The sequence below is a fragment of the Xyrauchen texanus genome, chromosome 19, assembly GCF_025860055.1.
Source record: "Xyrauchen texanus isolate HMW12.3.18 chromosome 19, RBS_HiC_50CHRs, whole genome shotgun sequence".
Taxonomy (NCBI): Eukaryota; Metazoa; Chordata; class Actinopteri; order Cypriniformes; family Catostomidae; genus Xyrauchen; species Xyrauchen texanus.
This window is the reverse complement of record NC_068294.1, coordinates 34,273,300-34,345,388: the sequence shown is the minus strand read 5'-3', so window position 1 is coordinate 34,345,388 and position 72,089 is coordinate 34,273,300. Positions and strand designations below refer to the sequence as shown.

At 37.1% G+C, this 72,089-nt stretch overlaps 3 protein-coding genes across 5 annotated transcripts; 1 reads left to right on the top strand and 2 right to left on the bottom strand.

Annotated features, from left to right (window-relative positions):
• Positions 1 to 1,082: 1,082 nt before the first annotated feature.
• Positions 1,083 to 2,186, top strand: LOC127660132 (D(1) dopamine receptor-like). Its single transcript, XM_052150226.1, has one exon. The coding sequence runs from the start codon at positions 1,083 to 1,085 to the stop codon at positions 2,184 to 2,186; it is 1,104 nt and encodes a 367-aa protein (XP_052006186.1).
• Positions 2,187 to 20,890: 18,704 nt separating this feature from the next.
• LOC127659963 (homeobox protein MSX-2-like) lies at positions 20,891 to 23,606 on the bottom strand. Its single transcript, XM_052149980.1, has 2 exons — positions 22,988 to 23,606; positions 20,891 to 22,478 (listed from the first exon to the last, which is right to left on the bottom strand). The coding sequence occupies exons 1-2, from the start codon at positions 23,334 to 23,336 to the stop codon at positions 22,042 to 22,044; spliced, it is 786 nt and encodes a 261-aa protein (XP_052005940.1). The 5' UTR covers positions 23,337 to 23,606; the 3' UTR covers positions 20,891 to 22,041.
• A 15,929-nt stretch (positions 23,607 to 39,535) lies between these two features.
• LOC127659962 (cytoplasmic polyadenylation element-binding protein 4) lies at positions 39,536 to 56,882 on the bottom strand. Of its 3 annotated transcripts, none has more exons than XM_052149977.1 (10): positions 56,830 to 56,882; positions 53,543 to 54,720; positions 52,166 to 52,256; positions 48,128 to 48,151; positions 47,662 to 47,838; positions 47,462 to 47,551; positions 47,080 to 47,198; positions 46,727 to 46,841; positions 42,620 to 42,801; positions 39,536 to 42,366 (listed from the first exon to the last, which is right to left on the bottom strand). In XM_052149977.1, the coding sequence occupies exons 2-10, from the start codon at positions 54,656 to 54,658 to the stop codon at positions 42,139 to 42,141; spliced, it is 2,142 nt and encodes a 713-aa protein (XP_052005937.1). In that variant the 5' UTR covers positions 54,659 to 54,720; positions 56,830 to 56,882; the 3' UTR covers positions 39,536 to 42,138. The 3 variants fall into 3 exon arrangements, with proteins under 3 accessions (XP_052005937.1, XP_052005936.1, XP_052005939.1); XM_052149976.1 differs by lacking the exon at positions 56,830 to 56,882 and adding an exon at positions 56,117 to 56,818; XM_052149979.1 differs by lacking the exons at positions 48,128 to 48,151; positions 56,830 to 56,882 and adding an exon at positions 56,117 to 56,818.
• Positions 56,883 to 72,089: the final 15,207 nt, after the last annotated feature.

Here is a 72,089-nt window from a genome sequence, read left to right as displayed (position 1 = left end):
CTTTTTCAGCATCGATTCTAAGACTGAACGACTCACTGCTGGTGTCATTTCTCGCGAAGCCCCTCATCTCTATTTGAGGTTTGTCATGTCACCTGGTGTGGATCTCTTCAAACTAGCCCCGCGCGCGCAGCCTGCAAACGATGCGCATTCGTCGCGTGGAGTTCATGCTGCGATCGTATTTATCAACACCCGTGCATCCTGATGGAATAACTCCGTATAACCGACAAGCGGAAGAAGATTCATTTACGTGCAAATAACCCGAGGAGGGCACTAGACAAAACTGCATTTGGATTGATTCATAAAGTTTTCCTTAGTTCTTTTAATTAATACTTTCGCGGTTTTTCCATGGGACGGGATGGCACAAAGCGCCAATTGAGCAATATTTTGTAGTGCTAATAGTATCTAGTATTTTTAGTAGAAGCAGTTAGTAGTATCTAACATTTGTTAGGTGATGTCAACAACTGTTTATTTACAGTGTTCACAGCGAGCATGCCTCAAAGTGGTAGAAAACCTCTTTGTTATAGCAGTTCCGTGTATTTATTCTCTTAATATTAGATTTGTCCCTTGTTTGTAAGACAAAAATGCTGAACCAGGTTTAGGGGCGCTTGAATCCACGACACTCTTATTGCATAAGGACACCACCCGAAATTGTAAGGGAACGCTAATTGGGTGAGTAAAATCTGTAGTTATGCAAAGGAAACCATTGACCTTATTTGTATTGTTGTGGTGGATGCCAGGATCGCTAACAATGACATCATGACTATTTTTATGTTTCCTTGATAGTATTATGTCTCAAACCTCGACTGGTAGCCAGTGTAACTGAACTGAACTAAAGGACATTGGTCCTTTATAAAACATGAATTGAGGGTATTTTGTTTTGCAATTGAACCACTAACTGGAAGCATGAAACCATGATCTACAGAGGTACCTGTGGTAAGAAGAAACCATGATCTGCATGACCTGAGTTCTGACGGACTCTAGATTCACTAGATGGGGTGTTCAACCAGTGACATAAACACCTCCATAGCATTTTTCTTTCTTAGTGGACATCCATTTCTCATGATGCTCATTTGACCCACAAAATGGCAGTAGTGAATTTCAACTTGACAACTGTAATTGACAGTGGTTTGATAGAAAGTGACCAATCAACACAAGTTCTCACCGGTTGCTTTCTTTCCGTCCTAATTCTGTCCACTTTACTGGGGAACACGTTGGTTTGTGCAGCTGTCACGAAGTTCCGCCACCTGCGCTCGAAAGTCACCAACTTTTTTGTCATCTCGCTGGCAGTGTCAGACCTGCTAGTAGCCATTCTGGTCATGCCCTGGAAGGCTGTGACAGAGGTAGCTGGCTTCTGGCCCTTTGGCTCATTCTGTGACATTTGGGTAGCTTTTGACATCATGTGCTCCACAGCTTCCATCCTGAACCTCTGCATTATCAGCGTGGACCGATACTGGGCCATTTCCAGCCCGTTTCGCTATGAGAGAAAAATGACTCCCAGGGTGGCCTTTGTGATGATTAGTGTGGCTTGGACACTGTCTGTGCTCATCTCCTTCATTCCAGTGCAGCTGAAATGGCACAAGGCTCAGCCAATGAGCTTCCCAGAGGTCAACACTTCACATGGCACCCTGCTGATGGATAACTGTGACTCTAGCCTCAACAGAACATATGCCATTTCCTCCTCTCTCATCAGCTTCTACATTCCCGTTGCCATCATGATTGTGACATACACTCAGATTTACAGAATTGCCCACAAACAGATCAGAAGGATCTCAGCTCTGGAAAGGGCAGGAGAGAGTGCAAAGATTCGCCATAACAGCATGGGCAGCTGCTCCAATGTGGATTCTTATAGCTCCTTCAAACTGTCATTCAAAAGGGAAACCAAAGTTCTAAAAACTCTGTCTGTTATAATGGGGGTATTTGTTTGCTGCTGGTTGCCCTTTTTTATCCTGAACTGCATGGTGCCATTTTGTAAGCACAGTCTGGCCAGTGGTGACACCCATCTCACCTGCATCAGTCCAAAAACATTTGATGTTTTTGTCTGGTTTGGATGGGCAAATTCTTCTCTTAATCCGATCATATATGCATTTAATGCTGACTTTCGCAGAGCTTTTGCTATCCTACTAGGGTGCCAAAGACTCTGCCCAGGAAGCAATAACATGGAGACACCTAGCCTAAACAAAAAATGAAAAACTTTGTACTTCTCTACGTTAGATAAAACCTAAGCCTTAGGGAACCCTCAATGTGTGGACAAACTGGCTACAGTACGTGAGCCTGTGTCACACCAATCCTTTGCCAAGGAAGGCTAGTGGAAATCGAGAGGAAAAAGATTTGGAATTAAAGTCTCTGGAAAGAAAGCCCTCCTGCTGTGCTGGAGAGCAAGGACAGCTGCTCTGATGTTCCTAAAGCAAGGCTAATCTCAAAAAATGCTACGGTATACTTCCCCAAAGAATGACGCAATGGTGACATGCATGTTCCCAGCGGCCTGCAGGCTTTATTGAAGCCACAAGTGACTTGCAAAAATTAGACAAGCAATTATTTTATGTAATTTTTTATTTTATGTGATGCAAAGAATGATTATTTAAAGGGGTCATGACATGAGAAACCAAATTTGCCTTGATCTTTTGGTATATAAGAGGTCTTTGTATCATTAAAACGTCCTGCAAGTTTAATATTTTAAGACGTCCTCCCCATTCTAAACGAATCATTTATTTAATCAAGCTCAAAATACAGCTCGTTCTGGATTCATGGTTAGAAGTGACGTGACGGTTAGAAGTGACGCACCAGCGTTTGCATATGACCGCCTCCAGCACAAGATAACTACGCTTTAAGCGCAAGACAACTACGCTCATTTCAGTATCGCCGTCGCCTCACAAGTGTTCGGTCGATGGACAGCGAGCTCTGACAGAGACTACTTGTGCACAGGAAAATTACGATGCCACACAGATGTGCTGTTCCTGGCTGTGGTCAAACAAAGCCTCTGAATAAGCTGCCGAAAGATCCAGACGTCAGGGAAAAATGGATGCAGTTTATTTTTTGCGGACGTCCCAGTCACGGTAGTGTTAACTTAAGCGTTTGTTCTGTACATTTTAAGGATGACTGTTTTGAGAACAAATCTCAATATGATGCTGGCTTTGCCAGAAAACTGTTGCTCAAAGATAAGTCCGTGCCGACTATTCTGGGAACAACGACGACGCAAACTGTAAGTAATCTATTTTAAACTTTAAACTACTTTTTAAAGCGCAATTTCATTCATTATGAATAATCACAGTGTTTTTACTTAGTTTACTTGCATATTGTTCTGGCTGGGGGCGTCAATAATTGATACATAGGCACTGACGTTAGCCAATCATAACAGTGGGCGTTAACACTGAAGTCTTAAATGGAAAACGCCCCCAAAACAGACTGTTTGAATCAGAGGATGAGAAACAGGGTGGGAAAAGGTCATAAATCACTAGATTTTAAAAGTTTTTCTTAAAAAAAAATATATTAATACTATAATTGCACCTAAGGGAACATAATAATACAATAAAAAAACCCATGTCATGACCCCTTTAATATACAGATGTTTGAAGAAACTGTAAAATAATGATGTATGTGAAGTTGATCTTCTGGGCAAACTTGCAATAGAATGGAACAAATGTTGTCTGTAAGTGACAGAGTGGAGAATGTGTTCTTATAGGAATATTCCAGGTTTAATACAATTTAAGCTCAATCAACAGCATTTGTGCCATAATGTTGATTATCAGAAAAAATTATTCAGATCATTTCTTAAAAAATAAAAAGCAATTTCAATAGAAGTAAATTGGGCAATTTTCTGAAGGGTTTAAAGGCAGAAATATGAAGCTTATCATTTCACTAAAGCACTTATTAAATATTCTGTTAAAACTGTATTATATGAGCTGTAAAGTTGTTTAAATCTACATTTAGGGTTTACGGTATTACATTGTTGTAAAATTGAATATAACTTTACACAGAAAAAGTATGCGATTTAATCACACTAAAATCATGTTAACACACATATTTGTTACGTCTTGTGGCTATTCTTTTGTAACAGTGAGTATTTTACCATTTACGGATTGGCACCATTCACTTCCATTGTAAGCACCTCACTGGAACACAGATTTTCACTTTTTTTTTAAAGAAAAGGAGGGACAAGTCAAAATTACTTAACATTATGCCACAAATGTTGTCGATTGATGTCGACTTGTACTGAACCCTGAATATTCCTTTTATGTATTCTAATTCCATCAATATTTTAAATATTACTGAATTATGGACAATTTCAGCCATTTTCAGTAAAATTCAGTGTAATCAGAATCTAGTACACCACTGTTTAAAATACATCTATCCTCATCTTCTCCACTTGCATTACATTTCCTTTACACCTTGCCTTATTCATGAGACTTTGCTATTTATTATTTTTTTCCCAAAACAGGAGGGCAGATGGCCAATCATGAGATGGCCATTCCATTATTGCCATAGTGAACATGCATATTGTTCTCTGGTACTTATTCTCTTCAAAGCCTCTGATCCATTATTAAACTGTGAAAGCTAAACACCAAGACCAAGAGAACAGATGGTCATAGAATAAAAATGCAGATGTGGCAGTGAGCAATGAAGTCTCAGTTACAGTTAACGAGTAATAGATCTGTTGTTGTTGAGATTGTAATTATGTTCTAAATCAGGCTGTTCAAAATAACACTGGATTGTTACTGTGTTAGTGGATGTGATGCAATGTGGTAATGTGGAAAATTATACATTGCGCACAAGTGCAACATGGATGAGAACAGCAGAAAGTCTGCAGCAAATTGAATGTAATTAATTTTGACGAGTCTGTAAAGTCTAATTATGTTATGATCAGTTTATGGTATTTCTTTGGTGGAGAATTGTCATGATTTCACAACACTACTTGGTGCAGTTATTTGTATTTACACAGTACATACTGTTGTGGTGTTTAGAAAGACTGAATCTGTGGTCTACCAATTCAAAGTTGAAGTAGAATTCATAATCATATCATAATCATATTTAAAGCTGAAGTGTGTAATTTTTTCTAAGTCAAAATGCTATACCAGCTTAATACGCAGACCACTATAAACAAGTCATTAGCCCAAAAAGCGTGAACAGGCTCTGTGGTTCAACATTGGTTCAACCAATGGTGCAAGTTTGGGGTGGGACTGTCTGTTTGACCAACCAATGGAAGATGGGACGAGTGTCCAGAAACCTGTTTGAAAACAATCATTATTTTTGCAATTCCATTTGGTGATTCAAGTGGCACAGAAATTACACACTTCTCCTTTAACTAAAAATGTACATCTTATAAGAAAGTGAATATGTGCAAACATCAGGATGCAAAGTGTTAAAGTTCATACTATTGGCTTTTAGTAAATTAAAATGTGTGTTCATTTTCTCCTTGTGATAATTGCATGAGTTTGGCTCTCAGCTTCAACCTACAGAAAGCGGGATTTCTCTATCAATGTCAGAGCTTTCTGTCTTGACAATTCATACAAATATCTCTGGATTCATAATTCCCCGGGACTCATGCACATATTCTTCTGCTGATAAAACTTGAATAGGAAACAATAACGGGCAGGAGGAATTACCTCTCAACCTCTTAAAGCTGTATTTGTTACCGTCAAGCTGTCTTGACACAGTACAAAGTTGGCATAAAAGAGATAATAAGCTCAAGCCCGGCTCAGAGCAACTGGGGAGTCAAATTGTTTTTGTTTGCCAGCCTCTATGAATGTGTAAGAGATAACCTCTCTCAGCAGGGCCCACAAAGCTGACATTATCACTCAGTGTCACACAGCCTCAAATTCCAAATTCTCAGATGAGACACAATAGGAAGCATATTGGATGAGTTATTAAAAAGGAGACGCTGTGCTTAAGATCCAGAAACAGCAGTGTATTAGTCATCACTGTCATTTGATGCAATACTCTATGTTGTGCTTGGTCCATGTCAGCAGACAGGAAACAGTGGGGACACTGTGTAATTAGTCTAATGAAGAGCATCAATACATGCATGTGCATATGTAATGGAAAGATACCAGTGGAAATTAGATTTACAAACCATCTCAAAATAATATCAGATGTCAAACTACCAAAGCAAACTTTGTTTCTCTTCTACAACAATGTTTAGATAAACTGTGGCCCCAAAACGTACTTGGACACATGGGCAACATTAAAAAATGTATGAATGTCATTGCATTGTGAACAAAATATAAAATCAAGTGGTATATGCAAACAAAAATTTCCATAACTTTTGTCAGAACTAATTTCACTTTTCTCCAATTTTTTTACACTTGTAACCAAGTTGTCCCAATTGCATTTAATGGGATGTATGAAGTCAGTTCTCCAGTTCACATGGGTGTCCTAGCAGAGTAACCACAGGTGTAGTTCCTTAGATTGGCTATGGATATGTTTCACTAATGGGTGACAACCAGAAGACGTCTAAATACTTTTTGTCTTAATTTTGAACAGTATAAATGTTGTTTTAGAATTTAAATCTAACAAAATTATTTTTGAAAATTGTTTTGCTATCTTTAAAATAAAAGCCATTTTGTTTGATATTTTGTTATCTAATGTCATGGGATTCATACATTTTTAATTGTGGCTTAAGTGACCAAATACTCATTTTGGACACTGAAGTAGTCTTAAAAGGGATAGTTCACCCAAAATCACTCAACCTCTTGTCATCCCAGATGTGTTTGACTTTGCAATATGATAGATGTGGGTGAGAAACTGCTCAATATTTAAGTCCTTTTTAATATAAATCACCACTTTCACATTCTTGTGAAATTCACATTCATTCACATTTTTAAGTGAAAGTGGAGATTCATTGTAAAAAAGGTTTTAAATATTAATCTATTTCTCACCCACACCTATCATATTGCTTCTAAGATGTGGATTTAACCACTGGAGCTGTATAGATTACTTGTATGTGGACTTGTGAGTGAGTTTTGCAGCTTCAAAGATCTGGTTACCATTCACTTGGATTGTAAGGACCAATAGAGCTGAAATATTCTTCTAAAAATCTTGGTTTGTTTTCTGCTAAATAAAGAAAGGTGGCATGAGGTTGCTCAAACGATGATAGAATTTTCATTTTTGGGTGAGATATCCCTTTAGAAGTAGTTGGCTAATAGTGACCACAGAGAGACAGGAAGGGGCCCCTTTAAGAAAGACTTGCATAACCGGTCAATTACAGCAATTTTACAACAATGTCAGTTTTGGGCAAAATGCAGCAGAGCCATATCTGTGCTTCACTATGCCATCGGGGACTGCCCCAGAGCTGGCATGTACCATAAAAAAAAATTGAAGAAATTAGAATGTCCACATTCTCTGCTGCATGCAAAGCCCAGGCATGAATGTAAAATGATGGAAGTTCAATCAACCCTTTTAGATTAATTCTTTTTCCTTCTCATTTAAAATGTATAGGCTAAATCTCAACTGAAATTGAAATGTATTTCCAGAACTAATGCATTTCTAATAGTTTGCATACATTTGCTGTGACAGATTAATAAGTAAAGGGTCAGGAACTGCGAGGGATACAGTGGTTATGCATCAACAGATCCTCATGTCGACTGACAACGCTGCACGTTCTATGTCATAGGGTACAGTGACTGCTGTACATTCTGATGTCTTAATGTTACTGCATGGGTGAGCAATGTCTTTCTTTTTGCATAGCCATTTAACTTGTTTGTGATGCTGTCACTCAACCTTCAGAGACTTCCCACAGCTTTTTTACTGTACATGAGCTAGGGCTGCACAATTATGACAAAAATCATATTTGACTATAATTTCCCTTGATATTTTAATTGTGATTAATTTCAATTAATACAATTTACAATAAAATACTAATTTTAGGTGGATTAACTGCATGCCATATTCTTTATGTAGGCTTCACATTCAAAACTACATGAGAACTCTGTTCTTGAATTACTTCAGAGATGTTTTATACAACAGTAAATCAAGACTAGCAGCCTAAATGGTCAACTCAGATTGGCCCTCTCAGAAGCATGAACAACAAAGTTTTTATTCAAGTTTTGAATACATTAAACAAATACACAGAAGCGAGCAATTGACTTACTCTCTGTGCTTGGTTACAATGCTCAGCCGCTGCAAAAACACAAATTAATGAGTGAATTAAATAGAAATATTTTACACATCAAGGGTAGACCTACATAGATTGCTATAATTGACACTTTTCATGATTAGTTCATTCTGGCAGCTGCAATTGTAATCTCAATTGTAAAATGTAATATTTATTAGATTTAAGGAATAAAAACATCTCTGTAGAACCATACAATGCAAGTGAATGGTGATCAGAACTTTGAAGCTCCATAAATCATATAAAGGCAGCATTAAAGTAATCCATATTGATCCAGTGGTTAAATATGTGTCTTCAGAAGTGATATGATAGATAGGTGTGAGTGAGAAACAGATCACTTTTAAGACCTTTTTTTACTATAAATTCTCCTCTCTGCCCAGTAGGTGGCGATATGCATGAAGAATGCGAATCACCAAAAAAGAAGAAGTCTTAGGAGAGAAGAGAGTGAAAGTGAACATTTATAGTAAAAAATACTTAAATATTTATCTGTTTCGCACCCACACCTATCATATCTCTTCTGAACAAATGAATTTAACCACTGGAGTCATATGGATTATTTTTATGCTGCCTTTATTTGCTTTTTGGAGCTTCAAAGTTCTGGTCATAACTTACTTGAATTGAATGTACTAATAGTGCAAGGACATTTTTCTAAAAATCTTTGTATGTGTTCAGTAGAAGAAAGTCATACACATTGGGAAAGTATGAGGGTGAGTAAATGGTGAGAGAGAATTACATTTTTTAGGTAAACTATCCCTTTAATTGTGAAGCTCTATAAGGAGTGTTGAATTTGTAAGTCGGAAAAAGGGATCTACCAGCAGCTGGCATTACCCAGCATTTTTTCAGCATAAAGATGTGTGGGTGCAGCATTTTGAGAGCAGTAACGAATTGTACCACTAAAATAAATCTCAGCAGCCATCAACCAATCTACTCTATTAATCCATTCTAATCCCTGCAGTCCAATCACATGTCAGGCCCAAATGCTGCACCTACTTTGCCAAAAGAAGACCGTTAGGGATGGGGCTTTGTAGCGATGATCATTCCTCTCCAAAATAAAAACATGTTTGAGTTGCGTTTGCAGGATTATGCAAAATCGATTGACAAAAGACAACAGATGTATAAACTGTTGTGACAATGATTGAAAAAGGGCCAGTGAGCCTAGAAAAACACTCAGCTTCAGGGTACACATGTTGTCACAGATCTGATTGTATTACATGGCTTAAGAGTAACAGCTATCTTTCCCCATAATGGTGGGGAATTTGATTTATCATCATTTTAATTTCATTCACTGATTCGTTCATGACCATTATAATATGTACTCCAGTAGGTGGCGACAAATGAGGGTTTTTTTATGTCACAAGTGAGTAAGTCCCTTGTTAACTCAACTAATTAGTTAAAGAAATAGAATCGTTCAATGGAAGTGAATGAAAACGATTTGTTCACATAAAAGATTCACCACTAGTTTAAAACAGAGTATTGAAAGCAGTATAGAGATGGTCAGTTGTGTGTTAATTGTTGCTCGGCCAATGAAAATAATTCCAAAAGAAGCCAAAGAGGAATCAACCGTTTTATGTTGCCAAGCATTTACATAGACCGACAGCTTTTCAGAAATGTCATGAACACAGACAAGCATAGTGAAACAAACAACGAAACATCCCATTTCTGTTACATGAAAAATCAGGACTCTTGAAACGCTGCTAAAATAATCAATTTAGAAACCAAAACTAATAGCACATTTCTTAAATTAATTAACAGCATCCTTTGTTGAGCAGTGACCAATATGATACAGTTTCTGCCAGCAACATGAATGTAATGTAGATTAGAGGCTGATTGTTTGGCCTTTCAAAAATAGGAATCGTGTTCCATCGAAGGACAGAGTCAGGGGAAGCTGTGTCATGTTTGAATGGATGCAATGCTAATGCATTGCCCTGCAGGCCTGTTTTTGAAGTGAGGCCTGTCCGATCTGACTAATCTCATCACATCACTGCCATTCGCAGACAGATGCCCTCTATCAACAAAACAGGACACTCGGCTCGCACTGAGAGGATGAGAAACTGAAGAACTTCATTTGTTTTCTTAGCATTCCCTCCTGAAAAACATGAATGCCTTGGCAAGTAATTGAAACTGAAGGTGCTAATTCCCAGATCGTAAAAGTCAACATTACCTCTTGTGCCGTTTGGATGGCATTCAAACGAGAGGAGCACAATCAAGCATATCTGAGATACCTTTCTGCCAACATTTAGATTTCCAACAAGGGCATCCAGCTCTCAAATGATGCTGAAGCACTTTCGTTGCATCAAGCTCACCTTAGGGGACACCTGAAATACTGCTGCATGAGTCACATACACCACAAGACTGATTCAAATAACAAAGGAGCACAAGAAAGCTGAAAACCATGGCAACTCAAGAAAAGATTTTACATGGTTATAGAGTTAAACGATCCCGAAGGACAATAATATTAGCCACAGAAACAAGCTGTGCAAATATTTCAGCATCCAAAATCCAGACTTGAATAATATTGCACTGGTGCCCTTGTGTAAGTACCTCTCTACAAAACCCAGATTCACAATTGAAGCAGCAAATAGCAGGCTAAATATGGCCCTGTTGGAAAAATGCTTGTGTCAGATGGGTTCCTGGGAGCAAGCCGACCCCCTCTGAATTGTCAAATAAACCGCAGCTGGGTAGGGTCCAAGTTGCACTTTGCATCCTGAATATTTCATATGCAATGTATTTCAGAAAATATGGCTGCAATGACATCATGAACAAGAGCTTTTTAATCTCTCAGTTTGGCAAACAACAATTTGCCCTGAATGCCATGCCAGGGTTATTTGAGTAAACCTAGTCAATAAAAATGCACTATTAACACACTGAATGCATTTGTGACCTTCTCGGAAGTGATGTTGAATGTATGCTGTGGTACAGAATAATGAATGCAGGACTTTTTGTATTGTGCTGAGAAGCATTTTAAGAATTTGCAGAATGGAATATTGCAAAAACAAAGTTTTAGGTTAAAATGTGTATGAATCAGGAAAATTATATATATTTACAGTAGATGTTCACCATTTCAACCAAATTTTCATTTTCAAGACAGTCATGAAGTGTTACAAACGAAGATTTAAAAGTGAATTTATTCTATAGTCATATGCGGTCTTAAACTAGATGTATTATACTGTAATTGTACAAGGATTAGTGTGCGTTCAGTGTTCAGCGTTTAGTGCCACGATTCTTAAATTGACACGCCCTCAACTCAGAAAGTCTGGGCTTAAAGTAAATCCAGAGTTTCCCACTTGCAATTATAAATTTGTAGTGGCGTTCATGGGCACTTTACTCGTAAATATGATAATTCCAACATGACTTGAACCAAGGGTGTAGATTTGGCTTGAACATTGAAGCGTGAAGCATTTACCCATGTTTCCACTGATCATGGTATAAATAATTGGGGGGGGGGGCTTGCTTGTTTTGATTATACCCCCCAGAATCTATTCTTCTGATTTGAATGCAGCATTAGAAACATGGTTTAAAAGAGTTAAAGATGAAGTACAGCATGTCACACAATGTCAACTGACATTTGATGATTATTTGGAGCATTTAAGTACACTTAAATTTTAATTGGCAATAACAATGTTATTTCAAATTAACACTAACCTAAATCTTATCATCTACTCTGTTCTGACATTATTTACAGAGGCCTAACCTTATTTTAAAGAGCTGTTGAAGCCATTAGGACTTTGTAACATTGATGAAGTGTTCTGCAAACTACTGCTTCCAACAAAAGTCTTTTCATTTCTGATTGTGGTCCTCAGAGACACTTTGGAACCATTTTGCAAGCTAAGAAATGGCATTTTTGAGAAAGCCCATGCTTGAGAAAAAGGATGGGGAGTTGCTGTATCTTAACATGGCACATTTGCCCTACAGTTCAATGTATCCACAACATCTTCCAGAAAAAGATAGTGGAAAAAAATCTCTAAATAGAAAACTGAAAATGGCTTCATGAATTCCCCCCACACCAATGCGAGAGAAAAGGAACTTTATAGGACATACAATTTAACCCTTATGCACTGTTCATCATGATCTCACTGTAACAGGGTGGAGGGCGGGGCCGGGTCGTGATTCTACACAGATCTCTCCCTTATCAGGCTAATCAAGCCTCTGAGAGGGATAAAGGCAGATGGCGGTGCGTCAGAGAGAGAGCGTTTACGGGCAGCTGTATTTTTTATTTATATTGTCAAGCTGGTCCTCGCCTCCTCCTCCTGTCCCTTGTTCCCTTTACAAACACGTTCCAGTTGTTCCGGGTCAAAAGTGACACAATAAACATGTTATTCTTTTAATTGTTATGAAAGAAATATAACAACTTTAAATTAAATAATGTAAAAGCACTGAAGTTCTGCATTTTGGTTTTATTTGTATTTATTTTTTATTTAAAAAATATATAAACCAGATGAAATTACAAGTTTAAAGACTAGATGGCTGCAGAGAGCAACATATTCATCCCTGGTTGAAGAGAAGATGATTTGTAGATTTTGTCACAAATTCTGCATTTAGATTTAAACAATTTCAAAGACTACTTTGGTCACAGTTCAGCATTTTGTTTGATTTTTTTTTAGGTTTTTTTCAGTTTATGCATACCTGACATGAATAGAGTATTAGTATTAAACAAGTTTTAAACTAATTCAACTAATTTATGTGTGTGTGTGTGTGTGTGTGTGTGTGTGTGTGTGTGTGTGTGTGTGTGTGTGTGTGTGTGCGTGTTTTTGTGATTTACGAGGACAATTTTGTAAGTTACAAATTAGTAATTACAAGGGTATTATGCTATAAATGTGATTTATGAGGACATTTCTAGTGTCCCCATAATTCAAATCGCTTAAAAATCATACTAAACAGTGTTTTATTGAAAATGTAAAAATGCAGAAGGTTTTCTGTGAGGGTTAGGTTTAGGGGTTATGTTAGGTTTAGAGGATAGAATCTATAGTTTGTACAGTATAAAAGTCATTATGTCTATGGAAAGTCCTCATAATGATAGGTAGACCAACGTGTGTGTGTGTGTGTGTGTGTGTGTGTGTGTGTGTGTGTGTATATGTTTTATGGTCTCACCAATTCATTTTGGTGTGTGTGTGTGTGTTCGTGTTAATTAATGTTGACAAATTAAAAAAATTATTCCGTTTTATAATCTGACCAGTTCAGTTTTTATTGTGTGTTGCACTCTTGATGTTTGGTAGTCTCACTGCATTTCTGTGTGTGTTTTTTTCTGCATTGTGGCTGTTTCTTAGATTTTTTATAATAAATAATGGGAACAAATCTGCAATTTTTTGCATTTCACATTCATTTCCTATGTCACTTTTGACCGGGAACAGTACAAGTGTAACTCTTTTTTCTACCACTTTGACTGATTGAATCAACTCCAATTTCTTTGTGTGTGTTCAGATATCAAATGGATGAAAAGTAACCAAGTCTCGTACACATCAGATAAAGGTATAACTAAATTTCCCTTATGACTCAGTACACTTGACATTGCGTTTATTAACGCATATGGGGAGTGCTTTCATACACGACCTCTTTGAAACCTCTCTACAATAACAGTGATATTCTAATATTGGCTATGGTGTTTTAGCCCCACCTCTTTTGGTGCGAAACTGACCGCAATAAAAACAGGTGCACAGACACCATTTCCTCAGAATTTCTTCCTTCAAGACAGCAATCATCTCTCGTCTCAAAGCCCTCTACCTTTTGCTGTCGATACACACGAGTCAGTGGACGGAATCTTCACGGCAGCGAGAAGGATCTCCGCTCCCCTGCAGTGCACTGGCAAACATCTCTATGCCTCGCCGCTTGACGCTTTGCTGGTGAACGGGCCTTAGCATCCTGATTCTCCACAGAGTGTCGGCAGGTGTAGAGTATCCTTTTAAATGCAATTGTAATTGTGTGATGTAAATGATATAAATATATCTAAAAGAGCCACTTACATGTTCGTGTCTTTTTCAAGATGTCGTTCCGTAAGTGTTCGTTGTGCAAGAGACACATCCCACCATCAGACAAGCATGAGAGCTGCGTTTTCTGTCTGGGCTGCGCCCATGCAGTCAGCTGTCATGGAGACAGACTGTCGTCACTGTGAGGACATTGTGACTGAGGAATGATTCAGCCTCTCATGCTTTCCCACCCACCTCTTCTGCACCTGGTCGAACAGGATGAATTTGAGGTGGATCTTGTGCCGGCACACGCCCCACAAGCCCCTCAATCTCCACGAAGTGCATGTTTCCCAATATGCTATGTGCGAGACGAGCTCCGGCCCTCTGAAGGAGCGTGCGGCCTCTTCTCATTTGGTGGATCTAACACTGGGGATGATAAGGATGATAATATCAATGTCATGTCTCTCACCGCATCAGGCGAATGGTCAGTGGATGATGTTACCGCCGTTCCCCCCAGCGAGGGCAAGGACCGTGTATGCACCACTGACAGGGAGATGCTTCCCATCCTTGCAAGGGCGGTCGAAGAACTGAACCTCGAGTGGTCTCCCCCAGAGGAACCTGGGCAGTCTCGCCTTGATGAGTGGTTCTTGCAGTCTGGACACAGTCAAGCGGCCATGTCCAGAAGTGCATAGCAAACTATCTAAGTCCTGGCACGCGCCATTCTCAGTGTGCATGTGTAGTGACGCCATTCTCACAAACGTGGACCACAGGGAAAAGAATGTCTATCCCTAACCACCCCCTGCGGAGGAGGTGGTAGAGGCACATCTCTGCCCTACGAGTAGCAGGGCATGGAAATCACGCCCTATAAATCCTTCTAAGCCATGTAGACAGACGGCCACACTGGCAGAAAAAGCCTACTTGGCGGCAGGACAAGCTGGATCTGCACCCCACGCAATGGCAGTGCTCCAGGTATTCCAAGCAAAGCTCCTCAGACAAATGGACGAGCAAGGCTTTTATCCGGAGACTTTCATCAAAGATCTACGGGCCGCTACTGACTCTTGGTGTAGGCCATCGGCAAGTCCGTGGGCAACCTCGCCTTTCTGGACCGGCATATATGGCTGACCCTCACGGAGATGATTGACAGAGAGAAAACATCTCTGTTGAATGCTCCAGTGTCTCCGCTTTGGTGGCACAGTGAGTACGTTTTCTGAGCATTACGTCGCGACTCAGCAGCAGTCAAAAGCTATAAGACACTTTATGCCCAAACGGAGAATAGCACAGATGGCTCACCCGCACTCTGTCTCAAGCCAGCAGCCGGCTAAAAGACCCATGCCCGCTAATTTAGCGCCTGCACCGGCCCCCGCCGGTGAGGCCACGCAAGCCATGGCCCAGACGGAAGCGGCCGTACCAGCGCCCACTTCGTGCTGAAGGGAGGAACTCCCCTGCGCAGCGGAAGCGCTCCTGGAGGGCGCAATGCTTTGAAGCAGAAAACGGAGCCCGTGGTTTCCTCCGGTGCTCTGAAGAAGGCTCGATTGAAGACACAGAACACTGTTGACCATCTCCCAACTGCTGTTCAACTGGAGAGGAATATTGCTGTTCACAATGTTTTGCAAAATTTTGTTTCTGTGTTCTATGCAACAAAAAATGCAATAAAGAATACAGTACTCATATTGGTCGCCATCCCATAAGACTGCGCCGCCATTTTTCCTCTCTGGGAAGTTATGTTGTGTAATGCGGCGTGATGGGATTCTGTTCCCCATATGCTTTAATGAACGCAGTGTCAAGTGTACTGAGTCGTATGGGAACGTCTAAGTTGCGTACATAAACTCGGTTCCCTGAGATGAAGGGAACGAGACATTGTGAACGCTAGCCGCACAACAAGATTCAGAGTTCTTGAGACATCATGCTAGTCTGTGGTTCAATACTCTACACAGATAATCTAAAATTATACTCATCCACTCTCAGTAAATGCGAGCATCTGTTTTCGATGCGAGAATGGAAAACATAGGTTTTCAGGGTGGTTTGGCTTTGGTTTGAGTTGTCAACCCTGACTCATCACGGCCCAAAAATTCAACCGGCTTGTCTTTGAACGTTGGGTGTTTGGTTTGAAAGTGTCTAATTAGTTTCACAAGTTTAATTTGCAAACACCTCAGAACATACAACTCACTGTGGACGTGATGCGTGTGCGTCCGTTTTTTAGGTAATGTTCGTCATACTTCCTTCGTTTGTCAAATCTTTTTTCACTTGAGTTTATTATGCCTAAAATACTATAGTGTTTCGTTATATGTGGACGAATCATTCTTGTTCATTTCCATTGTTTAGTTCGTGAAGAACTATTTTTAACAATTAAGATGAATTGTTAAATAACTCTGTCATTGCATATACACATTTGTCGCTCCTGCTGGCGTAAAGATAATACAGTGATTCTCATCCTCTCTGACTTCCTTGTCCAAGTCCACAGTATTCAAAGGTGCCCCCATTTAGTCTCATGAAGATATCTCCTCTGTTATGTCTGAGGTAATTACAAAGTTGCCTGTTTTTCAACTTTATTAAAAGGAAGTAGGAATGTTATTAGATCAAAATAATTTAAGAGATAGTCCACCCAAAAATGAAAATTCTCTCATCATTTACTCACCCTCATGCCATCCCAAATGTGTATGACTTTCTTTCTTCTGCTGAACAAAAACACAATTTTTTAGAAGAATATTTCAGCTCTGTAGTTCCAAACAATGCAAGTGAATTGTGATCAGAACTCTAAAAGCTCCAAAAAAGGAGATAAACGCAGCATAAAATTAATGTATAAGTCTCCAGTGGTTAAATCTATATCTTCAGAACAATATGATAATTGAGGTTTGGAAACAGATTCATATTTAAGAATGCAAATTGGCAAAAACAAAAGAAGAACGTGAACGTGGAGATTTATAGTAAAAAGGACTTAAATATTGATCTGTTTCTCACTCATACCAATCATATCACTTCTGAAGGACATATAGAGCTGAGATAGTCTTCTAAAAATCATTGTTTTTGTTTTACAGAAGAAAGAAAGTCATACACATCTGTGATGGCATGAGGGTGAGTAAATGATGAGAGAATTAAAATATTTTGATGAACTATTCCTTTTATTGTGATTTATTTTGTGATTTTGTGTTTTAAGATCTGCATGTTGCTCAGTAAAAACCGTTTTTGAAGGGAGTTTTTGAATTTAAATAAGAAATATGATGTCAGTTTACTTGTGTACATATTAATTTTTAGTGTTTTTTATTTATTTTAATTTTATTTTATTTAAATAGCAAGTGAGATTATTATGTTATATCTAATTAACTTATTTTAAATAATTGAAGTGATCTTGCGACACCTTGGAAATATTCTGTGGCCCCCTAGTGGGCCCTGATCCCTGGCTGAGAACCACTGGGCTAATATACAGAAATACACTGAATGAATTCATTTGGTGAGTGAATTCAAAGACTTGATTTAGTGTGATTAATCAAAATCCCCAGAATATTGTGCCCCCCTCAACAGGAGTGGAAACCCCAGCTATAACACATTTTATTTGTTTTTATGTAAATTATTTAGAATAGCATTTAAAGAAATGGCCACACGATTCTCCAAATATACATTTGATCAATTCCGTTTTATCCCACCAGTATTCAACCCTGATACACACATTTAAATCAAGGCAAGCACAGGCTGTGGCTTACAAAATCTCTCAGCGCATTCCCACAGTCATCACATTCAAAGTGCTGTACAAACACTGCCTCACAGAGAGGGGAAAAAAAGCACTTTGTTATTCTGACCTTAAAACATGCAAAGCGCACATCCTTTGGGGCTGTATATTGTATACATTCCATCTCTTCTAAAAATAGACCCAACCCAAAAGCTTTATGTCGAATTAAGGCAAAAAAATGTTTCATTTATACAGATGACTTGCTCCTGGACTGCTGAGGTATATTAAGGTACAACAATCATGGTTCACAGTCTAGGTTATTTCAAGCTGAAGTATTTTTAGTTCACTGACTTTTTTTCTTTTAACACTTTTGCATTGCCAGTGAAATATTTATAATGGTCCCAACCTCCGAGCTAAGACCTTGCAACCTTGCACATACAAAGAAAGTCGCAGTACATGAGAACGCTTCCAGCCCAGAGATCAAAGTCAATGAAGTGCAAGCTCTCTTTCAGCACAACAATGTCCACATCATTGGCATCAGAAGACCATAACTGGGTTGTTCTACATCCTGTGATGGAGAGTTGCAGGGACGCAGATATAACATTCTCAGACAGAAATAGCCATGGGGAGAGCTGTTATCCACAAAGTATTGGACAGGCGGAGGTAGTCCTCACTCTATGTGATTGTCTTCAAATCTGCCTGACACATTTCTACCTAAGGGATACAAAAATCTTTCCCAACCTGAAGCATTTATATGAGTATTATTTAATGATCATTGCAATTGTGTTAAAATTGTTTCCTTTTTATACTTCCTTTTAACAAACATCAAAATCACTTGTGTAACTAGACTGCTTTTAAACAAGCCTCATTCCCCAGCCGTTAAGAGCCTGAATAAAGTGATTGTTTCATAAAACACACCTGCTCAAGGGCTTTGAAGGCAAGATAAAGGGATTTCCCATAATGACACCATCTGAAATAAAAACACTGAGTGTTTCTTTCCAGCCTCTGGAGTACTGGAGTCACTATCCGTTCAAACATGACTTCTTTTGTGTTATGTTTCGACTGATATATGGATTACATTGTTGTAAACATGCCCTCCTCCATTTAAATTAATTTATTCTTCTAACATTTTGAGACAAACTGAGCTGTGTGGTCTCTTTAATTGATGTAAATTAACTATAAATGTGCATATGCATTGTTCAAGAGACCTGGAGAATATAGAAACCTATTGCTGAAATATTATCACTATATATCCTGTTCTTGTTTATTTATTAAGCTTAAAGGGCCTCAAAACATTTCATCATTCAAATTCATACAGCCTCTCATTTTGAGCAAACATGTTTCTTCAAAGCTTAGGAAGAGGAAAACACAAAGTCTGGAGTTTCTTTGCATGCTCTACTAAGCAGAGAGATGCCTGAGCCACTGGTCATGTTGGCAGGTGTGTGGAGCTCAGCACAGGCTTTAGTTGGCTTCTTTTGCTCCACATCAGAGCCTTTGTGCTCTTTGTCAATCATTTTCACACACATTTGAACAATTACAGTGGTTTATTCCACCCCAGATTCACCTCACATATTCTCAGTAAACATCGCAGACAAAATGTTTGTTCCTCTGAAGATGGAAGTCATATCTGTGTGTCAATAAATCAATGAGAGGTAGGACATTTGTTCACAGATGCAACCTTGAGGTATAAAAGCATTGTACAAGATTTACTTGCATGACATAAAATATACCCAGGAGTCGATCAGAAGTGGTACTACAGTATGTCTTTTCATTCATATTTCCTTAAGTGTCAGAAAAAGTAATTACTTGTGCAAGTGGACAAAAGGGCTTTTTTCACTACCATAGTTAATGTTTTAAAAACGTTAAAAATATTATTTTGCAGGGTTACAAAAAATGTATTTATGTAGTTGGATTTTTTGTTTTGTTATTTAATCTGCATTATAAATGTACTGCTGTCCAATTATTTTCTCAAAGAAAGTGCTACATCTAGTGGACATGGTAAAAACCAGAACTTGGCACCAATGGATAATATCAGCATTATGTAGCCCTCAAATGTAATGTGTTTTTATGACACCAGATAGACAAGATAGTCATATCTAACAATAAGATAAATAACATAAATCTGTAAATGGCAGCAGTTACCAAGATAGCAACAAAGAGTGGGCCTAATCTGGCTTACTTAGGTACTTCTGGTTCGGGTGGAATTGTAACACCTTTGTATGAAAAAAAAACATTTGGTTGAAGTCTGCTGTGAGTACCGGTCAACCAAAAGAAACAAAGCAAAGACAGGCATTTATTTGGCTAAACATTGACTTGAGTCTGGTCAACCAAAATTGGCTGAGATCTGGGCTGAGTCCGGTTTGCCCAATGAAGAAAAAGACAATGATGGGAGACAATGATGTTTGGAAGCCAGTTTCAAAGTTATTCAAATGATGGACAATGAAAAACAAGGCCAAATTGTTACTTTATCACTATTTAGACAGATTTTTTACTGACGTTATCAGCAGAGTTTGTTGGTTCCATGGCCTAAAATGGACTTCAAAACAGCTTTTTTTAGAAGCGTCTTTGTACTTTTATTGTAAAACTAAATATCAAACATGTTAGTAGTTGAAATACATCGGCTGCATGTATGTTAAAGAGTAATTGGGGTCAGTTGGAGGCTTTTTTTTTCTACCTTTTTTTAGCTGAACATTTCCTTTGAGATTGGATCAGTTCTTTAAAAGTCTGGAGTGCCACATTTGGATTAATAAAAACAATAAAAAAAGAATCAAGCCACCTTTGTGGACCTCCCTGGTCGTCATCACTAAAGATCAAAGCCTTACACTAAGTGGACTTGAACACTCAGAAATGCCTGGCATGGAGATCTTTCAAAAAAAGTACATTTTCAAAAGTCAATTTTGTGCCACAGAAAGATCTGTTATCATACTAATGTTGCAGCTTGTTTTAAAAACAAAGCAAGAGAAATGGACTGTGAAATAACTGTTAATTGTAACATAGAGGAACCAGAAACAGTTAGTTGGTGCCAGTCAATGCCACAGTTAAGCGAGCAAAAGAAAGGGAATCCAATCATGTAATGTTTTTTGAGTTCTTAGCATACGCCATTTCACACTGGAGAAGTTAGACTGGAAGGCTTAGGGCAATTATGAAAGGATCTGGTTGATGTAGAGCTCGGCATTCACAATCAGTTAAGGCACTGAGTCAAAATCTCAACAAAGGCAAGGATATTTTCAAAAGGGTGGACCAAACAGAGTCAACTTTTCTGTTCATCTGTTTCATGAGCATGCTAAGACATGGCCATTGTCAATGGAGGATAAGCACTTGTGTTCAATTCACTCTTGTGAAAGTTCTGTGAAAGTGCTAACATTTTTAAATAGCCCACTACATAATTAAAGTTGTGAAAAATATAATTAGACCAACAGAAAATTATGAATAATTTAATGGAAAGCCAGCCATACAACAAAGGCAACAAATCCATTATGAATGATACATAAAGGAGATTAAAGTCATTGTAGAAATGTGATAAGTCAACACATTCCCCTGTTGCAGCACACAGGGAGATTTACAAACTAAAATGCCTACATGGCTGACCGAGTGTTTTAGCGTGCCATGTAATGACACCATTTAATTAACTTTCCCGGGACCACCAGCATGAAGAAAGCTGCAAAGTTCAACCTCAACATTTCCACTGATTATAGGCACTTAAAAGCCACTTTTCAGCATCTCAATTTAAAAGGAATTAGCAATCATGAGGCTATAAGTATTGGCTGATCTGTTTCTGTAAAACAATCACACCCTTTTATATTGTTTTATATATTTAAAAAAATTACACTAATTTACATTAACAGAGGCAATGCAAAATAGTTGTAAAACATGTATTATGCTACATTTGTTTCAGATAAACATTTCAGTTTTGAATCAATATATAAATAAAAATATTGAAAGTATTTTGAAAGTATTTTTTTATAAATATATATATATAATAGCCAATTTATTTAGATTGTTTTTTCTTTTGTGGGAATCAAAAATAACACACACTAAATCACACTGAGCTCAACTGACTAGTTTAATACAAAATGTTGATCAGTATTTTATGCTAATATGATTTGAATGTTTTACAAATTGCTAATACATTTTTGTCTAACTGTAAAATCAGAAAACAAACTTCTAACCACTTATTCGTGGTTTCTTCCAATGTATTTCGCATTTACAAAATACAAACAAAATTATTCTTAAGCTTATATAAATTCATGCATTATTACCACCTTTTAACAATTAAGCAATGTCAGTATCTCATGCAGACAAATCAAGGGTACTTTCATGACAGAAGAATTAATGCTGATGCAATAGTTTAGATATGATCCTCTAGACTGACTCTACATAATATCTTTAGATATAGGACACACACTGTAGCCCATTGGGGTAGAGTATAGTCCAACAGGTGGAATGGGCAGCATATGTCTGTGGAAGGGAAAAGACTGTGCGCAGAATAGTGCTGCTGTGTGGGGTTGGTTACAGATTGGAAATGACAGAGCGAGGCCATGTAAAACAGGTTTGGTGGTAATTTTGAACCTCTCCAGCTCTGCCTCCTGAAGTCGTTTGGCCTTCGCTCTCCGGTTCTGGAACCAGATCTTCACTTGCGTCTCAGTCAGGCTGAGAGAGATGGAAAATTCAGCCCGTTCTGCAATAGACAGGTATTGCTTCTGTCTGAACTTTCGCTCAAGGGCCAAGAGCTGAGTGGTAGTAAAAGGTGTTCGAGGTTTACGGTTTGTCTTGTGTTTTCTGAGAGCACATGAAGAGGGACTCTGTGGTCCTGTAAAATATGGTCATAAATTAGTTCTTTAACTAAACATTCAGTAATAAACAACTAGGAAAAGTTACTTTAATTTGTTTTTACAAAGTCCACTGTGAATAAAAGGTAACCAAAATTGTTTTTTAATGTGGTAACATCTGAATTAACAGGTTTTATTCAAGTTACAAAATATGAATTTGACTGAATTAACATTTTAAGTGTCTGATGAGGGACAAAGCTCTTTAACTTCTCAGTTGAACTTTTTACAGTGTAGGAGAGACTGATTAAATACATACATGTGTACTTCCTGACACAGCAAAATACTCACTAGGTGCTAAATTAGGTTTATTCACCACATGATGGTTAATGGCTAACTTCAAAGCTTGTAATTAAATAATAAATAGGCTATGCGATTCTAAGATTTTTTTTTAATGCATTTAAAATGGCTTGATAAATGTAAAATACTTAAATAATAAGGAATAGGCTATATAAGGAGTAAATAAGGAATACGCATTAATTTGGAAACTTACTTGTTATTGTTGATGACCTGGGTTTATTGATTAAGGATGAAGAGTCTTTATTGACAGATAAACAATCTTTGGGGAAATCCATTGAATCTGGTGCTTCTGAATATCGGGCTATCACAGATCGATCATCCCGATTTATTATGCATGGCATCCGAATCGACTCGGGGGAAGTTGATTCACTTTTTGTTCGGTTCTTTGACATGAGAGCCTCAACGCTGAATGAGAGAATTGGCGCCCGGACTGAACGCTCCGTCGGAGATGACCGTGATCCATCATCATCGTCGTCCAAGGAGACTTCACCTTTATGATGAGCTGAAATCATTCCCGGTGAAAAAACAGCTATATTCCACATATAACATTAATGATACTGGAGACTGGGAGAAGAGTCATTTAACTGGATGGGTGCGCGCGCTTCGCTGCTAAACTTTTACAATGACTAATAATAGCTTGCCTAAAAGTTACAAGACCATCTACAGTTCGAACCAATCAGTTTTCAGACAGAGGCTGCGTCTCAAAACCAAGTGGGCTGCCTACTTTGACATTTTTTAGCCTCGTGCGTAAAGTGATTTATCAGGCAAGTGTAGAGTTTTTGGGCGCGTTCCGAGTCACCTGAGCTGGATATAATATTCAATGAATGAATCCCTCAAATGCTGTCTAGATAGGCAGCTCACTAGGTTTTAAGACACAACCAGAGTGTTTAGGGAGTTGAACGTGTGTTTGCCTCATTAAGAGATCTGCTGTTTGAGTTCCTGAGCTGTTAAATTATACTCTTAAATGATGAAGGATAAGCGGAAATTATATTTAGACCATAATAGTCCCTCCTTTTCTTTAAAAAACAGCAAGATGGAAATGTGAAGTTTACAATTTTTATAAAAGCGCTTACATTAATTTTTCTCTTAAAACTCATGTATTATTTGAGCTGTAAAGTTGTTTATACCGTCCGTTTAATAGTCATTTTAGGGTTTGTTGACATCGCCATGGCAACGAAGTTGTAAAATTGGCTATACACGTACACAGAGTTTTTTAAAGAGATTTTATTACACTAAAATCATGTTAACACGCATATTGTTTATGTATTGGGGTCTTATCTTTGAAACAGTGTGTATTTTAAAACGTACAGATTGACCCCCCCATTCACTTTCATTGTAAGTGCCTCACTGTAGCCTCGATTATTGCTAATTTTTTTTATTTTTTAAAGAAAAGGAGGGGAAAATATAAATTAATATTTGTGGTAATCAATATTATGCAGCAAAACTTTGAATCTGTTATATTCCTTTTAAGTGTATCTTAAAATTTGTACAACAGACTTCCAATAATGTTCATACTTTCACATCGATAATTTTCCATTTTTGTTTAGAGTAGCCTACATATAAGTACAATTAATCTCTAAGATTTATCAAAATGTGATAGAATCCAAAAGATTAGCCAACCCTTTGTAATGATTTTGTAATATATAATAATAATAATATATATATATATATATATATATATATATATATATATATATATATATATATATATATATATATATATATATATATCCTTCATTCAAATATTTTTCTGGTTGAGAACAAATTGACTCGCTAACGTTGCCTAGTAATCTTAATTGTTTTTAAGTATAACAATTCATTACATAATTATCACAACAAAACAAGTAATACTCTGTATGACTGATAAAGGTAGAGTGCATGATGTGCTCTTTACAAACTGAAAATGACATAAACTTGGAAGGGAATGAAGGTTTCAGGCTAGCATGTAAAATGACAGTAATTATATTGTTACTATTAACACCTTGTAATTAGGCCCCTGGAATCTGGTTCTTTTTAACAGGATTTAACTGTAATACTGGAAAATTGCTACCCTCTAAAGGTGTATGGCGCCCACTCATATCAGCCTGTGACTGTCAATTTAAAGGTTATGAACTCTGCTCTGTCTTGTCATGTCGGTTTCACAGTTCACAAGTTCTGACAGTTGCATGCTGTCAAGTGCAAATGCTACAGAATGCACTGAAATAACAGTATAAGTAAAAACGATTTGTTATTCCTATTCCTGTAGGAGTTGAATGATGGAGAAGGTTTTTGTAACTCTTTGTGAATAGGGTTTTGTTGACGCACAACATGTCCACAAATGTTTATATTTTTTAATCAAAAAGGATTTTAGGTTTAAATTTATATGAATTTACAGTATGAGGGGAAGCTCATATTAAGGTATCTACATTTGTAAATAAAAATGCATGCATAGAAGGAGAATGTTGTTTAAAATAGTTTAAGATCACTCCCCGGAACTATTTAAAGTCAACTACCGATATTTAAAGTTAGGATTCTTGCACACTTGCAGGCACTTCTATTTATCAAAGAAATTTAAACAAATACAATACAAAACAAATCTAACGGGCAACTCCCTTTTCCCTATTGCAGGATTTGCATCACACTGTGGTAATTATTTGATTCCTAGAAAATGCAGCACTACAAGTCAGTCCTGTTAAAACTAACACTTAAGTGTCTCCACCAAGTCTGGGCTCCTGCACCATTATTACAGCTCTCAGGGAAGTCATGCTCTGTAATTGTGACAGGTTTAATTCAGTGGCAAAAGGCCTTGGCTTATTGAGCTTTATGAATCACTTGTATTCTTTGCTTAAATGATTGGCATCCACCTTTACATATTCCCCTTTGTAATAGCAGCGATTAGTGGGCAATCTTGGGGTTAAGAATCAGGATCATTTATGTTCTGTGGCTTCTTTAAAGTTATTTAGACTATTAAACAAGAGATTATAAGTGGATTAGAAAAAATGTAATTAAGACAAGAGAGTACGGCGCCTAGTGCTAATTAGTGGTCAAGAAGAAAATGCCGATTGGCAGAATTCTCTTCAGAATGATCAATACTGTCACATAATATGCAACACAAACTATCTACGGGATCAACGCTGGAAGGTAGTTTTAACAAGTAATCTTGACATGGCTACTGTGGCCCATGGGCACTGTAGACAGTGGACAACTTTGCAACGGAGAGCATAAGAGAGTAGCCAGGTGGATTGTTATAGAGGATGCATGAGAATAATCTATTCAGATAATGGTGATTAGCCTTGATTAAAGTGGCAGAATTGATTAGGCCAAGTCACGCTTTTTATGTAGAAAATAAATAGATCACAACAGGCAGTTAGAGCTTGGTAAGTCACGAATGTTTACATGAACTAGCCTTGCTACAGCTTTTTAATTTGAAAGTAATGCTCCCCAAAACATCGCACACCACACAATTTGCCCTTTTTAAATGTTGCATATAAGCATGACATAAAAACCAAAGCATGACATAAACAAAGCCACAACTATGCCAAATTGTGATTTGTCATATTCAAATAAAAAGATTATTTTATATAGTTTGGCTTTTGCCCCATAATTTTTAAAGGGGCTAGGAAGCAGTATAAATTATATAGGGACCAACAACAGCTACGACTGTAAAAACAAAATCAAATTGCTATTTCAGTCTGAGCATGAGAAAATTTGCAGAAGTGAAGAGTAACAAAGCATAAGAGAATGCAGAGGGTAATGGAGCATACTATAAACACCTTACACATTACGCTGATTATTTGCGTCAACAATGTGCAAGTGACACTGGGCCAGTAGTGGAGAGAAAATCCTTCATGCTAATGCTACAATGGTGAAGTTCTGACATTTTAAAATAATACATCTTTAAACTGTAAATAACCACACAATGAACTCTGGTATTCTGTAATGATTAAAGCAATTAAGTGTAAATTTGTACCATATTGCTTAATTAAAATGGTATGGGAACATCATTTGTACATTAGCAGTAATAGTTATTTGCATTTATATTTTTTAATAATTGATTCATTGAATTCAATAGTTAAAAATGTTACTCTTCCATTAAAGGAATATTCCGGGTTCAATACAAGTTAAGCTCTACTGACAACATTTGTGGCATAATGTTGATTACCACAAAAAATTATTGAATCGTCCATCCTTTTCTTTAAATAAAGCAAAAGTTACAGTGTGGCACTTACAATGGAAGTGAATGGGGCTGATTTTTATGGAGTTTAAATGCAGAATTGAGAAGCTTATAATTTTATAAAAGCAATAACATGTATTCTTCTGTTAAACTCGTGTATTATTTGAGCTGTTAAGTTGTTTTAATAGTAATTTTTACAGTCATTTTAGGGCTTGTTGACATTACATAGTCTGAAATGCTGGTTGGCAGTTTTGGCAGCATGAGTGGTACCAACACAATTTTAGGTAGTCGTTTTTAATGTTGTGGCTGATTGGTGTATGTCACAAATTCTGCCGATTGAGCTTATCTTTTTGAAATAAACAGAATTCAATATTTGATTATGATGCATATCTGCGAAATGAAATTTGAAACACATAACAATTTCACTCTCCAGTGCCCTAAAACAGTTCATTTCTCTTCGTTAAGCCACACTGAAATGTAAGCAGGACATTATGTACAATTCAGGTCCCCTGAGATGGAGCATTTGATGCAACAGACAACCCCACTTTTAGGGTTGAATTGCACTTTGGGAACATTCAGCTCATAAAACGTAACACAGAATCAAATTTGACCCCATTTGTCTGATTATGGAAAAAACAGCAGACCAACAGATGAGGCCCTTTGAAACATTTCTTATTTTACACATGGCTTCCAAGAATGCCATTCAGGACAATTGCATGCTGATAGCATTTGCCTGTTAGATATGTTGAAATATGCTGTGCCAGTCAGGAAGGAAGCCACTATACTGTGACTGAACTTGACCTGGAACTGCTGTTGTGACCATTTGAGTGTGAGTCCATATACAATTAGAAAAGTGGGATAAGCCTAATGTTTTTGACACAGCTGGATTGCCTGTCTGTGTCCCTCTTGGCTATATGGATCCAGGTTCTTATTATACTCTCATCAGCTCTTGCACAATGCAAAGCGCTAGGAGGCTTCCCCTGATACCATTCCATTTCCTCATAGCAATATGCAATTATCCCTGTATGCTGACAGTTAAGACGACAAAACCATTTCTGCGAAAAGTCAGGTGTGTTGATGATGATGCTGATTTCCTAAGATTCATTATGGTGTGGCTTCTGAGCGTCACATTTTGAGGAATGCTTGATAGATTCCCAGTATTGACCATCCTACTTTTTCTGTTCACATTTTACACAGGCAACTGCAACTTGGGTGCTTCAACCACAGACTTATGCTTTATAATTTAAGAGGTAGATACAATTTATGGCTCTCTGTCACATGATGAATTAAAGCCCATAAAGCATTGTTTGATTATAATGTCATCAGTCAGTTGTTCACATCTATAAAATAAAGCCATACTGTCTCCGTTCAGTCTTAAATTATAGTTGCATCATTCACAATCAGGTACTCTATCCTATTGGGCTTTTTTTCTTAAGCTGAATGTCCTGATTTGTTCCTGTGGTGCTTTCCATGAGTCCATGCAATGTATTTAAAGGCTCAATCTGTAACAGTTGCAGAAGGCCATTATTACATGGGGTATGCTGTTCTAGCAACAATTAAAAAAACGCCTAAATGCTTTCATAATAACTCCTTCTATGTGCCTCAAAAATAAAGCTTTTTAGTCACAGGACTAACTCCAACTGTTCAAGGGGTGCTGTTTCATTAATTATGGATAATGGTGTTAAAAGGAAATAAGCTTTGATGGAAAGAAGTTTGAGTTGCAGTGTAAAAGTGTTGTCATTGTCTTTCTGCTGCTCTGTGTACATCCAACACTGCACAAAATAATTTTCTTGCATATTTTTTTCTTGTTTTCAAGTCAAAAATACAAATATTCTTAAAACAAGATATATTTACTTGACAAGCAAAATGGCATAATATATTAAGTCTTGTTTTCAGAGGAATCTGACAAAATTTAGTAAACTTTAGGTTTAAAACAAGAAAGAAATCTGCCAATGGAGTAAAATATTTTTAATTGTTTCCCCTTTGAATTAAGTAAAACAAGAAAAACTATCTTAAGTAATTTTTTTTTTGTCAAGTAAATGTATCTTGGTTTAAGAATGTTTAGATATTACTAGAAAACAAGCCAAAATGATTAAGAAAATATTTTTTTGCAGTGAACCACATCAAATCTGTGCAAAGGTAAGAGCCAAAGACATAGAAGCAAAGAGATGTTATCTGTCCACTGGAGCTCATTATAGCGTTATGTGTCATTAAACACAAAATATTGAATCTGAATATCAAAGAAGTTAAAAAGCATGTTAATAGATTTATGGTTATCTACCAGACTAGGTATGAGAACAGAAGACTTAGATAAACCTCTGCTGGAAAGCTGCATTGTATTGAATTTAAGTTCTTTGAAGCTATAAAGAGTATATAAAGCAGGGTTAAGTTTGGAAGAGGGCAATTTAAGGGAGTCACTAAAAGAACATGATCATGCAGGACATCAGCGTGTTTTTTTTTCTCTTGCCGATTTCTGACTCTGTATGGTAATGGTTAGGGGTGTGGTTGGGCTTTAGGGATAGGGACCTATGACTCCAAGGCTGAAATGATTAGTCAACGTTTTTGACAACGTCAACAATAGAAAATGGTAGACAAAACTTTTGGTTGTCGAATAGTCGTCTGATCTCATTTATCGTAATACGAGATCATATGAAATTCTAACGATGATGCGCGAGAGGAACATTGCAGCTCGTGCCTGACTGAGGAGAGGAAGAAAACACAGCTTACAGTCCAGATACACTCTAAACTTTACAAACAGCATACAGTGAAGTAGATTGCAAAGTATGATTGAATTAAAAATACAAAATATATAAATACAGATGAAGTGTCATCCTGACGTGAAATAAACCGAAGCCGGATCTGGCGTTCCGCTTGACTAAAACTTGCCTGTCAGAGCATCTAAAAATGAAACAGCCTGGCATAATATGGTTAATGCATCCTTAATTAAAGTTAAAATAATAAGGAAGCAGGTTTTGTAAATAAGCACAAACTCTGAAACTGGCGTTTCTCTGTGCGGTTAGAGCCACTTATATGAGTCGTGTGAAAAACAGAGCGAGTTTAAAACTTCTCCTGGCTGATAAAACCTGTCAAGTGGGGACACTCGTAACTCACACGTGTTTGCTGCAGCTAGATTAAAACGAGATGGCTCACGACATAGTGAATCATAATATATGTGTCCTGGTGTGTATCTAATAGTGATGAAAATCGACAATACGCAGCTCTATTAAGAGAGTTTTCTTTTTTTGTTTGAGTTAAAGATGGATTGAAGTGAACAAGAAGCTGAGAGAGTGTAGTCTTAGCTCCATACACAATGCAAAAAAATTGGTTATTGATTTTTTTGTTTTTTATTGTTTTGTTTTCCAATATAAATATCTAAAACTCCTTACATGTTTACTTTTGGAGCTACACTGCAGAAGAAAAAAAAATGTCAGATAATGTTGAATATAATATTTAATATTTTAAGATATCAAAAAATCCTTAAAACAAGATACATTTAATCTAAATATCTTTTGCTTCTATCACATCTTATACGATTTTTAGATCATTTTAAATGGAAAACAAGACAAAAACAAAAAATTGTATTATATTAAATTGAATAAAAATCCAAGTATTTACCTTGTAATTCAGTGAATGTCATTTAGAGGTATTTTTAAAATATGATTTTGTCCTCTTTATTGTTGTATTCACATTTAATACAACCCTTTAAGTCGAGGCACAAGATGAATAGTCGGTTAAGAGCTAATGATTAATCATTGCAATAATCGACGTAAAGTCCAATAATTGTTAGATTAGTCAATTTTCAAAATATGATTTAGTTGCAGCCCTAGACTTCATATTAGTTAGGGGTGGGCTTTAGGGATAGGGACCAACGACTCCTTATTATAGTTTGGCGTGGGTATAGAGATGGGATTAAGTGATAAGTACCAATCAGGTAGCAGGGAGATAGAATCTGGCTGGGAGTCAAATTTGGCCCAAGACCAGGACTCTAGGATTGGCCACATTATGCCGACTCACAGATACTCACAGATGCATCTCCTACCAGACATTTTTGCATCGGCTCCAGTGTGTTGGCATGACCAGAAGTACGTTGCAATGGCAGCATGGGAGACCTGGGTTTGAATACCACGTTAATGGAGTAATCAAGTTTGCATTATCAGTGATGTGCGCAATTCGGAGGTTGCGTTTTTCTCTCAAACATACATTTTTTACTCAACTGATGGTTAGTTTAGGTTTGGGTTGTGCGGTACAGTGTATAAAATATGCATTCCTCTTCACTGTATTACAGCTTGTACAGCTGAATACAGCTCACTTCAAAATTAGCTTTTGGCTTTCTGTGGACATTACACACACAAAATGAAGCTCACACGTGCCCATAAGCCCAACAACAATTACCGATTTGGCCACTGGTGGCAATGGTTCCCATTTCGGTACTCACAGAACGATTTTACGTAAAGAAAAGTAAATCTACTGTTTCCGATTTCACTGACTAAAAGTAGTGACTCTACTCACTTAACTAAATTGTTCAGTAACGCAACAGTAGTTAAGCTATTTTCACAATACTGTTGCTTTTCCAGTAACAAACTAAAATTTTCAATAAATAGCACTGTTGTGTCCCAAAACGCTACATTTGTCACATTGTATTGAGAACGCAGCAATGGATTTGATGACTCCCTTGGCTCTGAGCGTTGGGAGATTCATTTTAGTGAGTCAGTTCTTTCAGACGGTTCATTGATTCGCCCCACAAGTGTGAATCAATAGTGCATATTAAGTATACATTTATGTTCAGGTAATTGTTGTCAGCCTTTCTGATTAAACCTATGAAAAATAACCATGGTTTTCCTATAGTACTTGAAGTAACCATGATGGTTGTAACCATGTTTTTTGTTTTGCCGGAAACTGTGATTTTATTACAGAAATACTGTATCCATATACAGTAGTAATCACTGTTTTACTACAAATACCATGGTTACAGAACGGTTACTGTTGTAAAACAATGGTTAATTTTCATAAGGGTATGCCAGCCTAATTACAACTATCAGGTGATATTATTGAATTTTGCCATTAGAAATAATGACTTAGATAGTTAAATAGCCTAATATCACCTGATAATTATATCTAAAAAAAGATTCTTCTATAAATATCTTCAGTGTATTTAGCTACTTTTTTTCTTTTTTTATAGACTGCAGTGAAACAAACTACTTTAAAAAAAAAAAAAAAAAAAAAAAAGAAAAAAAAAGATTTTTAAAAGGTGATAATAAATAATTTGGGTCATATTAGGACGGCTCATTGAAATGATTGAAGTACAACTAGAAAGTTCCAGCCATTTCCCTCATTCTGCTTAAAGGCCAAATTAATTGGATGTACAAAGCAAAATTAATCTGCAAAACTGTTGTAATTGTCCAATATGATTTCATGAGAATTTGTTTTTATTCTTACATAAAGTGTGGTGTTGTCAAATATTACCATCATATTCCCTGAGAGACTTGTGTTTTCTCTATTTATCCACACACCATTATGAAAATAACATTAAGCAATGCCTGCTTGTGGCAAATGAGTCATAAGACTGCTAAAGGAAAGGTGTGGTTCTACATGCTTTGCATGTTTCGACAAATGAACATAAATGAGTCTAGTGGTGAAAATAATTACAGCTTAATTCAGCGGTGGAATCCATATCAAATGTACATGGCCTCAATGTCACGCATTCACAGAGAACTGCAGTGCATTTTTCTGGGCTTGCTGCTTGAGGTTTTTTTTTAAGCTTTAAGGCAGTTAAATTTACATTTAACATACTCCTGTTGATTAATTGGGTGATTTGCATGACTTGTGGCATTTTAAACTTCAATTATGCTAAATTAGACACATTGTAGAGACTATATATTCTATTGTGAAATATGTTTAGCAGGTTGTTTTGTCAGAGATCAAAACAACCCAGAGCAACTGTGTCTATTTTAGTTCTATCATTTGTCCTATCAACAACAAATATGTTGCATTTAACCTGCATTTAATCTGGGTGAGATCTACCCACTGACATTTAGCTGATGCATAATAAAAACATAATCATCACAGGCGCCCAGGGTATGGGCCTAAACTACAGTATAAGCATTATTGTCTGTAATCAAGCCTTGGGTTTATTGCTCCATTACAAAGACTTGACTTGACAACATGATTAATAAGTCTCATTTAAATGACTGTGAGGTAATTTTCTTGTCAATAACTTCTTTATTTTATTACATTTACCACAAACCCACCACCAGCACAAGCAAGAAAACATTTTCTTCATTAGACAGTAATGTAGTTTCATTTTGGGTAGAGTGACTGCCCGTTTTGAATGAATTTGCCTTAACCTTTTATGTCATATTTTTGTAATCATGTTGACATAAATGTATAATATACTGGATTGCTTAACATTATAACTGAAAGGACTCACAAAACAAAGACAACTCTGGGCAATCTATTCATGGACCGACTTGCTGTTTCAAGGAAAGCCCAAGACCACAAAAGCTGTTTAAGAGTAGATCAAACTTCCTGATTATAAACAACGGTAGACCATATGGGATTATTGCTGATTGAATCAAACAGCCAAACAAACAAAACTGATAACAGACATTGTAATGTCACTTTTACAAGATGAGAAGGCATAAAAGTGAGAGGAGGGACAGCCTTTTGGTGATGACCTAAACAGTGATTTATAGTTAATTTAATAACATTATCCAAATGTATTGACATAAATGAACAGACTTGGCTCTCTGTTCTATTTAAACATACATTTAGAGAAAGAAATATAATTCAAATTTAAAAATGTAAATATAATTGAAAAATAAAAATACAGTGGATGCTCCACTACATTTCTTTTTTAATCCCAACTAAGCATTCCTCGATATGTAGCTGCTCTTAATTATGACAATATCTCCATCTAGTGGTCATTTGTAACTCCCTGTACTCCAAAACTTTGTTTTACCCAGAAAGAGAGACTTTTGACTTATAATGTGTATGGAACTCTATGATTACCATATTATCAACTATTTATAAACAATCATATCGAATCATATGCATAAATGTAAGATCTGCCCAATGCCCTTAAGTCTATAACTGTGAAATACATTCGAAATTCCTATACCTTATGAATGACTTATGGCATACTGCCTTAAACAGGACTATTCCATGTGAAGAGCATTTTGATTGTCTGCCTATGGTACCACCTGAAATTAAAGTTTAAAAGGAAGGCAAAAGGAAAATCAGTTTCCTTTGTTGAATACTATAACATTTATTATGATCCTGGGACCATTTTACAGAAACATCTTAACTTGAATGTTATCTAATCTATTTAGAAACCAAGGCAAAAATCATAACTTGAATTTGTCAGATCTTAACTTAAGACTTAAAGGGATAGTTCGCCTCAGCATTACCTTTAGGTCCACATAATGCAAGTGGATGGTACCAAAATTTTGAAGTGCCAAAATGCACATTAAGGCAGCATAAAGCAATCCATAAGACTCCAGTGGTTAAATCTATGTCTTCAGAAGCAGGGGTGGGCTTATTTTTACAAAAAAAAAATTAAATTAAATTTTAAATAATAATAACTCTGGTTGTAATGACTAATGCAGCTTTCAATTTCTTTAGTCTATGTTTGAGCGAGGGGGAAAAAATGTACAAATAATTGAAATGTCAACAGAACGCAATAAGAATTGTGTTGTTGAAGGACAGTTTTGTCTTCATACACCTAAAGCATATGCTTTCATTCTGAAAACAATTTGAAGTTTGTTCAGCAGGACACTAATCATAAAATGTGAATATGAAATGCAACAGAGGGGTTTTTGTTAGTTGTGAAGGTCAAAAGAAGATTAAAATAATGATGTTGAATTACAGTTACAATTTTAATTCAGATTCATGAGCAGATTAATTCGGACTCGACTCAGAATTGGCCTGTTATAGGCTCGGTCTTGACTCCGACTCGGCCCCTTTTGTACTTGACTCGGACTAGACTAAGGTGGACTCGAACCCAACACTATCATTGCCCCCTCTAAGAACCAATTCTAGATCTGAACTATCCCTTTAAGATTGGAAGCCTCTGTAATATGGATCCTGAAGTTTGCAGGCTTGCCTAGTAGGTATGTGGACCTATTCTTTCATATAGTCAATTCTGAGGATTTTAGAAACCAACATATTCATGCAAATTTAATTAGTTTCAGACCATTTTCCAACCTTATTTGCTTTGACTCCGCTGCCTCAACCTCTCTCTGATGACCTTGTTCTCCTCCACCATTCTCTTAATTGTCCTCATTACGTCCTGGGTTGTTTGGGACTGCAATAGCCATGTCAAAATTTAAAAATTCATAAAGATGAAAACGAAATGTGTGACTAACTTTGCCACGAAAATCTCACCATGCCTTTTGCTTGAGCATCTCTTGATGGGAATTCAAAAGCATCAGATGATCACCCTATGGAAATGCAAATCACAAAGCAGAAATATAACTCAATTTAATACTACTCTACAAAAATTTTAATAAAATGTAAAAGTGCGTTTTAAACTACAGATTGAGTGGCCTCCGCGTGCACATGTACTTTGATTGACATCTTCCGTAGCGCGCTGTAATTTCCCGCCTTTATCTGCGCTGAGATTTAACGTTGATTCCTGTGCAGTCCTTTTTCGCCATGCCTGAGGAACAAAACCTCACAAGAAGTTTTGATTCAACCTTTCTTCGAAAACATGGCATTATTTCGGAACTTTTGCTATCTGGCCACGGTAAGGGAGTCGCCACACTTGTCACAATATTCATATTCTTTCTCAGTTTATGGTGCTTGGTATTTAATATTTGTGGGTCAGTTTGGGACGACTGAAAACCGAACCGCGGTACGTATTTACGGCGAGTTTCCATTACAATATACAACACTATAAGAACCTTCACTATAGGCGAAATTTGACTAAACCAGCTAATCATCTAATTAACCAAACTACCAATTTAAAAATCTAGCTTTTAAACAACACGCTAAGCTATTCAAATAAGTCTTGTTTCACGTAGCCTATTAAGTTTATAATGAAAATAACCTCGGTGAATCTTCAGCATCGTCGGTCAACGGTCACTTCAGATTTGAAATTGGAGCAAAGCACAAAATCACCATCTCTTCAAAGGATCAAACTAGACCCTTAAGGAATGTTCCGGGTTAAATACAAGTTAAGCTCAATCGACAGCATTTGTAGCATAATATTGATTACCACAAAAACAAATGCGTGACTCATCGCTTTTAAAAAACATTGACTTTAAAAAAGCAAACATATGGGTGACAGTGAGGCACTTACAATGGAAGTGAATGGGGCCAATCTGTAAATGTTTAAATACTCACTTCAAAGGTCTAGCCACACAACGTAATATGTGTGTAAACATGATTTTAGTGTGATAAAATCACTTATTAACCATTTATGTGTAAAGCTACAACCAATTTTACAACTTCGTTGCCATGACGATGTAATGTCAACAAACCCTAAAATGACAATTTAAACAACTATATAGCTCAAATAATATATGAGTTTTAAAAGAAGAATTAATGTAAGTGCTTTTTTAAAATTATAAGCTTCACATTTCTGCCTTTAAATCCTCTAAAAACTGGCCCCATTCACTTCCATTGTAAGTGCCTCACTGTAACCTTGATTTTTGCTTTATTTAAAGAAAAGGAGGGATGAGACAAAATAATTTTTTGTGTTAATCAACATTATGGCACAAATGCTATCGACTGAACTTAACTTTTCTTGAACCCCTTTTCATTGAATTATTCTTCCATTTGTGCTAAAGAGATACCTGTTTTCTAATCATATGTATGTACTGCATAAAGCAGTTCAGCATATTTGATAGAAATAACTTGAATTCCTCACAACATTTTAGTACAAACTGAGTTATGGATTACTAGTATTACTAGCTCAATCTGATTGGTGGCAGCCCATTAAACTGATGAGTTAATGAGATTCTCTTCATGCTCCATGGTCACTGCTGTCTGTGAGTATGACACTCCAGATGCTGTCCCAGCATTCTTCACACACATTGTGTTTCTCGAATGAAAAGGAAATACAACCATGGGCATATATATCTAATGTATATTTAGCTTTACATTTTCAGAGGATACAGTGAAAAACAATTATTTTGTGGCGAAGTAAATAAAGTAGAAAAGATTAAGTACTTTCTACATTGAATAATTTAAAGCGTGAACTTGAAAATATTAAATAAATTCTACATTCAAAGATTAAATTAAATCTTACATTAAAAATGAATGCTCTTTAGCTTTTAAGTAAATATTACATATGATTGTTTCTTATTTCAATGTGTCATCATGTATTAATCCTAAAGTAGAAAATCGAGTCATATTTATTTGCTAATTTCATTAAATTACACTGGTAAATAAATTAAGTAAAATGTACTTAACTTTTAGAAGCTGGTGTTTCCAGCATGTACTGAGCTTGAATAATGAATGAGCTTGAATGGTTTCACTGTTTGCAAGTGTATTTAAACTGATTTTATTGATAATTCTGTTGTAACTTTTGGTAACTGTTTAACTACAAATATCAAAAACAAAACATCAAAAAATCTAAACATATTTTAAGTAAAAGTTACTGAATTTATAATGTTTAAGTGAAATTTACTCAAACATTTAATCAATATTATGTCATAAAGTAGATTTTACCATTAAGATTTACTTTGGTAAAACTGTGTGCAAAAATTTGCGAAAAGTAAATCTTACTAGGCACTAGACAACAAACAAACATATAAACATATAAATTAAATAGTTTAAAACTTGCCTTATTTAAATGCTAATTTCATGTCAAATTTTGACATTTTTTTATGCAATAAGCAAATGAGTCTTTAATTTAGATTATTACAGGTAGACAAGTATCTATATCCACAGTAAAACAAGTCCTATATCGACATAACCTGAAAGGCTGCCCAGCAAAGAAGAAGCCACTGCTCCAATGCCACCATAAAAATCCACACTACAGTTTGCAAGTGCACATGCGGACAAAGATCTTCTCTTTTTGGAGAAGTGTCCTCTGGTATGATGAAACAAAAATGTAACTGTTTGGCCATAATTGTAGTATTAGGTTCTATACGGTAGTATTCCATTATATAGGTTATATGTGTGAACATATATTGAGTGTATTACGGTTCGGTGACTTGGAATAAAGAATTGTATAAAAGATATGGCTGGCTGTTGTCTCCATGATGAAGGTTATCGTTGCACCTATTAAACAACAGAACAATAATGACCATTGTTATGTTTGGAGGAAAAAGGATGAGGCTTGCGAGCTGAAGAACACCATCCAAACCGTGAAGCAAGGGGGTGGCAGCATCATGTTGTGGGGGTGCTATGCTGCAGAAGGGACTGGTACACTTCACAAAATAGATGGCATCATGAGGAAGGAAAATTATGTGGATATATTGAAGCAACATCTCAAGACATCAGCCAGGAAGTTAAAGCTTGGTCAAAATGAGTCTTCCAAATGGACAATGACCCCAAGCATACCTTCAAAGTTGTGGAGAAATGGCTTAAGAAGAACAAAGTCAAGGTTTTGGAGTAGCCATCTCAAAGCCCTGACCTCAATCTGATAGAAAATTTGTGGGCAGAACTGAAAAAGCTTGTGCAAGGAAGGAGGCCTACAAACCTGACTCAGTTACACCAGTTCTGTCTGGAGGGAATGGACCACAATTCCAGCAGCTTATTGTGAGAAGCTGCTGGAAAAAAAGTTTGACCCAAGTTAAACAATTTAAAGGCAATGCTACCAAATATTAACAAAATGTATGTAAACTGCTGACCCACTGTGAATGTGATGAAAGATATAAAAGCTGATATAAATAATTCTCTCTACTATTATTCTGGTATTTTCACATTCTTAAAATAATGTAGTGATCATAACTGACCTTAGACAGGGAATGCTTTCTACAATTAAATGCGAGGAATTGTGAAAAACTAAGTTTTAATGTATTTGGCTAAGGTGTATGTAAACTTCTGACTTCAACTATATGTTTATTTTGAATGATAAAGTGAAAACAGAGGGTGCTGTTTGGCTCTGCAGGGATCACAAGAAGATGGACTTTAAATCAGCTCTCACACTGCATTAAACCATACTCTCTTTTGACTTAACTGATACATCACCTGGGATGATTTATACTGTAGATAATTTATGCATTGCAGTATGACCTGCTCTAAGTAACACAAATTTAGGTTATATACAGAACAGACCCATTGGAAATACACCTTTGGAGTTTGAAGTGTGAAGTAAGAAGAGTAGCAGCAATCAAATTCAGTATTCTCAGAATTATCAAGTCACAATGATGACCTGCTTAATCATTAAACCTTCTTTTAGGTAGCATGCACAGTATCAGACAGGCTAAAAATAGATTTGACCCCATTATTAATCAGTACCAGAAGCCTGCTGCATTTAATTTTGTGCTCTATTATAAGAGGATGCATAACACTGTTATTATGTTTGTTTAGTTATATAAAACGTACAACATCCATTACAGATACAAATTCCTATGAAAGTTTTCATTGTGATAATTGACATTCAGTTTAGATAGGAAAATACCTACTGCACTTCCTGCAATCAAGTTTATTCATTCAACATTTCACATTACATATACTTTCAAATTAAGCATTCTGTTGTAAATATTTAACTGCAAATAATTAAGACTCAACTACCAAAGCACATGTATGACTAACCCAACTTTTAAATGATATTTTCCTTTACATAACTCCATATGGATTTAAAATATAAAATTAAAACTTATAAATGAAATAGCAAAAAAATAACAACAAAAAAAAAACATTCCTCTTATAAACATCTATTGATAAATACACCTTCCCATACACTGTTATAAACTATGTAAAATTTAAATAATCAGTTACGTAGAGAATATTCTAATATTTTTCTTCTGTAGACATGAAGCACAATATAGTGATTATTAAAACTATAAAATCTAATAAGTGTACTGATTTACTGATCAAAATCTATAATCAAAATGACAAGTATTACATTCCAATTAAAAAAATATCAGTAAATGATTAAAACATTATTCACTTAATATTTACATTGTAATCACAGTAGCATGAAATCAAGTAAGAAAATATGTGAATACATAAAAGTATAAACACCTGCAATTTCAGTGGTATAGTTTACTATATAAATCAGAACGTTAAAGGTTATAATCGCTAACAGTGATATTATGAGGTGAGACAGGTTGGAATTAATTGGTTTGCACATACAGTATATGATTATATTAGAAGTATACTAAATATCTCTGGAAAAAAGTATTGCACTGATCTCGCGGTCAAAATTTTGAAAATGTATTCAAGTAAACCCTTTATCAATACGCGTTTAATAACCCAAGTCTTTCCATCAGCGTTCATGTTTGCTTAATTTTCTTGGCGAACTAGTACACAGTAAAGGACTATGCACAGCGTGTGCATGGGTAAGGTACATAAAATATGTTCTATAGACCACCATCTGGGCTGAAACAAAACTATTATTAAAATGAAAATTATAAACACCCATACCAAATTCAGCTCATGCACACCTAAAAACTAAATTAACAGTGTTGCTTCTCAGGATTATACATAATAATAAACATTATTATTTCAACATGGAACATTCAACATTGTGATACAAGGTGCATCCTAAAATTACCCTAATTTACATTGTTCATTATTTGCTAGAGCCAATAATAAGGGAAGGATCATCATTCTCATAAGTGATAGCAGGTAGGTACTCGATTTCTACATGTACCACCATTAAGGATTTTTTTTTTTTTGTCATGCTAGTTTCAATTTTTACTTTGTCCATTAAGACAGAAAAGAACACTGTTTGCATTTTGCAAATATTAGATATTTGTTTCAACAATAGTCACATAAAATGTGACAATTTAGGTTCAGTGCATGAATACATACAATCTTAAACCAAAAAAATTACATTAGCTTTTTCTTTTCCTTAAGGTACATTTGTCATAATCAGATCTCTTAGTAACAAAAAGGTACAAAATCTATATCCAACAAGTAAAAAAAAACAAAAGGAAAAAAAAACAAAACAAGTTATCACAACCATTTGTGGAAAAAAAGTTTACTTGGCAAACAATATTTAGAAAAGTAGTGCATAATGTTTTCTTATGCCATGACAAAATAATTAGCTATAAAACACAGTACAAAAATCAGCAGACCATGTATAAAATAATATTTTTCAAATTCTTTTAAATGTGCTCAGCTACTGCGATGCTCAGTTAGAACACCAATAAACCCATGGCAAAACCCATGCATTAAAACACTATCAATGCAACACATGGTAATTTTTTATTAGTAAATACTACAATGTGGAGTTTAACACAATATCCCTGACAAATGAGCCAAAGTTACTGCCAAAACCATTACAATAATAATTTTTTTTTTTTCTTGTCTACCAAACCACGTACATTTATGATATCGCAAAAGCTCATCTTTGGTTTGCATTACTAAACCTGTGTAACAAGGCAAGACACATCATCCCAAACCATATCCCTGTGTCTCTACACTTCTTAGTTGTTGTCCTTTTGCCTGCCTCAGATCTTGTTGTGGCTATGCTTGATTTGCTCAAAGTTAGCCATTAGTTTGTTAGATTTTTTAAACAGATGTCTTTCTAAACATATGAAGCTTGCCTCACATGTTAGAATCATGTTAATCATCCAGCAAAAACCTGGTCTCCTGTAAGAAGCCATGTTGCTGTGTATATTGTTGAAAGTAGTAACTATGATCCCACATTTGCCATGCAACCATTTAAGATTAGTCACTGAAAAAGTAAACATTGACATCAGTCACACAATGGACATAAGTCTTTTCATTTCCTGCCTCCTCTTTGTGCATGGCCTTCTAAGTGAAAATGTGACCCATTACAAACAGAAGATGAGGCCCCAGAAGAATAAAGATAAAACAGTAATCCAGAGTGAAGTCAGGCTATACATCTATATTTTTTAAATCTAATGCATTCAAGTCTTCATGCGCACCAATGTAGCTTTTTAACAAAAATCAGGATTATACCATTTTCTTTTAGCATTCTCTTCTGCAATATCTTTTAAAACTTAAGAATAAATAAAAAAAATGTAGACTTAAAAATAACTAAATAAAAAGGACATAGCAAAATGAAAAGTGCATTTATACGAATAGCACAGCCTTGACCTCCAGAATCAGTTCCAGCGGAAAGAGATGTGACGAGGCCGGTCCCCTCCCTCCTTCACTAGAGGCTTGTGGAACTCCCGTCCAGCACGTGAGTGAATGGCTGCCCAGCAGTATTCACAGTAGTACTGGAGACAGGTGACATTAGCACAGAAGAAAGGTGCAAACTTGCCCCCACAACGTGTGCCCTGACACTCATCACACAGCTGGTCATCCAGTACATATGGCTTCACTTCCACCTGGAAAAGGTAGAGACTTATCTTAGCACCCCTAATTGGCAGACTGGCCTTGACCATGAAACAAAAGAATTAGGGCCAATTATGCATGATCTTTAACAACAGACGGGGCAAAAAAGGGCAGACAGTACTGTAGTGTTCAGAAGATGGTTCTGATATTTGATACATGGAAGCACCAAAGAACCCCAAATGGGCTTGACTTAATGAGTTTGCAGAAACCACATTACTCAAAAACCTCTTTCCCCCACATTCTCACCCGTTTATCGATCTCTCCATGTTGCAGTTGTACGAAGCGAGCACTGATAGCAGCAATGTAGCTCTGCTGATTGGAAAAGGCCACCCGTCCAGCCCCTTTAGGATACTTCAGCTCAGGGTCTGTGTCAATGCCAGCATAGCACACCCCACCGTAGAGTCTGTCCATAATCATTGCGAGCTCCACTGCCATGGGATAACACATACATTTTAGAAAAAGATAAAACAGTACAGCACTAGAAAGAGAGACTACTAGTCCAGGGGTATGTTGATTGCTCTTAAAAGGAATATTCAGTTTTCAATTAAAGTTGCTGTAAGCAATTATTGCTGTTCTTCCACAAGACTGAGCCATTGGATTAGCCACGGCCCCTCCTTCCAAAATCCAGAGTATTCCTTTAATAAAAGATAATACAGCCGTGGCCAAAAGTATGGGCAGTGACATAAATTTTGTGTTTTGCAAAGTTTGCCGCTTCAGTATTTGTAGAATTTTTTCACATGTTTCCATGTTATACTGGAAAACAATGATAAGCATTTCATGAAGGCTTTTATTGGCAAAACATTCAATATATGCAAAGTCAATATTTACAGTGTTGACCCTTGTTCTTCATAACCACGGCAATTTGCTCTGGCATGTTGGATATCAGCTTCTGGGCCAAATCATGACTGATGGCGATCCATTCTTGCCTTATTAATGCTCAGAGTTGATCACAATTCCACAATTTGTGGGCTTCTACTTGTCCACTCGCCTTTTGAGGATTGACCACAGGTTGTCTATGGGATTAAGATCTGGGGAGTTGCCTGGCCACAGATCAAAAATTTCAATGTAATAATCTCTGAGCCACTTTATTATCACTCTTGCCTTGTGACATGTGCTCCATCATGCTGGAAAATGCACGGATCATCACCAAATTGCCCCTGGATCGTTGGGAGAAGTTGCACTTGCGGGACATTTTGATACCATTCTTTATTCATGGCAGTGTTTTTGGGCAGAATTGTTAGAGAGCCCACTCCCTAGGATGAAAAGCAACCCCACACATGGATGGTCTCAGGATGCTCCACTGTTGGCACAACGCAGGACTCATGGTAGCGTTCACCTTTTCTTCTCTGAACTATCGATTTTCCAGATGTCCCAAACAGTCAGAAGGGGGCTTCATCAGAGAAAATAACTTTGCACCAGTCTTCTGCTGTCCAATCCTTGTACTTCCTGCAGAATTTCAGTCTGTCCTTGATGTTTTCTTGGAGACGTGGCTTCTTTTCTGCCCTTCTTGACACCAGGCCATTGTCCAAAAGTCTTCGCCTCACTGTGCATGGATGCACTCACACCAACCTGCTGCCAATATTGAGCAAGCTCTGCACTGGTGCTGACACTATTCTGTAGCTGACGGTCCTGGAGATTGCTGGACATTCTGGGATGTCCTGAAGCCTTCTTTACTGCAGCGGAACCACTCTCCTTGAAGTTCTTGATGTTCCAGTAAATGGTTCTTTCAGGTGCAATATTCTTTGCAGCAATTTCCTTGCATGGGAGGCCATTTTGATGCAAAGCGATGATGGCTGCACGTCTTTCTTTAGAGGTAAACATTGCAAACAAGAACACTATGATTGGAAGAATTTCTTCCCTCCTTTTATAGCAATCAGTCTGCTCTTATAATCCAATCAGAATGATAGTGATTTCACCTGACTAGTGCTGCTGATATGATTAGTGAAATTAATGTTAGCTGGTCATTTTGTGCCAGGGCCAAAATGTGGGTTTTCGTGATAAAGTAAATTTTGACCAATTAAGCTTTTTGCAATTATTTAAAATGCATCTGATAACTCTGCACAATAATCTAGAAACAATGTGAATCAACGTCACAACAACTGAAACAGATGCAAAACACAAACTTTGTCACTGACAACTTTTGGCCACGGCTGTATATATAAAAAAAAAAAAAAAAAATATATATATATATATATATATATATATATATAAATAAATTATACTGCAACATACCTCTATTCTGTAGCAGTCCATTTGACACCAAAGAAGAATACATTCAAGCTGTTGTTACCTAGCTACAGTGTTAAACACAGGTTTCCCATGGTCATGGAAAAAAAACATGCAAGTTCCCTTATATTTCTAGGGTTTTCATGACTGTGAAAGTCATGGAAATTCCTACCGTGAATATATATATTTTTCTATGTTTTTTTTTTTTACTTCTTTACAAGAGTAATACCTAGATAATGAAATATTTCGAGTAAAACTTGCTCGCAAGTCAGTGATGTCCGAATTGTGAGTGAATCATTTTATTTATTTGTTTTTTTAGGCAGTTCTTGTCAATTAATAAGTTGAAATAGTCTTAATGATCATTTACAAAATGTCTGAATCAGAAGGATTTTTTAAAACCTCTATAAAATTATCAAAAATGCCTGGAAAGCTTGTGAAAAGGTCAAGTAAATTCACTGATCAAAAAGGTTGGGAACCCTGTATACATCTGCCACAAGGACTCACATTGAAAATGCAATCATACTGCATTTCAGACCAAGAAAGGTAGAACCAACAATAAATTAAACCAAACCAGCAATAAATTGGATCACATGTGAAAACAGCCTAAATAGTCACATTGCAAATAAAACCTAACTGTATTTACAGTGCATCCGGAAAGTATTCACAGCGCTTCACTTTTTCCACATTTTGTTATGTTACAGCCTTATTCCAAAATTGATTATATTAATAATTTCCCTCAGTTCTACAAACAATACCCCATAATGACAACTTGAAATGAAGTTTGTCTGAAATCTTTGCAAATGTATTAAAAAAACAAAATTTAAAAAAAAAAAAATCACATGTACATAAGTATTCACAACCTTTGCCATAACACTCAAATTGAGCTCAGGTGCATCCTGTTTCCACTGATCATCCTTGAGAGGTTTCTACAACTTGATTGTAGTCCACCTGTGGTAAATTCAGTTGATTGGACATGATTTGGAAAGGCACACACCTGTCTTATATAAGGTCCCACAGTTAACAGTGCATGTCAGAGCACAAACCAAGCCATGAAGTCCAAGGAATTGTCTGTAGACCTCCGAGACAGGATTGTATCGAGGCACAGATCTGTGGAAGGGTACAGAAACATTTCTGCAGCATTGAAGGTCCCAATGAGCACAGTGACCTCCATCATCCGTAAATGGAAGTTTGAAACCACCGGGACTCTTCCTAGAGCTGGCCACCTGGATAAACTGAGCAACCGGGGGAGAAGGGCCTTCGTCAGGGAGGTGACCAAGAACCCGATGGTCACTCTGATAGAGCTCCAGCATTTCTCTGTGGACAGAGGAGAAACTTCCAGAAGAACAACCATCTCTGCAGCACTCCACCAATCAGGCCTGCATGGTAGAGTGGCCAGATAGAAGCCACTCCTCAGTAAAAGGCACATGACAGCCCATCTGGAGTTTGCCAAAAGGCACCTGAAGGACTCTTAGACCATGAGCAACAAAATTCTCTGGTCTGATGAAACAAAGATTGATCTCTTTGGCCTGAATGGCAAGCGTCATGTCTGGAGAGCTCTGAAAAGGGCTGTGCACCGATGCTCCCCATCCAACCTGATGGAGCTTGAGAGGTCCTGCAAAGAAAAATGGGAGAAACTGCCCAAAAATAGGTGTGCCAAGCTTGTAGCATCATACACAAAATGACTTGAGGCTGTAACTGGTGCAAAAGGTGCTTCAACAAAGTATTGAGCAAAGGCTGTGAATACTTATGTACATGTGATTTTCTTTCATTTTTTATTTTTAATAAATTCACAAAGATTTAAAAAAAAACTTCTTTAGCATTGTCATTATGGGGTATTGTTTGTAGAATTTTGAGGAAAATAATGAATTTAATCCATTTTGGAATAAGGCTGTAACATAACAAAATGTGGAAAAAGTGAAGCGCTGTGAATACTTTCCGGATCCACTGTAAATACAGTTAGGTTTTATTTGCAATGTGACTATTTAGGCTGTTTTAACACATGATCCAATTTATTGGTGGTTCTACCTGCTCCTGCTGGTCTCTTTCCTCTGTATTTCTTGGTCTGAAATGTAGTATGATTGCATTTTCAACTCGTGTTTCACAGTAATATGGAAAACCCAAACCAACCAGCTCGTAGAGGTCGTGGAACTCCCCCAACAAAGATGGTCTTCCTGGGGTCAAGGGGCTGAGAGCCATCCATCACAAAGTCACTGTCATTTAGATTCCAGGGTCGTATCTGTACCTAGAGATACATGAAGAGGAGAACTACTGGTTTGTCATTTCCTATAAACAGCTAATATCACATCGAGTTTCTATGAAATTCAACTAGTCGAGGTAGACTGGTGTAGCAGTGTTACAGCAGGTTACAACTTTCATGATTCTATTAAACAGCACCTTTAAGTCGCTCTACTGCCCTTTTATTACTTGCATAGGAAGATGCAAATAAATCAGTCCAGTACAACAATATTGAAATATCTTACTGGTTTGTCTTTGATTGTAGGACTAGAGACACAAAGATAAAGCTTCCCATCCTCTTCCATACAGGCATCAATCAGGGCCTGGACAGAGCTCTCATCTTGGAACAGCAGAAATGCATACCCTGGGACAGAAAAGGATTGTCGAGGGCATATATGCAAAAAGCAACCAGCACTTTCATTAACCTTGACCTATAGCCTTTATTCAGACCTACTTAAGAAGGACAAGTTGCAAATGAGCTCAGCTTAAAGCAACGTGTCATTCATATAGGTGCCAATTTGGTACAGAAAGAGCAAAGAACATAACTCAGCATCTGTAATCAGAGAAGCTGACATCTGTATGATTCTTAAACATCATAGAGTTCTTGCAAATAGCTCCGAGACTCACCTTTTGGTGGAAAGTAAGATTTACTTTCTGCTTTGTGTGGCCAGTCCACAAACAGATGTCCAAAGCGTCGGAAACTTGCAGTTATCTCATCTGAAATTGTATACAACACAATATTTGATGGGATTGCTGCATATTAAAAAAACTTTGACAATGAAATTGCAGATGAGAAGAGTAACACCTATTAACTGATCACCTAGTACCTTCATCTATATCTGGAGGTAGACCACCAACAAAGACTTTGCGAGAATACCGCTCAATGCGATCACCATTCTGGTGAGGGAAACTATGTGGGGATCCCAGACCACTCAGGCTCTGATCAGATCGCTCATCCTCTCCAAAATGCCGCTCATCCTCCATGGGAAACAAGGATGAGTGACCTGTCACACAATAGCACCAAAGGCCATTTAGTGAATGATGCTGTAGTCACCATTGAGGTGGAGAGGCCATGTACTACATCTGCTACTAAAATTAAGCCTTAAGACTATATGTATAGACTAACTGCTTTCATTTTGTAAAGTAGCAATTAACATCCTTCTTCATTTGAATACAATGACAGCAACATTTCTCAACAAAAATGTTGCCTGGCAACCAACACAATTTAACAAAGGCATGCTGTAACTTGGAATTACACAAACCAAAGTATAAACACACTTCCAAGATCTTTACCTCGTTGCCTTCCATAATTCCTTGCTGCATGTGAAATAAGACAAAACACTTGAGTATTAATCAGAACAGAAATGATAATCAAGAATATTCGAAGACTTCTGGTATAAATTATTAATATCTTTATTAAATGCAGCCATGCACAATATCACATATGGTTAGCAGATAAGTTCAAGTATCAAAGTATAATGCAAACTACCCCACCCAAATATATAATGTCTTTACAAGCAACCAGTGAAAGACCATTGGAGGTTTACCCAGGTCAGTGCCATTTAAAATCTATTGTTTCTTAAATGCTACATAATTTTTATAAGATAAAAAGAAGGTATCATACATTACACAACTATAACCAGGCCCATGTAGAAATCACATCAAACTCTCCAGTTTTCGGCCTAGATTATCCTTCAAATCCTGAAGGTAGCGAAGGTCATTTAATAGTGGCTATCGGGCCAAATGAGGGCATGCTAGTTCGTGTCGGTGCCAGTTGCTTTCCCACTGTCACTTCTGGGGACTCATCGTGCCTCCACTGGGCTAACAGCCAATGGCCTTTGGCCCGCTGATTCTTTGGGCCAAAGAAGGCCAACTGAGGTTTGAGGTAGGGTCAGTTTCCCAATTTTTCATATCTAGATGCCAGCTTACGTTAACAGATCAACACACAATTAGTAAACAAAATCAGGGCACTTCTAAATATTTGGAGGGATGTAAATGTGCAACGTCAGATTGAAGCCGTCAGCCAAAATGAAGATGCGTTTAAGTATATTGTCACCGAACTTACCATGTTGTCCATCAAGCGCACAACGGTAGAGGTTCGCAGGCACAGAACAAATCATTTCAAGGGCTAGCTTGTCTCAAGAGACTAATACCTCAGCTTCAGCTTCCCTTTCGCTTGTGAATTGGGCGGAGCATGTAACATTGCCCTGAATACGCTGTCCTGATGCCATCGTTGCGGGGCCAATAGCCCGATGGTGCGAATGCAGATATATTTTGGTCTTGCGGCTCAAGGTCCGATGTTATTTGCCCCAGCTAAACAGTTGATAGCCCTGGCACGCATTGGCCCGATAGTGGAAAAGACACTACTGAGAGAGCATCTCAATTCTCTTTAACTCAAATTGAAACACTCATCGAATTACATCAATAAAGTACAAAACAGATTTCAGAAGTTTAACCTGAATGCAGCAAAAGGTTAGAATGAGGGTGTAAAGGGGGTTAAGGGAAAGGAGGCGGCGAGAACCGGCTTGACGATATAAATAATAATTTAATGAAGAACTAATTAAAAAGACAAGCACACAAACGTGTTTGGGACAGCTGCTACAGCTGCCTGTAAATCTCTCTCTGTCCCACTGCAGTCTCCAGTCGGACTTCTTTCCTTTCTGAGGCTTGATTAGCCTGATTAGGGGCCGGGTGTGTAGCATCACGACCCGGCCCCGCCCTTCACCCTGTCACAGAGGGATATCTGTCAAGTAATTTCAAATAAAATTTAAAAATGAAACCAGTCACACCTACTATGACATGTAGGCCTAAACATCTGCAATAACTGAATACAAAAACTGGAGTCTGGTCTATATTTTTTTTCCCTACTGGTGAACAAAACCAGACTTTGGCACCCCCTCCCCAAAAAATAAATAAATATTTGAGTCCCCAGCCAAAGCAGCACAGGACAACAGATGTAATTCAAAAACTGTACATTGCAAACCTGATGCAACATATCATTATGAAGCAACCAAACATGGCAAATTTTACATCTGTGTGTTAAAAATGAGATTACAACATACTGGTCAGCAGGTCCAGGTTCTGATAATAAATAAATTAAACAGAGCTCACAATATCAAAGGACTTCAAAAGACCATAAAACAAAACTTAATATGTATGATTCATTGTGTAGCATACTTTAGCTTGAAAGCCAAGCAAACCAAGTCTATATTTGGTTATTATGGGAAGGAATTCCTCACATGTATGCAAATGCATGGCCACACACTGGACTGTGTGTGTGAGAAATCACCGGTTGATGATGGTGCAGTCTGTTAGTCAGATTTCTGAAGATAAATGTAATTTTGATTAAATTTATCCTATTTTCTCAGAGGAAAAATAGCCATCCAAGCAGGGGTATTCCTCCCCATTTCGTGGTAGCCGGTGTGCAAGAATCATTCACTATAGAAACCGCAATGTCCTCTGCCATTTTTAACAGTATTTCAGTAAGAGGCAAGCGCCTTGAGATGGGTAATTAATCAGGCTGTTGTGTCTCTGTCAGCTGTGATGAACCTTAATGATGAAGTTGTTTATTTAAATATTTTCTTTAGTAATTTATTAGCTTAATAGTAATACGAGCGATCACGTTGTGCTGTTGAATGTAAACACTGACTGACGCTGACTAGGGTTGCAACGTATGAAATTTTCACGGTACGACAACAGTCTCAGAAAATATCAGTTTCACACAATTATTATTATCAGTTACAAAGGAGTTTTTTTTTTGGTGGAACAAATGCTTTATTATCATTGAAACAATATATTTTTTTATGGAAGTATGCACATAAGTCTCCCTTTTTTAAATAAATAGAATAAATAAGAAAGCTAAGAGAATTATAATAAACATGATAAAAAAAAATAGCATGTAACTATAACGTTATATAATTAAAGCATATTAACTACTAAATAAAAATAACATCAGTTTAAAAAGTAATGTCCTATGATTATTAACAATTAACATATACTGTAGGTGCGTGACTGCTCCTGTCTATACCTTGAACTCAGTGGTTCTCAACTGGTTTTGCAATTTTACATGGAAATCAAGTGGCGACAAACCATAGTAAAAACGTAACCTGTATTTAATGTATCCTGGGTCACATTTCCTTTTATATTGCATAGTTTTGTTCATAGTTTTCAAGTACAAGGATATGCATCAAGTGACATTATTTTTGTTGTTGATGTCAATAACAGGAAATGCACTCTCATTTAAAAAAAATTAAGATTTACTATATACGAGCCCATTATTTGTTCCCTAATTTCAAACATCATTCAAACAGAACATGCATATTACACAGGAGGAAAGGCTCCTTATAACCATTAAATAATAGTAGTAATAATAAATTATAGTATTTATGAAAAAATATTGCTGAAACACATCTTAAAACTTTAACTACTACTGCCACTGTTGATATAAAATGAGGTCTAATAGATTCTACCTTTAGATTATTTTATATGAAACTATAACATTGTCAAAATATAACAATTACCTTTACTTATGTGAAATAGAGAAACAATTTAAAGGTGGTGTAAAGGTGATGTGTAATAAAAAAAAAAAACAATTGGTGCATAGCACAGTGTTGCTCTTCTCCTCCTCAGTGCTGTTTGACATGTCAGGGCTGCTGCTGTTTGAGAGGTTCGACTTGACTTCCTCCATAACGCTTTAAACTAGAAAAGTCTGACTAGAATTTAAACTGGTCACATCAGTTTTGAGGTCTGCTCCGCAATAGAGGGAAGCCCTACCAGAGAGCAGAGTATATCATGATCGCGAGCTGGTTCTGTTACACTTGTGCGAAAGTGCGGATGAGAAATCTTTAGCTGATTGCGAGATTATCAATAAATCTGCCTCGACAGTCCTAAATAGGATATCATTTCGGCGGCCGCCGAAATATGGGAGAACCATGGCATTGTTCTTTCCCTGCTGTCCGCGAGCGACCCAGTCCGAATACACCTGACACCCACATTTGGGTGATGACCCACCAAACACTGGTTTAACACACGCACGCACTTCTCTCTAACATGTTCTCCACTGCATGTTTGTGTGTGGCGCAAGTTGACGAGTCTGACAGGCAGTCGAGGAGGAAAGATGATGTGCACACACACAGTTGAATTCTCCGTCCGGTTGCATTTTTTTTTCTCAATACCATAGATAAGGAAATGTACATAGTACGAAAACAGTAAATTTTCATACCGTGAATCCGGGGTCACGGTATAAGTCCTATAAATGTTTTAATATTTGTGGTTATCATTTCAGACTTTTATATGGAGTGGGATCTGCAAGGATGGCAGTGAGTGATGTACCTTTCAAGGAATCCTGCTCAGCTCTCATGATGTCAATCAGCGAGTTCTCAAGGGAGTGCATGCTGAAGCCATCAAAGGACCGACTGCGATCCTGCAAAAATGACCCATGATTAGACCCTGTCATTTTGTCTAAGAAGTAATAAATGGATTTGGTAAATGATGGCAACACTATTATATTTAATCTATATCACAGTTTCTGGATCCCTGCATGCTTTTACAAGGTGGTCTTTTGAACTTGAATACCAGCACCAGCAAAAAAAGGCATATCATATTTGCCATCCCCTCACCTTCAAACTTGTGACATCGCACAAATAACATACAGAGAATGACGTAGTTGCGACTTGTTAAGTACACCAAGTGTCATTTGATATTTGAAATAATAAATCAAGTAGTCTAAAAGATAAATATCCAAGGAAAAAGGATCATTATCTGTGTAACAAATCAATTTACATGCCAAGTGAACCATGCCTCTCAATTCCAAAATGAACACCAACAGTATGTTGTCTCCTGATTTAGGATGCCTTCATTTCCTGAACCAAACCAAAGACTTTGTTTTTGATGAAATGCACCATTTCCCTTGGCTGTTTCAGCACAACAGGCTTGTGATTAACGAGAAAAAAGCCTTCCATACACAATACAAGGTTTGTTCTTGGTATTAAGCTACAAAATGAACAGGGAAGGACATAGTTTCACAAGTTACCAGTTTTTTTCTAACAAGAACACAACCTCCATATATCAGAAAATATAATACAGTTCCAACTCAATTTCATACAATTACCCACAAATAATTGTGGGTGAGCTTGTCAGAAATTAAATTATGTTAAGATATAAAATGGTGTAAACTAGCTTAAAATTCGAATTATATTTTGTTCTTTCAGTGTTGTGACCTGTATGCATGTTAGATAAAAATTATTAAAGAATAGTCTCTTTGACTGAATTTGGAAAAGTTATTCATATTTATGGATGTCACGATCTGGAATAAGTGTTGATCAACTGAATTTCAGACTTTCCAGTTCCTCCTGTTGCCTGTACTGTGTGCTATCCCTTGATTTTGACTCATTCATCCATGTCTTTTTATATCGGTGACATTCACAGCTTTCAGAAATGGAGCCACAGCACCTCATTACTCATCTGAGCTTTGATCCAACACATTTATCTAGCAAACAGGCCACGTGAGCACTTTGTCACTATCAAATTAGGTTAGGCCAAAGGGAGCAAACAGAGAAAAAAAATAAAAATACTACTCATGCAACAGATTTGTTTTCATTTCATCTCCACCCCCAAATGCAACAAAACATCATCTCTGAACAATATATTCCTCTATCAAAATCATAGACAGCCAATAATCAAAACATTAAGATATTTAGTTATAATTACCTGATATGGAAAGATGCTATCATTGCGATTAATGGCATCCTCCATCCAGGGTTTAGTGTTGAAACTGGAGTTGTTGCGGGGATACTTCTGCATGGGGGTCTGGTTATTTGGGAAAGACTTCTTTAAAGGTGAGATAGAGTTGAGGGGATTCACACCTCCATTCAGCCCCCTGCGATACTCCCGGCCCTGAGAGCCTCCCCAGCCTCCATACCCTCCACCTGGGCTCCAAGAAGTTGAAGAAGGGGTTGAGGAGGGGCTTTGATAGCTTCCCCAAGGGGAAGGAGGCTTGCTAAGGTTATTCCCCAAATGGGGAAGCTGGTTGAAAGCAGCACTGCGGTGGGAGAAGGGCGGTGGATGGGGGTTGGGTGAGGATCTGCGGTGCTGATTATGAGGGTGCTGGAAGTGAGGATGAGGAGATGGATGGTGCTGAGATAGTGGCCCCATCTGGTGGGAGAAATTACTCCCAAAACCTGTACTGGTGTGGTGAGAGAAACTTTGAAATAGCAGCGGTGAAGGAGCATTGTTAGTAGTAGTAGCCTGATTGAAAAAGCCAACTTCTTCTATCAAGTTGGAGGCATTGGGGGGAATAGCAGTGGACCAGCTGCTAAACCCAGTAAGAGATGATGAGGAAGAGCTACTGGACTGGGTTAAAGTACCAATGCCAGACGTCTCCTGATAGTCAAACCCTGATAATGCTGGAGATTCAAGCCGCAGACCCTCCTTTCCATTAGTGTTCTCCATGGTCCCGTTTTCCAGCTGATTCTCCTCTGGCATGGTGTTGTCCAACTCTGATATGTTTCCTGGTGTTTCTTGGTGACCTGATGGAGAGAGTGCCTGCTTGTCTTGTCCTTCGTGACTCTCTTGCTCAGTCTTGGATGTCTCGGACTCCAAAATATCATCTTGCATGGTAGAAAGGGTCGTCACAGCCGGGAAGAGCCAAGTGGACCCGATGCTTCCACCATTGGTAGTGTTGTTGTTACTGATGAAAGCCGGGGGGCTTGGAGGAGCTGTCTGGTGGTGGACCGTATGCTGTAGGTGTGGATGAATTCTTACTGGGAAAACTGATTTGTTTGCAGCGTTGTTTTTAACCAGGACTCCAAAGCCGTAATCCCCCATTTATGTAGTCTAATCTAGTAAATCTTGATGTGTGTGTAACTCTCTCAGTTTCTCTTAATACCCTTGTGAGAGAGAGAGAGAGAGAGATTTTAGGTAACACTTTACAATAAGGTTCCATTTGTTAACATTAGCTAGCAACATAGTTCACAAACTAACAATTAGATGTCGAACGATAGTGGATTTTGCCGAAACCGATAAATATGCTGGTGGAAAACGTTGATAACTGATTAATTGACCAATAGTTTTTAAAATGCATTTATAGAATGTTAAAACATACTATACAACAATGGATACTTGGCCCCATTACAATGTTTAAGTATTATAAATTGTATTAATATTTAAGAATTTAACAAAATCAACCTTTTTCTAGCCCATATCACAAGATGAAGGGTATAAATAAATGCATGAACATTGTCAATGGTTTTTATTTCACCTCGAGGCCGCTGGTATACTGTAAATGCTAGCAACGCCAAGGTCATGGGCTTGATTCCCAGGGAACAAACAAACTGATAAAATGTATACCTTGAATGCTTGAAGTGCTTTGGATAAAAGTATCTGCCAAATGCATAAATATAAATGGAATATAAATGTAGAACCAAGCCGTTCGAACAGTAGAATCCTGCAGCGCCAGTCACATATGAATACGGAGGAAATTGTAAAAATTTTTAAATAAATATATATATCGGCACAGTTTTAGCCAATAACTGAAAGTTACAAAAAGCTACAATCTGCATCCATGAATCGGTAAAACCGATATATCGGTCTACCTCTACAAACAATGAACACTACATTTACAGTATTTGTTAATCTTGGTTAATTTTAGTTTCAAAATGTAAATCAAAATTTGAATGTTAACTATGAACTAACAATGAACATTTTTATTAACAAACGTTATCAAAGATTATTGAATGCAGTAAATATTTTGTTAATTGTTTGTTTGTGAAACCAATGCATTTCTAATGTCAAGGAATGGAACCTTATTTTAAAGTGTTACCAGGTTTTAAAATACTAAAACAGTAAATGAACCAATCTATCCAGCAAACAAGTTGTTCTATTATTCTATTCATTCACATATTCATTTATCTATTAGTTTTGCATTTAAATCGGTGTCCATAAAACACACACACACACACACACACACACACACACACACACACACACACACACACACACACACACACACACACACGAGTGTAAATGTAAAAACATCTCATGAGGGAAAACGCTGCAACGACAAACGCCATGATAACCAAAGGGAATGCAACGTTTTGAACGACATACCAACGACAATCTTTCTCAAAAGCAAAACTGTGTTTTGTCTTAATACATCACGACAAGTCATCATGACACAGGCCACCTTATCTAATAATAATCCAGCACGCCCGCTGATGGAGTATTTTCACGCACGCATTTTCAAAGCGCACAAATGTTTTTTCATAGAAAATGTAATTGACCTACCGGCGTTCTTCCTTATTTCAGCAATGACCTCCTCTCTCGATCATTTAAATACAGGAAAATGCTGATGACGTTTCAGTCTATGTGCGATAGGGGTAGTGTATATACCCCCTCGATCCAAACAGCTTGCAAGTCTTCGGGGCCGTTCACGCCCGAACTCGTTTTTGCATCCGTCCTTGTTGTTTTTTTATTTTATTGTTTTCAATATATTAACATTAGACGCTAGCCGGGTGTCTTCGACCGTTGCGCCGCAGGAGCGCTGCGTTTTTAGACGACGTGTCAACTAAAAAGAAATTCAACTGTTTAAAACATGTCTCGGGACCGCTGCGTCAAAGCACTATCACGTGTTAGTTGTGAACGACCCCTTATTATATCTTATTTCTAATAAATTCTCAAATGTACATTGACGCACCGATAAAATCCAACGTTTTAAAGTCCAAATGCTACTCGAAGGATTTCCGATACATTTGCCTTATATCCAACGATGGATTATTTCCGATTTCTTGCATAAAGACACATTGATACGGAAAACGACAGCGTTCGTGTTCTGGTTGTTTAATGATACAGTGCATCACATTCGGCGCTATAAACAAGACAGCTGTTGCGAACGATTGCGCGTCAACGACGGACAATAATTTACCACCTTAGCACATTTCAGCTGCCGTTGCTACATATTTATCAAACTCTAAACTGAGACTTGAATCAGGTTTTCTTACGTTTCCAAGTTGCAAGGACAGACTGCGGTTGACCATGGTTTGTGAGTGTTGCAACCGTCCAACCAATCCAGTTAAACTTCCGTCTTTAACCCCGCCCTTGTAGAGTAGAATCTCCGCCCAGACTTGAGGATACCCGGCATTTGATTACACTTTGATTAGATTCCAAACCACACCCTTTTCTCAACCTGTCATATTACCGAAAAGGGTGAACTGTACCTGCCCAGAATGTAAATACCTTATATGACCGGTTTTGAAATGTTTAAATATTTACAATGTCTAGCGTTATTTACTATGGAGAATTGTGATCCACATTGGTTAAATTCCTCTAAATATTAATAATAATGTTATAATAATAAATAATAAGGGTTAACATATAAATACATCTTAAAGGAATATTTCAGGTTCAGTTACAAGTTAAGCTCAATCGACAGCATTTTTGACAGTTGATTACCACAAAAAATTATTTTGACTCATCCCTCATTTTCTTTAAAAAATAGAGGTTTCAGTGAGGCACTTACAATGGAAGTGAATGGGGCCAATTTTTGGAGGGTTTAAAGGCAAAAATGTGAAGCTTATAATTGTATAAAAGCATTTAAATGAATTCTTCTGTTAAAACAGATGTTTTATTTGAGCTCTAAAGTTGCTTAAATTGTTGTTTTTACAGTCATTTTAGGGTTTTCATCATGGCAATGAAGTTGTAAAATTGGCTATAAGGTTAGTAAGCGATTTTATCACACAAGAATCACGTAATCATGCATATTGTTTATGTATTGTTGCTATACTTTTGGAACAGTTCATTTTGTAACATTTACTGATTGTGCCCCATTCACTTGCATTGTAAGTACCTCACTGAAACCCATATTTTTGCTTATTTTTATATTTTTTTAAGAAAATGAGGGGCAAGTCAAAAGTAATTTTTGTGTTAATCAATGCATGTATGCCACAAATGCTTTCGACTGAACTTAACTTGTATTGAACCTGAAATATTCCTTTAAAACATACCTTAGTGCCTAAAGCCTGTAATCGAACTACATGTGCTCATTTGATTTAGTAACTTAAAAAGCAGCATACTTTTTATAATGACAGATTGTCACATTGGTAGGTCTATACAATATGTTGAGAGAGAAATGTTAGATGGATGTATCAATACCTTTTCTTGGTATATAAAATACATGCTTCACAGCTTCCCTTGACAGGATGTGAAACATTTTCTATAAAGTTTCAAAGAGAAATGGCTGATGATGGAACACAGATTCCTGCCTTGTTTTTTGTTCACATTCAATCGGTCTGCTGAGAGCAGTCTACAACTTTTTAATGATGGGTTTAGAGGCTCAGTGATGCCTTCAGTAGGCCAGCTCACTGCAGCCTGCAATCCCATTAAAGTAAGCTGCTACTATTTTTAGCCTGTAATCGAGCTTTAACACTTGATTATTCACGCCTGGACCAGAACAAAATCAATCAATTTCTCTGCAGCCCTGGATTAAAATGTGTGCGTCATCCATTGGCTGAATCCAACCAAGTGTTGTGAGTGTATATAGCAAGTTGAGTGTTCTTCAGTTTACATTGTTACACAATGACTAATATTTTATGTGAAGTTCAGAAATAAATGTGAAATTACTTTTTAGAAGGAGTGATGTGATTCTGTCAACTGAAATGGGATGTATGGGTCAATCAGTCTTTTACTACAGTATTGTTGAAAAAAGGCCTAAAATGAACCAAGTCTGTGCAGGGTTAGCTACCTTTTTGGGCCAGCAAATGTTAATAAAAATAAAACATACTTCATGCATCCGGCAGATATCCGGATGATTCTTTCTAGAATGTTTATGGTAATTTGTGAAGATATGCAATATAAAAGGCCTTATTTACATTTGAAGCTTTCACCTTTCAACTTTTTTGTTTTGTTCATTAAAAGAAAGTATAATTAAACATGTACTGATTAGAATTGCTTACTTTCTCTAATAATGTTTTTTTTTTTGGATTTGCTTGGAACATATAAATGGATAATTTCTCCACAAATTGAGCACAAGGTCACAACAAGTCTCACGATATATTATGATTCCTCTTGCATGCGAGGCTTCAGGCTTTCATGCCATTTATTAAAAAATAAAAGATGCAAATCTTTGCAGCCATAAACAGCCACATATGAATCAGGCAGTGTTATGCATCCATCACTGACATCACTCACTCACTGTTTCCCAGAAGCCAGGCAGAGTCAGGACCTGAATAACCATATGTGGTCTTTGCTTTCATCAGTCTGTCTGTGGGTCTGTCATAAGATCCTAAGCGCAAGGTCATCCTGCAGAAGGACAAGTACAGCGAGGGGGTTGCTATGAGGATTACAAAGACAGCCGTTTTCATTTGAAGCATATAATAGCTTTCTGTCTGACACATCCGTGTTGTGGTTGGTAGCTAGATAGATCGCCTTGATAGATTTGCGATACATTTTATGTTATTTTATGCATCTATCAGTGATTTTGGAAGAGGATTGCTTTAATTGAATCTTTTACCAGATGATTTGCCAGCTTTAAGGGATAGTTCTTCCAAAAATGAAAATTCTCTCATCATTTGCTCACCCTCATGCCATCCCAGATGTGTATGTCTGTCTGTCTTTCTTCTTCAGGACACAAACAAAGGTTTTTAGATGAATATCTCAGCTCTGCAGGTCTATACAATGCAAGTGAATGGGTAGCAACATTTTGAATCTCCAAGAGCACATGAAGGCAGCATAAAAGTAATTCATAAGACTTCATGGTTATATTAATATATTCAGAAGCATTATGATGAGTTTGGGTGAGAAACAGATCAATATTTAAGTCCTTTTGTACTATTATCTCCACCTTCACATTCTTCTTCTTTTGTATTTGGCAATTCACATTTTTAGTGCATATCACCACCTACTGGAGAGGAGAATGTATAGTAAAATATATAAATATTATAGATATAAATATTGATCTGTTTCTCAACCACACCAATGAAATCGCTTCTGAAGATATAGATTTAACCACTAGAGTCTTATGGATTACATTTATGCTGCATTTATGTGCTTTTTTGAGCTTCAAAATTCTGGTCACCATTCACTTACATTTCATTTTTGGGTGATAGTTCCTTTACACAAACTTCAATTGGCATTGTTATATTGTCTCAATGTTTGCTAGTATAGAATCTTCTGAAATAAAGCCATTCATATCTCATCTCTCCATGGCAACTATGGCTGACACTGCTGTTGGTTTAAAGTGAAGGCTGCAGATAATAATACGCTATCTGCAGTAGCAAGGGTAAAGATGTGAAGGACATGATTTCATGAATCATTTAAAACAAGAATATTTCTTATCTGATTTCTTAGTACGCAAATGAAGCCCAGAAAAATGTAAATGGTCTGGTTGGTCCAACATAGTCTCATGAAAACTCATAATAATTCGTACGAGATTGTGAAATCGTATGGTTCGGATGAAAAGGCACAAATTTTATTAACATAGACACCAACCAAATAACAAACAACATTTCCAATTGATACAATAAAGGCATCCAATTTTAGCTAGCTTAGTAGCCTCCTATCCAAAAATGTATTTAGGTTTGGTGTTTGGGTAAGGAGTTGCACTATATGGCTATGTTTAGGAACTGAGGAAAAACCATAATAACCTTGTTCATGGGTTTGTTTATATTTTTTCTATGGAAATAAAAGTCATATGTTTTTGTAAGAGCTAACTTGTATGATTTCTTACAATTTCGCCATCTGATACTATTACTTCAGATGAGACAGGCTTGGTTGGTCACATGTCAAATGAAATAAGATGCATCTTTTAGAAAGCTTTCAGCCTTCAGAAGCTCTTCTAAGTTCCCATTTGACTCTCAGCAGATCATTGCCAATTTTTAGGCCCTGCCTTATATATGACTGATGGGTGAATCGTGAGCAGTGTTAGAAGAGGGATTGGGCTACACTTACTGCAGAGTCATAAACTATGTGCAAACACTGCAACAGCTGGGAAAGGACCCCTCCCTCCTGCTCCTCCTCTCAATGCAACACACACACACACCCCCTTCCTCTCTCCCTTTCTTGACTTGTGGCTTAAAGCTAAGCTGATGTCACTGTATGTATGGGGACAGCTGGGAAGATGACCATGCAATTCATCAGCCAATGTGACTGGGAGGTTCTGCCTTCTTTGACCTTCCTCAGTTTCTCACATCGATTCCCCTGCAGTCCTTTTTCAGGTTCTCGGTTTCAATTAAAATCTTGAAGCTCTTGGCTTCAGGTGTCTTTCTTTCTCTCGTAGTCTTTTTTAAACAGTCCTTTATCTGTGTTAAAGGGTAGAAGGTTTAGTGCTGGTGTGCTTTGACTGCTAGTGCTACAGTATGTGGCACATGCCCAGGCCATGTGACTAAGGGCTTTGGCCATGTGAAAACTTCTGCTTTGGCCTGGCAGCACAGACTAGAGTCACGGTGCAAGAGGATGAATAATCTCACACACACACACACACACACATGTTGTGTTTCCATGTTTTATGGGGACTTTCCATAGACATAATGGTTTTTATACTGTACAAACTTTATATTCTATCCCCCTAAACCTAACCCTACCCCTAAACCTAACCCACACAGAAAACATTCTGCATTTTTACATTTTCAAAAAACATAATTTAGTATGATTTATAAGCTGTTTTCCTCATGGGGACCGACAAAATGTCCCCACAAGGTCAAAAATTTCGGGTTTTACTATCCTTATGGGGACATTTGGTCCCCACAAAGTGATAAATACACGCTCACACACACACACACACACACACACACACACACACACACACATACACACACACACACACACACACACACACAGTGGCTGGCAGCACAGACTGGAGTCATGGCACTAGAGGATGAACAATCACCACACCACCACACACACACACACACACACACACATTGGTGCACCTGCCTTTATTGCCAGCATTTCAATATGAATTTCGTGTTACATCATTTCTAAATGAAAGTTGATTTGTGTCTTTTTATGTTAAAAATACATTGGGAAAAATAACCACGCACTAAAATAATAAAATTATATTACACACAAAATAAAATACATCAGAAAAAAATAAAAACTGTATAAAAGGCGTTTTAAACCAATAGCGAAACTGTAATTATTTTTGAAAGAATGTGTTTGGTGGGATACACTATGTATTTGGTTGTTAATCTGGAGTTGACAAGGAGAATGTAATAGTAATAACGTTTGTAACAGCCTATCATTTAACAATAATGAACATTCACAAAGACTTTGGAATAAACAGAGTAATTACTGAATGAATTTGAAACGTTAGGAACCAGGAGGTTGAACTTTTCACTGTAAGTTAGGCTTTGGTTTCTTTAGTCAGAAATGTAAGACTATTGCTTTGTTAGTAATGTAATCATTATTGTGATGGCAGGACAATTGACAGATCTTGTTCATACAAATTATTGTGCAAATGAACTGTCAGTTTAAGAGGTTTAAATACAAGTTTATCATAAAATAATATAAATGAATACTAAATTAAAATATTTAAATTAAAGTTCAATTAAATAGTTTTATTTAAGAGAGCATAATGTAAAAAATAACAGCTGGGGTTCAAATACGAGTAATGATTACGTTTTTATAAAATTGTTGTCTTCTGTGTACCATGGATCAGAATCCTTTGGGCACCCCTGCACACAAAGAGTACACACATAGTACAGAAAAACAATTACAGTTTTGTTCTTTAACAGAATATCCACATCATAAGTCATGAACAAAGCTTTCTTACTAAAACATCGAAGCAACTGAGCTTAGTACTAAATGTGCACAAAATTGTTTGAATGTGTTGAAATAAATTATGAATAGGTTGTATTTATTTGAGTTGATCTGCCGAGTTCACTGTAACACTAGCATCTGATTTTCTGTAAGATTTAACTCGTAATATGCACATCAGGCAGTTCTGCAAGACAGCAATCATATCATTTATGAGACTTGTAGCCATAGAATATCAATTTGGAACATTAGGTCACTCAATGCCTGTAAAAGGAGGTCAGCATAGTTTAGATTGACCACTGATTCACTGATTCATTGTTCAAATAAACAGCATACAGCTATTGTGTGTCCCATTGAACACTTGTTTTAGTCCATGTCTGTTAGCTTTAATGCTATCTATATGCTTGTGTATTCTTAATAATTAACAAAATATACGTTGAGCTGATATACTGTATGCATTTAAATTTACAGTCTCTTTCTTCTGCTAAAATGTCCCAAAATATTGATGGTTCATACTGTGTCCACTGCTGAAAAGACCAACTTAACCAGCATGCAGTTCCCATGCTTGTCAAGGCTTAAGCTGGTCTAGCTGGTAGACCAGCATAGCCATGCTTTTCATTAGCTAAACCTTGCTGGTGAAGCTTCTTGATCAGCATGGTCTTTCTGATGAAGCTGGTTAAGCTAGTTTATTAGTTTAGATGGGACACCAGCATTCCATGCCAGGGAACCAGAACCCAAAACACAATTTTTTAGCAGGGTCTAAATTAGTCCAATAAATAATCTGTAGAATAAAAACATCCCCTTTTCACCTGATTAGCAATAGCGAGTAGCAAATTACAGCTTTGACAATTTTAAAGCTAAAATCTTTTGGCTTACCCAACTTACTGTTGCTCATACAGAAATCTGATATATGGCTATATATGAACATATACGTTTATAAAATCAAAGTTTTTATATTTGAGCATACGTATGTACATATCCATATTCCACTTGTATTTTGGGAAAATATACAGTATGTTAAATAATATTTTAGTATTTTGAAATATATGCTGCATAAATGTATAAGTATGTGACATACATATTATATTACTGAAAAACATATATAAACAAATTCCAATATATCAGATCCACCTTTTTTTGAACACTGAAGTGTTCCATGATTCATAAGCATAGCCTGTTTAGTTTAGACTCACAACGGCTTATATGTTTTCTTCTAATAATGTGATGTTTAGCATATTAAATTTGTTTAGAATTGCCAAATAAAAAATATGTTCATAGTGCCAATACTTTACACAGTCACAATGACCATCTTTTGACAGCCCTGCTACAAAGACCAACTTACCAGGATGCAATTCCCATGTTGGTCTATGCTGGTTCATGCTGGTTTGGTGTTGGTCTATCTGGTGGACCAGCAAAGCCATGCTTTTAACCAGCAAAATATAGCTGGTGATGCTGGTTGACTAGCATGGTCTTTCTTTTGAAATTGGTTTAAAAGACTGATACAAGGGTCATCAGCATCCCTGGCTGGCAGACCAGCACCCAAAACACAACATAAGCTGATGACCAGCAATGCTGGTCTTTTCAGCAAAGAGTGCCTCACCCGTCAATATTTAAAGACTGGGTAAATAACTTTTTTTTTTAGTAGATGGCATGAAGCAATGGTTAGTTATGTTAGTTGATATCATTAACTTCAAGTTAAGAACTCCTTGTCTTTCCAGCCAACCTACAACTACATTATCGCCTTCCAAAACGGTCAGAAATCTAGGGGTAACCATCGATAACAAGCTAAATTTAACAGACCACATCTCAAAGACTGCAAGATCATGTAGATTTACACTCTGCAATGTCAGGAAAACAAGACTTTTCCTCTCTGAACATGCCACACAACTGCTTGTTCAGTCACTTGTCATAACTAGACTGGACTACTGAAACTCTCTCATTGCAGGCCTCCCTTCATGTGCAAATAGACCTCTGCAAATGATTCAGAATGCAGCAGTACGTCTGGTCTTTAATGAACCAAAGAGAGCATATGTTACACCACTCTTTGTCTCTCTCCACTGGCTGCCGGCTGATGCACGCATTAAATTCAAGGCTCTGATGCTGGCATACAAAACAGTCACTGGGTCTGCTCCAGCATATCTAAAATCATTTATGCAGATCTACACTCCTGCCAGAAGCCTGCGGTTGGCTAAGGAACGTCGCCTTGTTGTACCAATACAAAGAGGCACCAAAACACTTTCCCAGACTCTCAGTTTCATCATACCACGTTGGTGGAATGACCTTCCCAACTCCATCCGTGAAGCTGACTCACTCTCGGTCTTCAAAAAATGGCTAAAAACACATCTTTTCCAAGAGCACTTAACCAGTCACTAAAAAAATTGTTGCACTTAAACCTGTTTTGAATGCTATTCTGATGCTAGTAAAACTTTGTAGTATGGCACTTTTCGTACAAATGTCTCCTTAAGATGATTCGTTATATTTTCCTCTTTTGTAAGTCGCTTTGGATTAAAGTGTCTGCCAAATGAATAAATGTAAATGTAAATGTAAATGTAAGCAACTGCTCAAGTTGAGCTTGATTTTTACTGCAACGAACACTTAAAATTGTTGTTTTTCTCCATTTTGTTCACTTTTCGTTTCATTTTACATTGCTTCTTATGGAGACTGAAACTAGAAAACATTCCAGCGGCAATCAGAATCATCATGGCGCCAACCAATGGTTGGTCAGAAAAACTGCTAATAGGTATATCAGCAGAGGAAATAAAGCTGCAATCGTAAAGCCATTTCATGGGGTCTTAGAAATCTCTGATTAACATCATTCCTCTTAGTTACAATAATTACTCACCTAAATGGTTAACAATTATTACAGGCAACACAAATAAACTGTTGTAGTTGCAGAGGCTAATCAACTTTGACAGACCTGGAAGGTCTTCTTATCCTTCTGAAAGTTCTTTTGAATGTGGGCAAACATTGCAACTAGCTGTAGGTCTAATCAGTGGAGACAGGTCATTTCCCCATTCTTTACACCTGAGTGGCTTTCCCACTCACACCAGCCTGGAAGCAAACACAAGAAGTATTGTACATTTAAGTACAAATGTACGGGAGTGGTGGTGGTGGTGTAGTGGTCTAAGCACATAACTGGTAATCTGGTAATCAGAAGGACGTTGGTTCAAGCCCCACAGCCACCACCATTGTGTCCTTGAGCAAGACACTTAACTCCAGATTGCTCCAGGGGGATTGTCCCTGTAATAAGTGCACTGTAAGTTGCTTTGGATAAAAGTGTCTGCCAAATGCGTAAATTTAAGTCAATTTTGACTCAGGCCATGATATTAGCAATATACAACACCCTGCAGAGGTAGAACATTTAGTCAGAGAGTAAGATGAGACAGCAAACTGAAAAAGAATATAATACATCTCTCTGTTAGTGAGTTTATGTGAATGTGTAAGGAAGTGGCATCGAAAGTGAGAGAGCTGTTGTACTGTTTCAGCTTGCCTCAGAAAGTGCTGATATTGTCTAATTTAATTCAAGTAGACTGATTTCTCTGAGTGTTCTCAGTTGAGGCCACACAATTAAGCCTGAGGCTCCCAAACTGGCATGCGTTCATATGCTGTTCCAGTCTTGCTAAGACTAGAGTGCGCTTGTGGCCTCCTTTCACAGTTTGTATGAAATAGTGTATAGAGAGACTGGGAATGAGAGCACATTCAGCACATTTTGGATTGAGATGTGCCATTCACAAGATAAAATGCTGAATGAGAAGTGCTATGAAAAATCTGAATGAAGATGGCTTGCCATTTACACCAAAATTAAAACATTTGGCAGACACTTCTTCAGACAATCTGCAGTGCATTTAAGATGCATTTTATCAGCATGTGTGTTCCATGACCAAACCCAGGTATCAAACCATGACCTTGGTATTGCTAGTGCCAGTTGTTCTACAATAAGCAAAGGCCATTCACACTGCTCACGTATTTGTGGCCATATGCACTGTTTCGGTTGTTTTTCTATGAGACCAGCACGCTTGCTCAGGAGCGCCTTGTTTTTTTAGACACAATTTGTCATTTTATTTAGACCAATTGTAGAAATATTTAAAATTATTATTATTTTCATATACGTCAGCTAATGGTGGAAAACATGCACAAAGACACCTGGTTTTCTTGGCCGACAACATGCAAACTGAGGGAGCATAAGCCAGACAGTGTGTCCAGGGTTGGGTGCATGAACAGAACAGAAATAGCTCAACGGATGCACAGCTCTCTGCTTTGGTCGGCAGATTACACCTGCAGGAGCACTTGTACTGTGTGAGAACTGATTACACACAAACACACACACACACACACACACACTAATGGACTTTATATAATACAGAACTATGGCAGATTTATGGCAACGTAGATTGATGACTGTGCAAACAAAAAACTAATTTCCATGACAAATTATGATCCTATATAAACCTGGATAAGGTCTGGATTTTCAAATTTAGATTTTATTCTGTGCATATGAACTTGGAAACAACTACTCCTTTTATTTATTTTGTTTATCTCCTCTTTTTTGTGTGAGTGTTGATGCATAATCTGATGTGTTAAAGTGGCTACCTTGGTCAAAGGTCTTAGTCTTGATCTTGATCTTGGCAGGAACTGGTTTTGTCTTGATGTTGTCAGAAACTGGTTTTGACTTGTCTAGGCTTGGAATCTCTAAGGTTTTAAGGTAGTGAAAATACTTTTATACACACACACACACATCATGTATCCTATAAATTGAAGTGAAAAGGGTTGCAAATTATAAACCTTTGACTCTCAGTTCTAAAAATAAATAAATAAATAATTAAATAAATTGTGGGATTTCAGCTGTGGCCTCTTTTATCTTTGAACCACCTTCATTATTCATCAGATCTTCAGAATCACTTATTCATGTCCCACGTAGATCCTGGGAGCTTTAGTTTCTCTCTTTAGCCCCTTTCCAGCCTACAGCCCTGGTACTTTTTCCTTAGTAACTATCTAGAGAACTTTTAAGAGGAATTGTACACCTGATGAGAGTTTTCTAGCCCTGATTTAGTATCGACCATTTATCTTGTGAAATATTTTGAACGCATAATTCAATAACAAAAACAGCAACAAAACAACACCAACGGAGGAATTTTTTTTTTTTTAAATGTATGCCAGTCACAACCAAATTTGATGATCCCCTTTCAGGGACCCCCTGTGTGAAAAACAGGGATGTTGATTCTGTGGAGGAGGTAAAGTGAATTGTAAACATTATTCTTATAATACATTTTGTGCTATGGCTGTCAATACAAAAAAAAAAAATTATAACTAATCAATGTTAATGGTAATAATGTAAAATAGTGTCAACGTTTGTACACTTTTTGTCTTAGTGCAGATCCTCCAGCACCCAACCCCCCCAGCAGCCCCCAGACACTAGTTTGAAAACCCATGTTTTAAATTACAGCATTTTTGGAAGGAAGGCATAAGCATTCTGTACCATGGTATATATTGAAGTACCATTGCATTACCATCTACCATCACTGTGACATGGTACCACCACAGTCCTTTTTATAAGTGTACCCACAAATTTATAGATTAAAAATCCTCGAATGAGAAAGATTGAGAGAAAAAGCAAAAGAGAGCCTTGTCTAGCACAAGATGAAACCGTTTCCTTGGAAACCATGTTCATTATTGTGATCCTGGTCTGCTACCTTTAAGCTCAGTCACATCTTAATTAGGAGAATAATGTAATATATTGTGTTCTGAATGACATAATTACTTTGCAGTTTGTAGCATAAATTAAAGGATATTTTGAGCAAACCAGGGCAAGTAGGCTAAACATAATATATTCAACTATCTATAAAAACTCACTAGTAAAGACACTGGCTACCACCCCTGGAGTTCGCTAGGTCGAATCCCAGGGCATACTGAGTGACTCCAGCCAGGTCTCCCAAGCAACCAAATTGGCCCGGTTGCTAGGGAGGGTAGAGTCACATGGGGTAACCTCCTCTTGGTCGCTATAATGTGGTTCGTTCTGTCAGGGTTTAGAAAGAAGAGGATTCAATTGCTGGGTAAACCACAGTTTATTGGTAAACAAAGCATGAGCAGGACAGGATAAGGTCCACAGACAATAACGGCCTCAGAAAGCGTAGGTAGGTCCATGGAACGGTAACTCCCAGCCAGGGCCGGCCCAAGCCTTTATGGGGCCCTAAGCAGGATTTGATTTGGGGGCCCCTCGGTGCTCGATCCCAATGACCACAGAAGTAGAAGGACCTATAAGGAAATTACATTAATAATTTTAATTAGAAATATTAATCTCAGGATATTCTACAGTAAACTGAGCAAATACAAAGGCTGCTGTGCTATTAACTTACCAAATCCGCTGAGGTTGAAACAGACATGGAAGGAACAGTAGGATCAGTGGATGCACGTGCTGGGAAGTGCTCCTCGTCTGCAGATGAAAATAATAATAATAAAAGCTAGCCATGTTAGATGTCATATTAGAAGGTAATGCAACTGTCTGTCAAAAACAAAGGCATGGGTTTATCCATATAAATATATTGATCTGGGATTGTTGAAAAATCATCATCATATGTAGCACTGGAACTTGGGGCAGGTGGCGTTGGTTGTGCCCCTCCTCCTCAAAAGTGCTCCTAGGGAAGTTTCATAAGAGAACATATTTGACAGAACAGAATGTTATTTTCTCAACACAAATTATTATGCACAGCAGCAAGTCATCTGTACTCCTAAAACAACAACTCTTAATCTATAACTAGCTAACTGAGGCATAATGATATTGGAATATAATAGCAAAGACCCCAAAATTGTAGACTAATGTAAATAATGTTAAGTTGTTATCAGTACTAAGTTTATGGAACAGAAGCTTATTTTTATTACAGAAATATATACCCAGGAAAGTTATTTTTACACAGAAGACAAAAACTTTAATCTAAAACTTGCTAAGTAATATGTTGTACTATAATATAATAAGATGTCAAGGCTATTTACAGATGTTTAATCAAACTTTCCTAAAAAATAAGATATGCTACATTGGCTATGTTAACTAACTAGCCAGCTAATGTTAGCTCCTAACATAGCCTAGCTACTTAACATACCTTTATCGTGCTGTTTATCTCTTCCTCTGTTTTCTTCTTTTTCCTTTTCTCTGCACCAGAGGTTATGTCCTTTTTTGTGACATTGCTGTTTTGCTGTCTGAATGTGCTTGCATCCTGCAGCCCGTTAACATAATATTGCATTTAATATTGCGTTTTTGTATAATTACCATTGTCCATTGACAGTATAATCACAAAAAAAAAAAAATAAAAAAAAAAAAAAAAAATCAAGCTGTCATTTCATGTGCTCTTGGGGGCCCCCTGGTGGCCACGGGCCCTAAGCAGCTGCTTAGTTCGCTTATGCCTTGGGCCGGCTCTGCTCCCAGCCAAGAGTCCACACAAGAGGTCAAGGGGAAGGGAGATGACTGCTGGTAGGCCGGAGGTGGCGGGGGAATAAGCTCTGTCCAGCAGCCTGGAAGACAGGGAGACTGGAGAGAAAGAAAAAAATTAAAAAAAAAAAAAAGTAAAAGACTAAACTACTCAGAATGCAAGCCACGGGGATAGGGAAAAAGCAAAAACCTATTAACTATGCCAAGTTAATTTATAGGAAAAATACATAAAAATAATCAATAAAGATACAAAATAATAAATCAAATCAGGGCTGATAACAAGCTGGGATCAAGACTCGCTGGGATCAAGCGAAATAGGAAAAATCTTGGAATCCAAAGCAAATCAAAATTGAAAAAAAAAAATGTAACTTGACTAGATAACTAGACTACCACTAACAACAAGATAAAAAGCAAGACGTGAATAACAACACGCAAAACACGATCTGGCAAGGGACAAAAAACACAAAGGAAATATAAAGAGAGGCTAATGAGGAGTAACACTTGAGTGTAATGTTTAACTAACGAGGTAACAAGAGGGAGGGGCGACAGTTGAACGCATGGGAAAAACAACACGCAGACACGCATGTTGAACGAACACAAACACCACACGCCTTAGCGCGTGGGCAGACAAAAAAGACAGCCAAGCGATTAAGAACAATGACACAGACACAAACACAACTAGGCTGATCAAACTGGCATCCTGACACGTTCTCGTGGGGCGCGTGGTGAGTTGATCTTGGATGCCGCGGTGGATGGCGTGAAGCCTCCACATGCATTATGTCTCCGTGACAACGGGTTCAACAAGCCATGTGAAAAGAAGAAGGGGTTGACGATCTCAGACACGGAGGCAGCTGGGATTCGTCCTCCGCCACCCAGTCACTACGTGACCACGAGGACTTAAAAGCGCATTGGTTCCAAATAGGGTAAAAAAATAAAAAATAAATAAATAATAAAAAAAAAAGATTGCAATGGAGAAGGGTGAATGCCATCTGAACCCCTTCTTTCTTTCATGGACTCGAGGTGAACAGACAGCATTTAAATGAAGTTATAATAATATAAGTAGGCTAATAAGCAATATAAGCAGTACGGAAAATACATATTTTATAAAAAGAACAAATACGTCTTATTATTTATTGCATACCAATTTTTTGCATACATGTTTCCAAGTGCACACTTTTTAATTAATCAATTTCAGCCTTTTTTAATGCTTTTTATTTGTTTTGTACAAATTGTACATCAAGAAAGACTAAATAAAAAAAAAAAAAAAATGGTGTTATTTTGAATAAACATATGGAATAACCATTCACAACATATTCTATAAATAACATGTGTTATTATTAATTTACATGTTATATTTTATTTCAAATAAAGTGGAAAGTTAATGCATCACCTCCTTTTAAAACAAATATATATATTAAATGAGATGGCATAACATTTTAACAAATTCTGTTAAAAAAAATCAAGAATCTGAAGGAAACAATCTAAATTAATTTATAATATTTCTAAGCAAATCCCATCCATGTTCACATTCTAGACTTTTATTATTAATTTTAAATTGTACTTTCTCCAATGGGTATATTTCTGAAATCGTTTATCTCCATCTTTCAAATTTTGGGGTTATTTTTTTGTAATCTATTTCAACGCTGCTATTCTGATTACCTAAATATATTGTAATATGTGCTTTTGCTTCAAATACCACATTCAAACTAAGATTAGTGTGGTAAAACCATGGTACATATAAAGGATACAGTGCTTTTACGGCAAATACCACAATCAAACTAAAATCACTGTGGTAAAACCATGGTAAATGTTGAGGATACAGTGCTTTTACTGCAAATACCACAATCAATCAAAGATTAGTGTGGTAAAACCATGGTAAATGTTGAGGATACTGTGCTTTTACTTCAAATACCACATTCAAACTAAAATCACTGTGGTAAAACCATGGTAAATGTTGAGGATACAGTGCTTTTACTGCAAATACCACAATCAATCAAAAATGAGAGTGGTAAAACCATGGTAAATGTTGAGGATACTGTGCTTTTACTTCAAATACCACATTCAAACTAAAATCACTGTGGTAAAACCATG

Coding starts and splice junctions, on each gene's coding strand:
- LOC127660132 (XM_052150226.1), top strand. CDS start 1,083: ATGGCAGTAGTGAATTTCAACTTGACAACTGTAATTGACAGTGGTTTG.
- LOC127659963 (XM_052149980.1), bottom strand. CDS start 23,336: ATGTGGAATATAGCTGTTTTTTCACCGGGAATGATTTCAGCTCATCAT. Junction 22,479..22,987: donor CAGGTCATCAACAATAACAA/GTAAGTTTCCAA, acceptor CATATTTTACAG/GACCACAGAGTCCCTCTTCA.
- LOC127659962 (XM_052149977.1), bottom strand. CDS start 54,658: ATGGGGGATTACGGCTTTGGAGTCCTGGTTAAAAACAACGCTGCAAAC. Junction 46,842..47,079: donor CTACAATCAAAGACAAACCA/GTAAGATATTTC, acceptor ATGTATCTCTAG/GTACAGATACGACCCTGGAA. Junction 42,367..42,619: donor ATGGAGAGATCGATAAACGG/GTGAGAATGTGG, acceptor TACCTTTTCCAG/GTGGAAGTGAAGCCATATGT.